The sequence below is a fragment of the Pteronotus mesoamericanus genome, unplaced genomic scaffold (assembly GCF_021234165.1).
Source record: "Pteronotus mesoamericanus isolate MK-2021 breed Mesoamerican mustached bat unplaced genomic scaffold, CSHL_Meso_final contig_214, whole genome shotgun sequence".
Classification (NCBI taxonomy): Eukaryota; Metazoa; Chordata; class Mammalia; order Chiroptera; family Mormoopidae; genus Pteronotus; species Pteronotus mesoamericanus.
In genome coordinates, this window is record NW_026555089.1 from 3,547,712 (window position 1) to 3,611,856 (window position 64,145).

The 64,145-nt window shown below is 60.8% G+C and overlaps 8 protein-coding genes across 12 annotated transcripts; 4 read left to right on the plus strand and 4 right to left on the minus strand.

The window, feature by feature from the left end:
- The first annotated feature begins 1,392 nt into the window (after window positions 1-1,392).
- GPR152 (G protein-coupled receptor 152) lies at window positions 1,393-2,982 on the plus strand. Its single transcript, XM_054570541.1, has 2 exons — window positions 1,393-2,658; window positions 2,803-2,982. Exons 1-2 carry the CDS (start codon window positions 1,399-1,401, stop codon window positions 2,980-2,982), a joined length of 1,440 nt encoding a protein of 479 aa, XP_054426516.1. The 5' UTR covers window positions 1,393-1,398.
- Window positions 2,983-7,483: 4,501 nt separating this feature from the next.
- CORO1B (coronin 1B) lies at window positions 7,484-12,752 on the plus strand. The gene is made up of 11 exons (XM_054570542.1): window positions 7,484-7,546; window positions 8,321-8,523; window positions 8,907-9,029; window positions 9,132-9,261; window positions 9,439-9,620; window positions 9,709-9,828; window positions 10,509-10,613; window positions 10,688-10,833; window positions 11,045-11,102; window positions 11,892-12,170; window positions 12,331-12,752. The coding sequence occupies exons 2-11, from the start codon at window positions 8,323-8,325 to the stop codon at window positions 12,454-12,456; spliced, it is 1,470 nt and encodes a 489-aa protein (XP_054426517.1). The 5' UTR covers window positions 7,484-7,546; window positions 8,321-8,322; the 3' UTR covers window positions 12,457-12,752.
- A 449-nt stretch (window positions 12,753-13,201) lies between these two features.
- On the plus strand, window positions 13,202-15,246 carry PTPRCAP (protein tyrosine phosphatase receptor type C associated protein). Its single transcript, XM_054570544.1, has 2 exons — window positions 13,202-13,248; window positions 14,429-15,246. The coding sequence occupies exons 1-2, from the start codon at window positions 13,246-13,248 to the stop codon at window positions 15,041-15,043; spliced, it is 618 nt and encodes a 205-aa protein (XP_054426519.1). The 5' UTR covers window positions 13,202-13,245; the 3' UTR covers window positions 15,044-15,246.
- Window positions 15,247-15,428: 182 nt separating this feature from the next.
- On the minus strand, window positions 15,429-25,190 carry RPS6KB2 (ribosomal protein S6 kinase B2). Of its 2 annotated transcripts, XM_054570799.1 has the most exons (15): window positions 24,999-25,190; window positions 24,613-24,653; window positions 24,397-24,517; window positions 24,081-24,149; window positions 19,086-19,233; window positions 17,983-18,040; window positions 17,807-17,907; window positions 17,606-17,696; window positions 17,432-17,522; window positions 17,206-17,313; window positions 16,595-16,657; window positions 16,416-16,493; window positions 16,220-16,327; window positions 16,007-16,119; window positions 15,429-15,756 (listed from the first exon to the last, which is right to left on the minus strand). In XM_054570799.1, exons 1-15 carry the CDS (start codon window positions 25,071-25,073, stop codon window positions 15,573-15,575), a joined length of 1,449 nt encoding a protein of 482 aa, XP_054426774.1. In that variant the 5' UTR covers window positions 25,074-25,190; the 3' UTR covers window positions 15,429-15,572. The 2 variants fall into 2 exon arrangements, with proteins under 2 accessions (XP_054426774.1, XP_054426775.1); XM_054570800.1 differs by lacking the exons at window positions 24,397-24,517; window positions 24,613-24,653.
- Window positions 25,191-27,388: 2,198 nt separating this feature from the next.
- CARNS1 (carnosine synthase 1) lies at window positions 27,389-34,890 on the minus strand. The gene is made up of 9 exons (XM_054570545.1): window positions 34,873-34,890; window positions 33,251-33,524; window positions 32,468-32,557; window positions 31,734-32,221; window positions 31,336-31,510; window positions 31,157-31,242; window positions 30,263-30,494; window positions 29,866-30,149; window positions 27,389-28,624 (listed from the first exon to the last, which is right to left on the minus strand). The coding sequence occupies exons 1-9, from the start codon at window positions 34,873-34,875 to the stop codon at window positions 27,389-27,391; spliced, it is 2,868 nt and encodes a 955-aa protein (XP_054426520.1). The 5' UTR covers window positions 34,876-34,890.
- A 5,777-nt stretch (window positions 34,891-40,667) lies between these two features.
- Window positions 40,668-46,820, minus strand: TBC1D10C (TBC1 domain family member 10C). Of its 4 annotated transcripts, none has more exons than XM_054570546.1 (9): window positions 46,654-46,820; window positions 45,840-45,939; window positions 45,509-45,616; window positions 45,314-45,420; window positions 44,999-45,113; window positions 44,238-44,303; window positions 43,922-44,111; window positions 41,996-42,150; window positions 40,668-41,707 (listed from the first exon to the last, which is right to left on the minus strand). In XM_054570546.1, the coding sequence occupies exons 1-9, from the start codon at window positions 46,803-46,805 to the stop codon at window positions 41,360-41,362; spliced, it is 1,341 nt and encodes a 446-aa protein (XP_054426521.1). In that variant the 5' UTR covers window positions 46,806-46,820; the 3' UTR covers window positions 40,668-41,359. The 4 variants fall into 4 exon arrangements, with proteins under 4 accessions (XP_054426521.1, XP_054426522.1, XP_054426523.1 ...); XM_054570547.1 differs by having other exon boundaries at window positions 44,238-44,313; window positions 44,985-45,113; window positions 46,654-46,805; XM_054570548.1 differs by lacking the exon at window positions 43,922-44,111 and having other exon boundaries at window positions 41,446-41,707; window positions 44,999-45,109; window positions 46,654-46,805.
- Window positions 46,821-48,188: 1,368 nt separating this feature from the next.
- Window positions 48,189-51,411, plus strand: PPP1CA (protein phosphatase 1 catalytic subunit alpha). Its single transcript, XM_054570803.1, has 7 exons — window positions 48,189-48,317; window positions 48,852-48,983; window positions 49,131-49,361; window positions 49,912-50,016; window positions 50,459-50,682; window positions 50,765-50,899; window positions 50,985-51,411. Exons 1-7 carry the CDS (start codon window positions 48,263-48,265, stop codon window positions 51,093-51,095), a joined length of 993 nt encoding a protein of 330 aa, XP_054426778.1. The 5' UTR covers window positions 48,189-48,262; the 3' UTR covers window positions 51,096-51,411.
- Window positions 51,412-51,540: 129 nt separating this feature from the next.
- RAD9A (RAD9 checkpoint clamp component A) lies at window positions 51,541-56,795 on the minus strand. Its single transcript, XM_054570802.1, has 11 exons — window positions 56,759-56,795; window positions 56,603-56,673; window positions 56,001-56,129; window positions 55,466-55,580; window positions 55,278-55,377; window positions 53,649-53,758; window positions 53,442-53,551; window positions 53,301-53,365; window positions 53,073-53,210; window positions 52,114-52,315; window positions 51,541-52,031 (listed from the first exon to the last, which is right to left on the minus strand). Exons 1-11 carry the CDS (start codon window positions 56,790-56,792, stop codon window positions 51,936-51,938), a joined length of 1,170 nt encoding a protein of 389 aa, XP_054426777.1. The 5' UTR covers window positions 56,793-56,795; the 3' UTR covers window positions 51,541-51,935.
- Between the last annotated feature and the right edge of the window lie 7,350 nt (window positions 56,796-64,145).

The following is a 64,145-nucleotide window of genomic DNA, read 5'->3' on the forward strand; positions in this document are numbered from 1 at the left end:
TGGAGGTGAGGGCAGAGGGGGTGGGCACTGGGGGACCCAGCGCCCACATTGAGCTGGAGCGGCCCAGGATGGGGGGCTTCAGCCATCTGGCGTTTTCAAGGATGAGGGGGCCGGCTGGTCACTTGGCCCTACTGGGCCGGGGTTAGGGTTTCCCAGTGAGCAGCCCCATGAATGATTGATGTCCTCAGCTTGGGTTTCAGGCGGGCCGCCTTAGCGCCGCCCAGCGCCGTGCAGCGGGCCCCGGTGCGAGGCCCCGCAGACGGCTAGACCGCTGGGCAGGCAGGCCCGCCCTGCTCCTTCCGGCCAGCAGCCTTACCTCACAGGTAAGCCGAGCCAGGGCTCTGATCCAGCAGGGGCTGGAGCCTGCGGAGCGGGGTCTGCCTGAGGAAGAGCCCTGGGTGGGGCGGGGGGTGGGGAGAGGCCCCCCGGGCGGGAGGCCAGGCGGCTGGAGCCATGGGCCACAGGGGGATCCGGCCTTTGCAGGGTGTCCCCTGACTCCACGCTGCCATCAGGGCTTTCTGCCCTGAACGGGAGAGTCGCTCCGCCATCGCGGGAAGCGGGGGTGGCAGCCACCCTCATCTTCATCACACTGCTGAGCCCCTGCTCTGTGTAGCAGCCCCACCGGACAGCTGGGGCCACCTTCCACCTGAGCAGGGAGAACGGGGCAGGGCCACGGTGGGGCCAGAGAAGGAAGCAGAGGCTCGAGCTGCTCCCAGGGCAGCGGCAGGTCTCACCCTGAGGTCAGGTGCAGCAGGCGCTGGGGGAGGGGCCTCCTCGGCCCCAAATTCCCGGCCACCCTTGAATCCCTGTGGACCCAGGGGACCTGGGCCCTCCCTTTTTGGACTTTTAAGCACTGGAACCCCAGAATACCAGAGAAAAGGGGCCTGCAATGATCTGATCGAGTGGTTTTCACACTGTTCCCTGCGGCCCTGGGGTCCTCGCCCTTCCTTTAATCTGAGCGCTCCCTTGAGTTCACAGGAATTAAAGGCGGCCCGCCTGAAACCCAGCATAATACTCTATTTAAAGAGAAGATCCACCAGCCTTAGGAATGTGTCCGAAAGCCCTGGCTCAGCCTCCTCGGGTGCAGTGCGATCCTGAGTGGCGGGCGGTCGGACCCGCGTCCGGTCCCGGAGCCTCCATTCCTGCCTCTGACGGGGGCAAGTCCCTGACTCTCCGAACCTTCCTCTCATCCCCTGCAAAATGGATTGCATGAGGACTAAGCGACGTGATCTATTAAAGTCCCTGGTGTAGGGTGACTACTCAAAAGGTGATAATGATACCCAGAGAGGGACAGTGACTTGCCTGGAGATGCACAGCACTTCCTCATAACCAGTCATTAATGCCTTTGTTGATTTACCAGGTGCCGCTCTGCATCCAGTGCTACCCTGGGGACCTCTGATGGACACTGCTATGGACGCCAACCTGGGTGTCTTTGGCCGCCGGCCCCGCACTGAACTCGAAGATGAGGACTACTACCCACAGGGTAGCTGGGACACGGTCTTCCTGGTGGCCCTGCTGCTCCTGGGGCTGCCAGCCAACGCACTCATGGCGTGGCTGGCTGGCTCGCAGGCCCGGCAGGGAGCGGGCACACGGCTGGCCCTGCTCCTGCTCAGCCTGGCCCTCTCTGACTTTCTGTTCCTGGCGGCAGCGGTTTTCCAGATCCTGGAGATCCAGCACGGAGGGCACTGGCCGCTGGGGACGGCGGCCTGCCGCTTCTACTACTTCCTGTGGGGCGTGTCCTATTCCTCTGGCCTTTTCCTGCTGACAGCCCTCAGCCTGGACCGATGCCTGCTGGCGCTCTGCCCACGCTGGTACCCCGGGCGCCGCCCGGTCCGCCTGCCCCTCTGGGTCTGCGCCGGGGTCTGGGTGCTGGCCACACTCTTCAGTGTGCCCTGGCTGATTTTCCCCGAGGCCGTCATCTGGTGGTATGACCTGGTCATCTGCCTGGACTTCTGGGACAGCGAGGAGCTACCGCTGCGCATGCTGGAGATCCTGGGGGGCTTCCTGCCGTTCCTCCTGCTGCTCGTCTGCCACGTGCTTACCCAGGCTGCCGCCTGCAAGACCTGCTGCCGCCGCCAGCCGAGACCCCCAGCCTGCCGAGGCTTTGCCCGTGTGGCCAAGACCATTTTGTCAGCCTATGTGGTCCTGCGGCTGCCCTACCAGCTGGCACAGCTGCTGTACCTTGCCTTCCTGTGGGACATCTACCCTGGTTACCTCCTCTGGGAGGTGCTGGTATACTCTGACTACTTGATCCTTCTCAACAGCTGCCTCAGCCCCTTTCTCTGCCTCCTGGCCAGCGCCGACCTCCGGGACCTGCTGCGCACTGTGCTCTCCTCCTTTGCGGCTGCGCTCTGCGAGGAACGGCCAGGCAGCTTCATGCCGGCCGAGCCCCAGACCCAGGTGGACTCAGGGGGGCAGGCTATGCCAGAGTCAGCTACTGAGGCCCAGCCGCAGGCGAACCCCGCGGCCCAGCCACGGTCGGATTCGGTGGCACAGCCACAGGTGAACCCCATGGCGCAGCCACAGTTGGATTCTGTGGCTCAGCCAGAAGCAAACCCCACGGCCCAGCCACAGCTGGATTCTGTGGCCCAGCCACAGGAGAACCCCACGGCCCAGGCACAGCTGGATTCTGTGGCCCAGCCACAGGCGAACCCCACGGCCCAGGCACAGTTGGATTCTGTGGCCCAGCCACAGGTGAACCCCACGGCCCAGGCACAGTTGGATTCTGTGGCCCAGCCACAGGCAGACCATGAGGCCCTGCCCGCTTTGGACTCTGTGGCCCAGTCACAGGCGAGTCTGGAGGCCCAGACCCCTGGACCTGCTGCCAACCCAGCCCCCAACCCTTGCGATGAAGCCTCCTTTGCCCCATCCGAGGATCCCACCCCAGAGGCCCCCGGGAATCCGGCCACACCTGCTGCCTCTGTGGGAGAAAGCCCCAGCCGTGCCCCGCCGGAGGAGGCTCCTGGTGCAGACCCCACGTGAGGGTCCAGGGAAGCCCGGGCCCGCCAGGGCAGCCAGAGGAAGACGGAGGAACCGGCTAGTCAGAGAAGGGGCGTCATGGAGGAAGTCGCCACGGAAAACCCCACCAGCCCCTTGGGCCTGCAGGAGGACTTGGGGGAAGTGAGAACGGAGTGGCCAAAAGTCCCTGACAGCTTGCTGTGAGCATCGTGTCCCTGTCCAGGTCCCACCAAGCTCTTTCATCTCTGTCATGCTTCCCCCTCGACACACAAAGGGGCCCGACAGCCCCTGAATGGTCATAGCTGATGGTGTCCTCTGGGCTCTGCCCTCCAACAGCCCCAGACCCCATGGCAGTTTAGCTGCTGTGGTGCAGGAGGCCAAAAGGGGCACTTCCCTGGGCTTGACCCTTTGACCCTGTTCTCCCCGCCCTCCTCCCTGTCCTATCCTCTCATCTGGGCACAAGGGTGCCAAAGGGGGAAGTCCCTGCGGAGGAGGAGGTCACTCCGGAGCCAGAGGGAGCCCTCAAGCTGTGAGGCTGGCGCGAGACGGTGGGAGCAAAGGCCAGAGCCGCCAAGCCTGGCGTCCACTCCAGGTCGGGGTGGCTCCGGACAAGCTGCTTCCCTCTCTGAGCCCCTGTTTCACCTGCCATCGTGAGCATTAAAAGAGAAAGTGTATGAGATGCCTAGCAAGAGCTTGTGACACAGAGCAGGGGCTCAGTGAACAGATATCCTTCCTTCCCTGGTGTCCAGAGATGTCCCTGCAGGGAGGGGGGATGGATGAGAGGAGGCGCCACCTGGCCTAAGCACCTTGGGGTCCTGTGAGCTTAGGGGCTGATCAGCTGTGCCCGTGACCCATTCTGGGCCACAGACACCCAGGAGGCCTCAGAGAGCCTGGGGCTGCCTCTGTGCCTTGGGCAGCTCCAGGGGACTCCAAAGTTCGCTCCATTTGAGCGGTCAGCTAGTTTCCACCTGCCCATCATTGTGGGAGGCGTAGGTGCAGCAAGCGCTGGGCCAGCCTCCCTCTGAGCCCCTCCTCTGAGCTCAGCTGCAGGGGGGCGGGCACAGGTGGGAGTCCGCCCAAGCAGAGAGCTCTGGGGACCAGTGGCACCAGAAAGGTCAGAGGCCCCGGAGGCCACACAACATCTCCGGGGCCGAGCCAACAAACCTCTTCCCTCTCAAGCTGCAGATACAGCAAAATGAAAACCAAACCAAACCACACAAAACCAAAAACTGGGAAGTGCTGGAGGTCTATTTTTTGACCCTGTCCCACTTCCTTTCACACCTTGGCTCCCTCCTGCACCCACCAGACCAGCTTCCTCTCAGCCCCTTATGTTCCAAAGCCATGCCCCCTCCTCCCCCCACCCCTTCCCATCAGCTCAGCTTCTGTGACCTTTAGCAGCTGGGCAACACCCCTCACCAACAGATGTAAATGGCAATGACATTTAATGTGCTACCCTTCCCAGGGTGCTTGCACTTCCAAAGGGCCTCAGGCTGTGCAGGCGGCCGATCTGGGTTCTGGTTCCCAGCTCTCTCTCCGCCTCAGGGTTCTCCTCTGCAACAGGGGGTGATAATGTTGTCCTTGCAAGGCTGGCTGTCGTGGTTGTTCCCTGTGCTGGGGCCCGAGCACACTGGGCGGCAGTGACGAGAGCAGCACAGTGATAGTGTCTCCTAGTGAGGGGACTGAGGGCACTGAGGCCCGTGGGAGAGAGATTTGTGGACAGGCATGAACCCGCTGAATTTGTTCATTCAGCAAGTATTTACTGGGCACAGGCTAGGTGCCTCTCCGGCCAGCCTTCCATTTCGGAGATACACGGGAGGGTTCAGGGGCACGGCCTCTGCTGGCCCTCAGGGATTGTTGGAATCCTGGCTCCCCTACTCAGCAGCTGGGTGGTCCTCCAGCAAGCCTCTTGGCCTCTGTGGGACTCGGTTTCCCCATCTGTAAATTGGGGATCATAATAATGGTTCTGGTTTCTGGGGAGCGTTAATCCCGGTGAAGTGTTTGGATCCTTGTCTGACACAGAATATGTGCTTAATAACTGATAGCCATTAATTCGATTAGGCCAGTGTGCACCCCCAGGCCTCAGCCAGGCCTGGGACCAGCACTGACCCAAGGGCCAGAGCCCACGTGGCAGTGTCCTGCCCACCAGGCATTGTCCTCTCCACCAGACTGCCTTCTCCTCCATGCTTCACACTCCCCCACTTCCCTAAGATGCACAGCCCTGAGGACGCGATGTGGACTTTTATCCCTTTGGGGTGCTCTGCAGTGCCCTCCTATCCTTCTCCTAGCTACGGGTCCCAAAACCCTTTCAACAGGGCAGGCAGATCACAGACTGAAACCTCACAGCCAGCCACCGGCCTTCAGCTCTGGTCCGGACTCCAAAGCCCACCTCCCGGCGACTGGGCTAGCCCCACCTCCGAGGTCCCCTGGGGGAATCCCGCCCATAATGGATGACTGCTCTCCAGGAGAAAGGGCAGGGCCGTGAAGGGTTTTGAGGACTGAAGACACGTTCCCTTGGTGCCCCAGAGGACAGTTTTGCACCGGAGGAATGGAGGAACGTGCACACCGAGGCCATGGGAGATGGAGGGAGGGCTCTGGGGGAAGGGCCTCCAATGCAGGCACCAGAGTGCCACGGCCCTGGGGGAGGGGGCCATGTGCTTCAGGGACAGGAGGGCCAGTGTCACCCCTGACACTCCCCAGCCCCTGCACCACCACCCCAGCACACCCTATGGCGCTTGCTTGCTGTTGCCCTCCAGGGATCTTACCCCTTCTCCACGTAGGAGACACCCCCCTCCCGCATGGGGGCCAGACATTGATTCTGAGCCTTGTGAACATGAATATTTTTCAGTTCTACATTCAGGTCTGCTGGTCGTTCATTCATTCAATGTACATTCATTGAACACACTGTGTGCTAGGCCTTCTCATTCCAGGTGCTGGAATATATGGGAAATGGGACTAAGTGCCGCCATCCATTTGCTGACATCCTGGTGGGCAAGGCAGACGAGAGGCAAACACACAAACAATGACATAATATAATATGGGGTCGTGATTAAGAACGATGTGGGGAGGAACAAGTAAGGGTCGGAGAGTGATGGGTGGGGGGTGGCTAGGGAAGGCCGTTGGAGGAGGTGACGTCTGAGCAGAGACCCGGAGGAAGTGAGGGATGGAACCTCTTCCAGATCTGGAGGAGGAGTCTTTAGATGCAGGGAGCAAGGTGTGCCAAGGCGCTGAGGTAGGAAGGAAGGTGGTGTGCTTCAGGGACAGCAGGGTCAGTGTCCCTAGGCCACATGGAGGGGAAGGACAGTAGCAGAGAGCGAGGGGTGGTGGGCAGGGGTCAGACAGGTGGCAGTAGGGTGGGCAGCGACTGAGGCTGTTAACTAGTCTGGACTTCAGACACGGGGAGAGGGAGGCTTCGCGGCTGCCTGCCCTCTTCCCAGCCACCCATATTCCCATCCATTGGCCTGCCCATGGTTTGCGGGGCAGTGGGAAAAGTAAAGACTTTGCAGCCGAACAAATGGGGCCTGAGTCCTGGAAGGGTGACCTGGGTCCCGCGCCTCTCCTCTCTGAGCTCTTCTCTCATCAGGGTGTGGGGGGCGAGGGAGGTGGGCACACAGGCGGGGGCTTCGAGGAGCCAGAGAAATGCTCCGTCTGACTTCTGCTCTTTTCCCCTTTCCCCCTACACCCCATTCTTTCTGGGAAAGGGACTTGACCATCACCCCTTGGTCATCCAGGGCAGTAGAGGCTCTTGAAGGAATGAGGGGAGGTGGCGGGGGCCCTGGGGACAACTGCTCCAAGGGGAGTGGGCAGACTCTGCCTGTGACACCTACAGGAACAACTCAGCCCCCTTGTCATGGGATCTGCCGAGGAGGGCGAGGCCTGGGGACTGACCGCCAGGTCTCCGTGGAAGATGGCTGAGGAGAGACAGGAAGGCGTAAGGGATCTGGGGAGCACGGCCCGTTTTTATTTGTAATAAGGAGGCAGTGAGACACAGGGTCATTCATCAGGAAGGAGTTGACCGGAGCCTTCCACTCACCCCTTAAAACACCTGTTTTATTTACAGCGTTAAACAAGAGCTTATACTTCTGTAACTTAAAAGGAGGTGCGTTCATATGTCGACTGTCCCAGTAGAAAACGTATTTTGGAATGGGGGGGTGCACTGAGGGACCCTAAAGTATGCTCTGGGGTGAGGGATGGGGAAGGCGGGGTTCCGCCCACTCCTGGGAAGCGCAGGATCTGCTGTAGGGACGCGGACCGCACCTGCAGGGCCTCAGACCCCAGACCCACTGGTGCCACAGCCTCCAACCCAGAGCCCCAGAGCGACCCGAAACTCTGCGGGGCGGGGCTCCCCAGGCCCCGCCCCGGCCCCGCCCCCGCGCCCCGGGCGCCCCTGCGCTCCCGGCCTCCAGGCTCGGCTCGCAGCCTCCCGCCCCGCCCCTCCGCGCGTGACCTCAGCCCCACCTCCGCGGGCCCCAGCCCCGCCCCCGCCCCCTGCCCCCCTCTCCTCTGTCACTTCCTGATTCCCGCTTCCTGCTTCCCAGAGGCCGGGATCCGGAGCCGCCCGAGGCCGGTGCCGCAGTCCCCGGCGCCCCCGGTGAGCGCGACGGGCCGGGGCTGGGGGCGCAAACAGGGGGCGGGGGAGGGGCTGGGGGCGGAGCTGCAGGGGGCCGGGGAGGAGGGTCGCGAATCCCAAGAGCCTTTCCGCAGCGCCCAGCCCTCAGCCCCAACTCCCCTTGGCCACCCATCCTCTCCCCTCCTGGGCCAGGGTCTCTGGAAGTGGGACTTCTGGTCCACCTTGGCCCCCTCTCCAAGGCGGCTCGGGGATGCTCTGCGGCTGGGAGCGGCGTCCTGACGCCTGCCCAGTCCTGCCAGGACCCCCGGGCCACCCTGGGGCTCCGTGCGCATTCCTGCGGGCATTGCACATTCGCTGGGACTCATAACTACGGCCTAGCCCGGCCCCAACAGCAGAAACAGCCCCTGCCTCCTCTGTCGGTTCTCATCATCCAGCTTTCAGATCCTGGGCTGGAAGGAGCCTGGTGGGAACTGACTGGGACCCACGGGAGAGCTGAGCGTGCCCTGGCTTCGGCCCCTCCCCGCCCCTCATGCACACACATACCAGAGCCAGCCAGGGGCCCCAGGAAGGGTCCTGCAAAGCCTCTCAGGACTCGGCAGTGTGGGCATGTCCCTTTTCACCCGGGGGAGGCGTCCGGGGTTTGTGACTGTGACCCCATTCTGGAAGGGGAAGCAGAGAGCCCAGTGGGTTACAACGACTGGGCCCAGCGGCATCCTCCTGGCCTCCTGTCAGGCAGCCCTGGGAGGCTGGGGGTGGCTGGGCCGGGCGGGAGCTAACAAGCCTTGCACACTGCAGACATGTCCTTCCGAAAAGTGGTTCGGCAGAGCAAATTCCGGCATGTGTTCGGGCAGCCGGTCAAGAATGACCAGTGCTATGAGGACATTCGCGTGTCCCGTGTCACCTGGGACAGCACCTTCTGCGCAGTCAACCCCAAGTTCCTGGCGGTGATTGTGGAGGCCAGCGGCGGGGGTGCCTTCCTGGTGCTCCCGCTGAGCAAGGTGGGGCCCGTGAGGGCTGGGGGAGGACTGGAGGTGGCTTGGCCACTCCTGCCAGACCTATCTGCTCACTCATCCCTTATCTTGCTTGTCACCACATCACTGGGCAGGTGTCAAAATCCACATTTACTGCCTAAGATGTGTCAACACAGGGAGACAGTCTTTTATGGCCATGGGGACAGGCTTAGAGACAATAAACATTCCCTGCTCACCTGGTGATGCCCGTGAGGCAGAGGTGGCCCGGGAAGAGGCAGTCGCATCTGAGCCACCCGTGGGCCAGGCCTGCCGCAGCATTCCCGTGCCACAGAGGGGGAAGTCTGAGGCTCTGGGAGAGACAGAGCTTGGGGGCCCTGAGTCCCCACCGACCGCCCTTCTCGTGCCTGCAGACGGGCCGCATTGACAAGGCCTACCCGACAGTGTGTGGACACACAGGACCTGTCCTGGACATCGACTGGTGTCCCCACAACGATGAAGTCATTGCCAGCGGCTCAGAGGACTGCACCGTCATGGTGAGGTGTGGGGCTGGGGTGGGTCCAGGGTCCCAGATGTGGTTCGAGGCTGCTGGAAGCAGGGCCGAGCACAGCCTTGGTTGCAGCTGCCCCCTCCCCCAGGTGTGGCAGATCCCAGAGAATGGGCTGGCCGCGCCGCTGACGGAGCCGGTGGTGGTGCTGGAGGGGCACACCAAGCGAGTGGGCATCGTCACCTGGCACCCGACAGCCCGCAACGTGCTGCTCAGTGCAGGTCCGCCCCGCTGTCCCACCCTCGCCCCGCTCCGCACACAGCCCCGGAGCCTCCCACACCCCCTTCCAGGCCCATCTGAAAGATGGGGAGGCTGAGGCCCTCCGGGTCGAGGGGTTGGGTCAGGTTGCAGGAGAGTGGTCAAAGGGGCCTGGTGGGCTGATGTCCCCGTCCTGGCAGGATGTGACAATGTGGTGCTCATCTGGAACGTGGGCACGGCGGAGGAGCTGTACCGCCTGGACAGTCTGCACCCCGACCTCATCTACAACGTCAGCTGGAACCGCAACGGCAGCCTCTTCTGCTCTGCATGCAAGGACAAGAGTGTGCGCATCATAGACCCCCGCCGGGGCACCCTGGTGGCGGTACGTGGTCCTGGTGGGCGAGGGTGGCGGTGCGCAGGCCAAGGGGTGCTATCGGAGCACTGCAGCGACCGCTCTGCTCCCCCGACAGGAGCGGGAGAAGGCTCACGAGGGGGCCCGGCCCATGCGGGCTATCTTCCTGGCGGACGGCAAGGTGTTCACCACAGGCTTCAGCCGCATGAGCGAGCGGCAGCTGGCGCTCTGGGACCCGGTGAGTGGCTGTGGCCGGCCTGAGGTGGCAGGCTTGAGACTTAGGCCCCACCCTGGGCGAGAAGGGCAGGGGTCATCCTGGAGATACCTGGGGTTCCCAGGTTCTTGCCCTGGTGCCCGAGGCTCTCAGGACCGGGAGCCCCACCACGCCCCCCCCCCCAGCCCCTCCCTCTGCTCTCTGTCCAGCCCCACCGCCTCCAGCTGCCTCTAAGTCTTTGTCCGCATTGTTCTTGCCACCTGGAAGGTCTTGCCCTCCCTTGCTTACCTGTTCCCACCTGGCTGTCCTGTGAGGCCCAGTGCAGAGGCCCCCTCCTCCAGGAAGCTTCCCAGCCCTTTTCCCAGAGCGCCCTGTCCAGAGCTCTACTTGAGTATCCTTATCTCCAGGGACCCCTGAGACAGGCTTATGCTCCCGTGTGGTGGGGCCTCTCAGCGCCTGGTCAGTGATCTGAAAGTAGTCTAAAAAGCCTGGTGTAGGCCAGGGAACTGGGATGCTGGGAAGAGATGGGAGCCAGGAGGGCCTGTTGGGCACACTGTGGGCAAAGGCTTAGAGGTGAGAGAGGACCCAGTGGCGGGGTAGGGGCAGCGCTGGCTGGGCCGGGGCAGTCCTGGTTGGGGGTTGGGACATTGAGGGGAGAGGGGAGGCTCTGGCTTGGCCTGACTGTGCCCGACCCCCCATGCCAGGAAAACCTCGAAGAACCCATGGCCCTGCAGGAGCTGGACTCGAGCAACGGGGCCCTGTTGCCCTTCTATGACCCTGACACCAATGTGGTCTACGTCTGCGGCAAGGTGGGGCTGGGCCGCCCGGCGGGACGGGGAGGAGGGAGGCCAAGCACTGACGCCTGTTCCCGGCCACCCCGCAGGGCGACTCCAGCATCCGGTACTTTGAGATTACGGACGAGCCCCCCTACATCCACTTCCTGAACACGTTCACCAGCAAAGAGCCCCAGAGGGGCATGGGCAGCATGCCCAAGAGGGGCCTGGAGGTCAGCAAGTGCGAGATCGCCCGGTAAGAGGAGCCGCCAAGGAAGCTGGCTTTGGAGGAGGCAGCCTGGGGTGCAGGGCTGAGAGGTCAGGGTATAGGAGGCTGTTCAGGAGGCCCCGGGGGTGGGGGCCAGTCCGGGACGGGCTGGGGTGACGAAGCGGAGAGCAGAGGGAACCAGGAGAGCTGGTGCGGGGAGAGTCCCACCCATGGCTCCTCCTTCCCCTCCCTTTTCCAGGTTCTACAAACTGCATGAACGCAAGTGTGAGCCCATTGTCATGACCGTGCCAAGAAAGGTGAGGCCACCAGGTTCCCCCTTCCACTGATTCCCGTCCCTATCAGACCTACCACTCGGGTGACCAGGGTGAGGCCTGCGAAGGAGATGTGGTTGAGTGTGGGCGCAGTCAGTGGGCTGGACAAGTGCCAGCACATCCCCGGCTGCGCGGGGGGGCGGGGGGGGGGCAGGCCGAGATGAGGGTGGGCTGAGGCCCTGCCCTGGACGAGCCGCGGCAGCCAGAGCCTGGAGGTCTGCCCCGCGGAGGCGTGGCTGGGGCAGGGCCCTCAGTGGTGGGCAGTGGGCCAGAGAGGGGAACGGCGAGAAGAGCAGGAAGTCTGGCTGCCGTGGAGGCCCCTGTGAGCGAGGACAGGCCACATGTGGCTGGGCCTCAGATGCCCAGCCAAGAGCCTTGGAGGTGTTTCGTGCCCCTGCAGCCAGTGTTTGCTGTGTGTGCCCTTCACTGTGCCGGGCACGTCCCGGGGAGTCGAGCTATGAACACAGCTACAGGGCCGCCCCAGGCACCCACAGTCCAGGGGCACAGCTGTGGCTCCCAGCCACCAAGCCCTGCTCGGGAGGGTTGGGGGAGGCTTCAGAGGACACTGTGGGCAGTGTCCAGGCGGGAAGCGAAGGGACAGATTTGAGCTTAGAAAGGTGGTGACTTGGGGCCAGGCCACTGGGGAATATGGGTCGACAGGCTGCAGGCCTGGAGGCCAGGAGAGCGATGAGGAGGTGGCCACCGAGGGTCCTGGCAAGAGGACCCCGATGGTGGGCCCCCAGCTGACCTGGACTTCCCCCACACCCTGCCCAGTCGGACCTCTTCCAGGACGATCTGTACCCCGACACGGCAGGGCCCGAGGCGGCCCTGGAGGCGGAGGCGTGGGTGAGCGGGCAGGATGCCGAGCCCGTCCTCATCTCCCTGCGGGAGGCCTATGTGCCTAGCAAACAGCGGGACCTGAAGGTCAGCCGGCGCAACGTGTTGTCTGACAGCCGGCCTGCCGTGGCCCCTGGCTCCACTCGCGCGGGGGCCTCCACAGCTGCCGCCTCCACCAACACGACCGCCCCCAGCAGCAGCCTTGCCGGAGCTGGGGTATGTGCCCCACAGTCCAGAGTGGCGTCGGGGGGGCCCTGGGGTGCTGTGTGTACCTGAACCACTCGTCGGCCCTCTCTGAGCCTCAGACCCATGCCCGACAGTGGACTTGGGGAGGGCTGCAGCTCCTGACCCCTGTCCGCCCGCCGTGTCCCTGCAGGAGGCAAGGAAGCTGGAGGAGGTGATGCAGGAGCTGAGGGCACTAAGAGCGCTGGTCAAAGAGCAAGGGGAGCGAATCAGCCGCCTGGAGGAGCAGCTGGGCCGCATGGAGAATGGGGACGCGTAGGACCACCGGCCCAGCTGATGCCACACCCTCCGCCTCCTCCTCTAACCCCTCCTCACACCGCCTGCGGGCAGGTCACACTGCTGGCCGGCTGCCCCCGCCCCCTGCCAAGGGCCTCTGGGGCAGGTTCAGGGGCCAGTCCACTCCCTGCCCCCTCCTGTGGGCCCAGGCTGGAGCCACCGCCTGGCTTTTGTCGTCGTTACTGTGGAAGATTTTTGTACCAAGGCAAGCTTACACGCCGAGGGACCGTCACCCCTCCCCCACCCGGACCCCTGCTCCCTCCTTGGAGTGGGAGGGATGGGCTCTATATTTTCATTCCAAATAAAATTCTCTTTCTAAAATCCGGGTTCACCATTCTGCTGCAGGGGTGGGGCTGGGAAGGAAGTCTGGAAACAGGACAGGTGAGGCCCCCAGGGATTAGAAAGGCCTGGGGGCCAGGAGCACCCCCACGATCAGCTCCCCTGAATTCTGCCAGGTAGGGACACTGAGGCAGGAGACATGTGGAAAGCTCCAGAGTCATGTCCTGCTTTGAGCCGGGGACCCAATTCCTCCTGCTGGCGGCCTGGTCACAGGCTCCATAGCCCGAGTCTGGCCCAGTGACAGACCCGGGAGGATCTGGTGGGAGTCAGAGTGGGCCCAAGGGACCTGAGGCAGGGGGGGCTGGGTGGGGTGTCGTGGGCAGGAAGCGGAAGCGCCGAGCAACCCCTAGCTGCAGTCAAGCGCAGGAGCTCACTTCTCACTCCGCGCGGCCGGAGTCGGAGCCGGGCAGCCAGCGCTGAGGCCCGCGGACTGATGGTGAGCGTGGGAGCCCGTGGAGTCCTGGGGGTGGGGCCGCAGGAGGTCAGGGCTGGGCCGCCTGGCCCTGCACACTGAGGAGCAACTCCCCTCATTTGGAGCCAGTAGCGACCAGCCCAGGGACAGGCGAGAGCAGGGAGCCAGGGCAGGCGTGGGGCAGAAGAGGTTGGCCGCTTCCCATCTCACCTCAGAGCTCAGGCTGTGGCCCCAGCACCTGGCCCCAGGCCCAGACCCCCTTCAAGACCTGGGATAGACCCTCCCCTGCTCTGCTGGGGGAGCAACCCTGGGACCAGAGTCGGGCTTGTACCCCTGCACCCCTCCCCCTTCCCCTCCCCACCTGCCTTGTTCCGACCGCAGGCTTCCTCTGGCAGCTGCATAGCCTGCCCCAGCCGCTGAGGCCCCCAGGGGCGGGGGGGCGGAACTGAACGGAAACGCCGCAGTTGGGGTAGCAGTGGGGCTGTCCCAGGGGCCTGGGGGATGGAGAAAAAGAAGGCTCCGACCCCCTTCCTTGGACCTGGCCAAGTGGACAGAACACAGTTGTCTTGGGCCCAGTCCTTCCACCCCAGGCCTCAGAACAGCGACTCCAACACCGGCCTTGCAGGTCCCGCCCACCATTGCCCCTGTGGGCGGTTCTGACAGAGTCAACCAAAACCTAATTACTGAGCACCTACTGTGTGCCAGGAACTGTTTAGGTGCTTGAGCCAGAAAGGTCCCCATCTCCCTGCAGCCGATTCTGGTGGGGGGTGATAAGGCAATAAACGTAACAGACAAGCAGCTGTACCTACCTACTGGCTTAGGACAGGGGGCTGGGTGGCAGGGGGCAGGGACAAGAGCAGTGGGCCAGCGCAGGCCGGGCCTCGTTGAGGTGTCTGAGTGCAGGTGAGCCGGGGAGTCCCGTGGCCGGGAGTCCCGTGGCCGGGAGGAAGGCGGGGGGGCGGGGACCGAACATCCGGGCAGAGCTCTCCTCCGACCGCCCCCCAACAGGAGCAGGCTTGTTAGGGAGCAGCAGGAGGGAGGGAGGCGGACAGGTCTCACAAGGCCAGGACTTTGTTGCCCAAGTAAGGCTTTTTCTGCATGACTGCCCCCATTCTGCCCAAAAGGCAACGAAGGGCCGCGTCACCCAGCCTGCCTCCGGCCTGGCCCCCGCCCGGGTGGTGAGCCCCTGCCTGTCTCCCCACAGGACCCGCCCTGTGCCCTAGGGCTCTGGGCGCTGCTGGCCCTACCCGGGGCCCTGGGCAGCGGCGCCCAGGACAGCGAGGGCTCCAGCAATGTCACTGTGGTCCTGCTGCTGCTGCTCCTGCTGCTGCTGGCCACTGGTCTGGCCCTGGCCTGGCGCCGCCTCAGCCGCGACTCAGGCGGCTACTACCACCCGGCCCGCCTGGGCGCAGCGCTGTGGGGCCGCACCCGCCGCCTGCTCTGGGCCAGCCCACCAGGCCGCTGGCTGCGGGCCCGGGGTGAGGTGGAGTCCACAGAGGAGGACCCCGAGCGGCAAGAGGATGAGGACGTGGAGGATGAGAGCTTTGACGGCGGCCAGGAGGAGGCCAAACCCCGGGAAGAGGAGCGGCGTGGTGGAGAGCAGCCCGGCCCACAGCGGGGCCCAGAACCTGTGCAGGAGGCACTCAGCGGCGACGCGGAAGGGGGCCTGGGCCTCGGCCTCGGCTCCCAGGGCCCGGAGGGCTCCGCAGGCAGCGCCGAGGCCCTCCTGAGCGACCTGCACGCCTTCGCTGGCAGCGCAGCCTGGGATGACAGTGCCAGGGCCCCTGGGGGCCAGGGCCCCCATGTCACCGCCCTGTAGGGGCCAGCCCTGGGGTCAATTCCCTGTCACTGTGCTCTGCTTCGCCCGCCGCCGTGACTGGACACTGCCTGCCCTGGACCCCCATGTCACCCACGCCCCCACGTGGAGAGCCTCAGACTGTCACTCCGCCTCTTAGTTTTGTCCCCAAAGCTGTGCATCCCCGCCCCATCCAGGATGGCTGCCCACCTGAAATAAAACCTTTCCAGCCCTGCGTCCTCTGGTCCTGTGGTGACCCCTCCGTCCCTGAGCAGGGGCTCCTCGGGCACGGCCCTGCCCACGCCTGCCCCCCAGCGGCCAAAGGAAGAGCCGGTCGGTGCCATGATTGGACACTTTAATTCTGCAAGGGCACAGCTCCGCTGTGGAGGGCTCCCGGGCAGCCCGCTCGCGATTCAGGGGCGCAGCCGCTCCCAAGGCAGACACGCGCGCTCACATGCTCTCGCTCCCGCGCCCCGAGGCACCCGCACGCCCCGCAGCCCTCGCGGCCTGCAGGGAGGAGTCCCGACGGCTGTCCTTGTCTTGGCCCGTCCTCCTAGCGCCCGGGGCGCCCACGGCCCCTCTTGGACTTCTTGGTCCCTGAGGGAGGTTGGATGGGGAGGGGGACTGTGCTCGAGGGTGGCGGCGGCGGGGGCACGAGAGGAGGCAGAGGGGGCTCCATGGGCTCTGGTGGTCCGGGGCTGGGCCGGAAGCCCTCAAAGGGTGAGAACTTCAGGGGGCTGCAGGGGAAACCAAGGCAGAATCAGTGCCCCGGGGCATCAGGGCCGGCTTGCCCACCTGCCTGGGTGCACAGGCCGTGAGGCCAAGCACCCGTCCAGGCGGCCCCTGCCACAAGGGGTCCCTGTGGTAGATGGGGATCTGAGGCTAACGCCGGCTGACTCAGCCCAGGCAGCCCCGCGGCTGGCGGCCGAGCCAGTGCGGGAACTGGCCCCCTGCCCCGGCTGCAGACTCCCCACTGCCCTGAGGTACCTGACCGGCGTCCGGGGGCTGCTGTTGAGGCGCCGGGGGGAGCGCAGCTTGGGCTGGAAGGAGAAGCCCTCCTTGACGCTGTCCAGGACGGAGGGCGCCACGTATGTGAAGCCCTGGGGGTCAGAGGCAGGGCCGGGCAATGCTCAGCGCCCGCCGCTCTGCAGCCCCAGTCCCCTCCCGAGCGCCCAGAGCCCGCAGGCACCCAGACCGCACCAGGAAGGCCTGGCTGGCGCTCTCACTGAGGGCCGTGTCGTCCGGGCTGTCCACTGGCGTCTGCCGCGTGAAGCGGGCATCAAACTGGCTCACGTCCTCCTCTGACTGCTGTGGGCCAACCCAGGTGGGGAGGGGTCAAGGGGTGTCCGAGGCAGGGGCCTCCACCCACCCCTGGGCCAGTGGGGCGTCCACTCACCAAGCAGGGCCTGAAAGGGGGGTCCACGCGGCGGGCCAGGAGATCGTCCCAATTAATGTGCCGGAAGAAGGGGTGCCTCTGTGGACAGAGCCCCCAAACATGCCAACCGTCACCCGCCTTGGCTTCCTCAGTAACTCTCTGCCCTGGGGCTCCGCCCCTCGTGGTGGTCCGAGACCCACCTGCACATCGGCAGCGTCCCCTGGGCCACCCCCAATCCGCTGGCTGGGATTCCGCTTCAGAAACTGCAGGGCAAGGGCAGGGGGTGAGGGTCTGGGACAGAGGTTCTGCTCACGTGCCCCCGTGTTCCCAGGGGCGGGCTGGGGTTGGGGGGAGAAGGGCGGGGAGGAGGCCTCTGGGTGTGGTCTCCACCGACTGACACCCCCGGAACCCCGAGGTTTGGTCGGATGACCCCTTCTCCGTGAAGCCTTCGCGAAGGCATACGGTTGCCAGCATCTCCCCAGGGTGCTTTAGGGGGGATCCAACCGTGCGTGAGGGCCCACCCCCGCCCCACGCCCTGATCCCGGGCTTAAAGGAGGAGCGGCGAGCTCATCACAAATAGTTTGCAGATCAGCATTTAGACGAAGGACGGGCTGGGGGGTCAGCAGCTGCTCTGTGTCCGAGCTAAGCCCCAGCTCAGCATCTGGGACCCCAAAGGCAGCGTTCCTCCAGCCCAAAGGCATGCTGCACAGGCCGGGTGGCTCGGGCTCCCCGTGACCCAGAGGTACACCGGGAACCCGTGCAGGGCCTGGGAGGAGGGCAGGGGCTGGCCCAAGGGCAGGAGGGAGCCCACCTTTTTGACGAGGTCCCGGGCGTCCGGGGTGAGGTAGGGGGGCAGTGCCAGCTTCCCTTTGATGATCTTGTCCATGGTTTTCTTCCGGTTCTCTGCGGTGAAGGGTGGCTGGAGGAGGCAGAGGGTGAGAGGAGCCTTGTGGGCCTCCTGCTGGGCCCCGCCCCTGCCTGGGAGAGGGACCCCCCACCCTCCACCCGTCCCCGCCATCCCAGGAGGCCGGACTTGCCGATCCAGTGAGCATGTCGTACATCAGGGCCCCCAGGCTCCACCAGTCCACCGCCCGGTTGTGGCCGCTGCGCACCAGAATCTCAGGGGCCCTGAGAGCCGGGTGGGACCGTCAGTTGGGCAAGGCCCTTCCTGGCCATCCCCTGGCCCCTATGCCCAGCCCGCTGCCCCTTACATGTACTCGATGGTGCCACAGAAGGTGTGGGTGACGGCGCCCTCATGAATTGATTCCTTGCAGAGTCCAAAGTCTGTCAGTTTGATGTGGCCTGAGGGAGAATGTGGAGGGGGTGGTGGTCAGGGACCCCGGGCCACCCCAGCAGGCTCTTCAGCCCTCCCCCCAGGTTCTGACCCGCTGAATTCAGCCGCACATGCGCACCCTGGCTGTTGAGCATGATGTTCTCGGGTTTGAGGTCCCGGTAGATGATGCCTTGGGAGTGGAGGTGGCCCAGGGCCAGCGTGATCTCTCCCAGGTAGAAGCTGCAGAGACAGGACAGGGTGAAGGCAACGGCGGATCCCCCGAGCGCCTCGGGAGAGGCAGGAAGCAATACCCACCAGGCTGTGTCTTCCAGGAAGATGCCCTCTCGCTCCAAGTGCGTGAAGAGCTCCCCGCCTGTGACACAAGCATGTCAGCCGCTGTGGGCTGGGACTAAGCTCCTCCGCTCTCCGAGTCCCGGTGTCTTCTTGGGGAGAGTGGGGCTCGCGATTCCCGCCCTACCTGCCTCACAGAGCTGCCGTGGGGGTTCAACTCAATTCAGCAAACATCTACCGACGCCTACTCGGTGCCTGGCCCTGTGCTGGGTGAAGCTGGGGACACAGAGACGGAGGGACCCAGCCATGGCCCTCAGGATGCTCAGTCTGAGAGGAGACAGACATGCCAGACTGAGCTCGCAGCTCCGAGGGCCGCTTACCCCAAAAATACCTCCCAGAGGAGACAAAGGAGGGCAAAATTAATCCCAAAGTGAGGGGACAAGAAGTCCGCGGTAGCGGCGGGACTTAAAGGCGATGTCGAGACGGAGCCCAGGGAATGGAGCTCACAGGGCTCCGCTGGGACAGGCGGGCTAGGTGGGCCCAGCAAGCCTGGACCGCTCCATGGCGAGCAGGAGCCCAAGGAGGGGCCCAGCCCAGGCGGCCAGGCTTCACCCGTGCAGTGACGGGGAGCCATGGACTCTGGGGGGTGCTGGGAACAATGCCGGGCTCTGAGACGAGGACCCGGGGACTCGTGGAGGACACACTAGGAGAGGGCGAGCTGGGGTTAAGGCACAACTGTGCCTCCCCTCCCCCTGAGAGAGTGGAGAAGATGGAGGACATGGCAGAGAGGGACCCAGCTGGCTTTGGGACCTGACTGGATGCAGGACACACAGGAGAGGAACAGGACATGCGGGGATGGTGGAAATGGACCAAACAAGCCTCAGACTTCGAAACAAACTCCCGCCATTCCTGTCCGCCCCAACAGAGGTGAGGGACACCCTAGGCGCTGGACAGATGTTTGCTGACTGACTGAATGAATGAATGAAAGGATGGACAGACAGATGGGTGGCTGTGGGGCCCCTAGCTGCTCCACCCACCACACCGCTCCAGGCTCCCTCAGAGCCCCCAGGGCGTCGGATGCTGGTTCCCTGGCCCCGCCCTCACCCCCGGCTGGGCGCCCCTCATACCACTGAGGCACTCAAGGATGAGGTAGAGTTTGCCGCCGGTCTGGAAGGCATAGGCCAGTTCCACAATGAAGGGGTGCTTCACTGACTCCAGAATGTTTCTCTCAGCCCGAGTGTGTGCCGTGTCCTTGGCATTGCGCACAATTTTGGCCTGGGAGGCAGGGACTGGTTAGAAGGCAGGCGCCTGGGGCTCCTCAGTCCCTCCCGCCATTCTCTTCCGGCCACCTGCTATCACGCCGTGGTATTTCTCCACGACGCTGCTGCCGTCAGCAACCCTTCTCAGGGGCTGCTTTATCCCGTGGCACCGTGTTTCCCAACCTCGGCACCACTGACATTGTGGGCACATAATTCTTTGGTGTGGGAGGCTGCCTTGTGCACTGCAGGATATTCAGCAGCATCCCTGGCCTCCACCCACTGGGTGCCATGAGCACCCCTCTCGGGCCATAACTCCAAAATGCACACAGGCATTGGCAAATGTCCCCTGGGAGGCAAAACTGCCCACAATTGATAATTACTGCAAAAACAATATACAGTCACGTGCCGCACAATGATGTTTTGGTCAAGAATGGGACACACGTATAACAGTGGTCCCATAGATCATAACGGAGCTAAAAATTCCTGTCTCCTAGAGATGAGGCGAAGTCCTAGCACAACGCCTTCCTCGCCTGTTGGTGGCGACGCGGGTGTGAACAATCCTGCTGCGCTGCCAGCTGTTTAAAAGTAAAGCGCCTACAATCATGCAAGGTAGAGGAAATTGTTCGTGATAGTAAATGACTACGCTCCTGACTCTTGTATGTACTATACTACACTTTTTCTCTACTTTAGAGTATACGCTTTCTACTTATAAAAATAGTTTGCTGTAACCCAGTGAGACTTCCAGTCAAGATGGAGGCGTAGGTAAATACGCCTTGCCTCCTTGCACAACTACAGAAAAAATTACAAGTAGACTGCAAAACAAGTATCACCCAGAACCATCAGAAAACAGAACTGCATGGAAGTCGGACGACCAAGGATTTAAGAAAGCTACACTCATCCAGATGGGTAGGAAGGGTGGAGACACGGCGACACACAAAGCGGCGCGGAGAGGTGGAGAGGTGTGGAGGTGCAGAGTGGCACGGAGACACGGAATGGGTGTCCCGCAACCACGGGTGGCAGATAAAAAGCAGGAAGGAAACCTTAGGAGCAGGGATCCCAGCCCCACACCAGACCACCCAGCCAGGGTTCTAACACCAGGAAGTTAAGTTCCCATAACTTCTGCCTTTAAAAACCACTGGGGGTTAGGGCGGCGGAATAAACTGCGGGACTCACAGGAAACTCCTCTTAAAGGGCCCGCAACGGACTTAAGACTTACACAGACCCACTGCGTCTGGGGTTCAGCACCAGGGCAACAGCTGGAAGGGCACCAGCGGCACACGGGGAGAAAGTGAAGCGGCTGGCATCAGGTGAGGGCCAGCAGACAGCTTCCTCCTGGTCAAAGCTCCAGAAGCCAGGCGGTGCCACTGTCCCCTCTCTGAGCCCTTCCCCACACAGAACCACAGAGTGGTAACATGTGCTACCTTGCTCTGCAGATTACCTAAGGCTCTGCCCTACACAACTTATTGATGCACTTTTCTACAATAGGTCATGCTAAGACAGGGAGTCAAAGCAGCTGTACCTAAAACACAGAAACAAACAGAGGGAGAATGCCAAAATGGGAGACAAAGAAATACGGCCCAGCCCTGGCTGATGGGGCCCAGTGGTTTGAGCACCGGCCTGCACACCAAAGGGTCGCCAGTTCAATTCCCCGTCAGGGCGCATGCCTGGGTTGCAGGTCAGATCCCCAGTAGGGGGCACAAGGAGAGGCAACCACACATTGATGTTTCTCTCCCTCTCCTTCTCCCTCCCTTCCCCTCTCTAAAAATAAATAAATAAAATCTTTTTTTTTTTTAAGAAATATGGCCCAAATCAAAGAACAGAATAAAACTCCTAAAAAAGAACTAAATGAAATAGAGATAAGCAGCCTATCAGATGCACAATTCAAAACACTTTGCTCCAGGAACTCACTGGGTACTTCAATAGCATGAAAAGACCCAGGCAGAAAGGAAGTTTAAATTAAATGAAATAAAGAAAAATCTACAGGGAACCAACAGCGGAGGGGATGAAGCTCAGAATCAATGATTTGGAATATAAGGAAGAAAAAAGCATTCAACCATAGAGCAAGAAGAAAAAAAGAATTTAAAAAAGACGAGGATAGGCTAAGGAGCCCCTGGGACATCTTCAAATATGCCAACATCTGAATCCTAGGGGCGCCAGAAGAAGAGGAAGAGCAAGAAATTGAAAATTTGTTTGCAAATATAATGAAAGAAAACTTCCCTAATTTGGTGAAGGAAGTAGACATTCAAGTCCAGGAAGTACAGAAAGTCTAAAACAAGAGGGTCAACACCAAGACACGCAATAATTAAAATGCCAAAGTTTAAAGATAAAGAAAGAAGCTTAAAAGCAGTGAAAGAAAAGCAGGTAGTTACTTACAAAGGAGTTCCCATAAGACTGTTAGCTGATTTCTCAAAAGAAACTTTTCAGGCTAAAGGGACTGGCAAGAAGTATTCAAAGTTATGAAAACCAAGGACCTACTGCATAGATTATTCTATCCAGCAAAGCTCTCGTTTAGAATGGAAGGGCAGCCCTGGCAGGCGTGGCTCAGGGGATCTCATGCCGGCCTGTGAACCAAAAGGTCACCGGTTGGATTCCCAGTCGGGCACATGCCTGGGTTGCAGTCAGCTCTTCAGCTGGGGGCATGTGAGAGGCAACCAATTACCGTATCTCTCACACATCAGTGTTTCTCTCCTTCTCTTTCTCCCTCCCTTTCCCTCTTTCTAAAAGTAAATAAATAAAACCTTTGAAAAAAATAGAATGGGAGGGCAGATAAAGTGCGTCCCAGACAAGATAAAACTAAAGGAGTTCATCATCACCAAGCTATTATGTGAAACGTTAAAGGGAATCATATAAGAAAAAGATGAAAACTATGAACATAAAAATGGCAACAAATTCACAACTATCAACAATTGAATCTAAAAAACAAACTAAGCAGAACAGAAACAAAATCACAGATATGGAGATCATTTGGGGGGTTGCCAGTTGGGAGAGGGGAGGGGGAGAATGGGGGAAAAGGCACAGGGATCAAGAAGTACAAATTGGGTGAACATGGCGCTCCCAGCGGCGTCCTGTGCGCCAGCCCCCGGGCTTCAGGGCAGGCGCCCTCCAAACACTGGCACACCCGCCCCAATCTGCTCTCAGTGCGTAAATTCACAGAGAAACATGAATGGGTAAAAGCAGAAAACGGTAGTGGAACAGTGGGAATCAGCAATTTTGTGCAGGAAGCTTTGGGAGATGTTTACTGTAGTCTGCCTGAAGCTGGGACAAAACTGAAGAAACAAGATGAGTTTGGTGCTTTGGAAAGTGGGAAAGCTGCTAGTGAACTCTGTTCCCCTCAAACAGGAGAAGTAACTGAAATTAATGAAGCTCTTGCAGAAAATCCAGGATCTGTCAACAAATCTTGTTATGAAGATGGTTGGCTGATCTAGATGACAGTGCGTAACCCTTCAGAAGCAGATGAACTAATGAGAGAAGCATGAGAAATACATACAATCTATTGAGGAGTGAAAATGGAACTCCCTCCTAATTAAACTAGTATGAAACAACCTAATCTAGCATGGTTTTCTTAAATTAGTGATGAACGGAATTTTTAAAGTAACAACTTTTAGCCATACCCATGGAAAAACAAACTGCAGCAACGCTATTGAAAGAAAATGCCCCTTAACTTTCTAATAAACAGGTAAACAGCTTGAATCTTTCTTACAACACCCTACGATTTTTAAGCTAGGCTACAGTTAATAATGTTCAGAATTCCTGAGATCTGTGGTGAAATCTAGTTATCCAAATCATGTATTTCAAGAACGTTGTCATCTTAAGCCTTATACAATATTGCAACTTTTTTACATCAGTCTCTGGTTTGGGATCAAAATACTTAACGAGCTTCCCATTGGAAATAATTGACAGTGGAAAAAAGTTTTTGTTAGTTACAGAGTCAGATGACGAACAAAACCATCTTAATTTACCAATATACTAAGTTTGCTGGTGCTATTTTTATACAGTGAAGTGGCAGCCTTGCAGGAAAAGAATAAAGTTTAATAATAAAACATTCAATTTCTTCATTAATCATGTTTTTTTGTCCCTTTTGCTGTTAATATTTAGTCAATCTGCTAGTATTTGTGAAAATGCTAATTTTAATTTACGGAAAGTTTTTTTTTTAAGGAAATTAAAGCCATAACTTTAGTCCAAGAAAATGTTTCCTTTTAGTCATAAATGTGGTGTTTCTTAAGCAAAAATACAATTGGCTGATAATATGTTAAAAAAAAAAAAAGCAGCACTAATTGGTAGGTAGGTAGTTGGCATTAAGAAATACATAGGAGGATGTTAAGAACAGCGTAGGAAATGGAGTAGCCAAAGAACGTATATGCACGACCCATGGACATGAACTAAGGGGGGCACCGTTGCAGGACATGAGGGGACCAGGTGGAGGGGTTAACTTCGCTGAGAAACAGTGCACCGGCGGCGGCAGCCTTGTGCATCTCGTGTTTACAGCGTCTCTGGATCGCATCACTTTCTCTTGTGCTTGATTTAATCTCGTGCTGTTTTGTATGGAAACGTGCTGCAGAGGCTTATAGCCCAGGAGCCGTGGGCTCTGCCACACAGCCTGGGTGTGCAGTAGGCTAGACCTCCTAGGTTTGTGTAGGTGCCTCTTGATCACACACACGCCAAAACTGCCTAACGACACATTGCTCAGAACGTATGCCCTCTTTAAGCGGTGCGTGACTATAATCACAACACACAGCAAACCAGTAAATGCCCAAGACAGGGACTGTCTCCATCCTGTTCACTGCTGTCTTCCTAAAACCCAGTGCAGTGCATTGGGATTGGCAGTCACTCAGTGACGGGTCACTAGCATAACAAATGACTCACCTTCCTCAGGACTTTCATGGCGTATATTTTGCCCAAGTTGGAGCCTTGCACCTTTCGCACCTGGAACACCTGTAGGGCAGGGGAGACAGGATCAACTTCCCTCTCCACACCCTACCTTTGACAGGCCTCCGCCCTGACACTTGGGACCGAGAGGCAGATCTCCACCCACGGGTGGAGCAGTAATGCAGTAATGATGGCAAGACTCTTGGAGCATCTGCCCTTCCCTCCTTAATGCGGCCGCCTCTGACTTCTCTCGGAGGCTCTCCTGATTTACAAGCCAGTTTGTTCTGAGAATCCTTTGTTGGGAGGCCAGTACCTTGCCATAGCCCCCCTTGCCCAGCACTCGCAGCAGCTCAAAGCAGTGGGGCCCGATGTGCTCCGGGCCAGGGTTCACACTGGTCTCAGTCAGCTCCACCTCCTCATAGTGTCCCACAGGCCTGCGGACACAGGAAGTCAACGGGGGCGAGGCTCCATACTCCCCAGGGTCCCTTCCCCAGCCCATTGCTCCTCCCCCTTCACGACCCTCACTCACTCCAGGCCAGCCGCCCTCAACTCAGCAAGGGGACGCACGTCCTGTGAGAAACCGAGGGGTAAGAGGCAAGGGAGGTACCAGGATCCCTCCCCCCCAAGCTGGGCTGCTTGGCTCAGGAGAAGGGGCCAGGAATGCGGGCTGGCAGGTGATGGACCAGGCCTGGGGAGGAGTGCACGAGGGCAGAAAGGGAGAATCAGGGGAAGGGATAGGGTCCTGGAAGGCAGGCTGGGGTGAGGGCGGGGTAGGAGCTTAACAGCGGCCGGGTTTGAGAAAGACGGGGTTCTGCAGCAGAAGGCCTATTCTGGGTGGGGAGAGCCGAGGCGATCCCATCGCCAGCGTGATGATATCGGCTCCAGGACCGAGCCGTGCCTGGGCGGACCACTCACCGCAGGGAGCTCTGGCTCGCCCTCGCCCTCGCTGTCTTCCTCCGTCTCCAGATCCAGGTCAAACACGGCCGCCATGGCGGCGCCAGCCCCGCGGGCCCCTCGGCCCCTGCCTGGCCGCGCAGTGACTGACAGCCGGGACCCCGGGCTCAACGTTATCACTCTGCGACGGTGGCCGCGCTCGCCGATTACGCAAGAGGCATCGCCCTCCCTGGAGCCGGCTGCTTAGCCTTGCGAGGAGAAAATATGGCGTCCGTCGCAAGGCCTCTCGGGAACTGTAGTTTCAGAGTGTCCCAGTGCCAAAACCTACGGGACAGTCTTTGAAACCCTGTCTTCGGAGTACAGCTGCCGGAGAGCGTCACTGGACAGCGGCAGCCTGGGAGGCTCCCATCTTGGTTCTTGGAGAGAGTTAGAGTTTGAATGGGAAGCTCATATGGGTATATGTGTAAACGCAATTCCCAGCCCTTCTGAACCTTTCGCTGCCAGGCTGGCTGAACAGCGAGAGCCCATTCCGTCTCCTCTGTTCGCCCCTGAAAGGGAGGCGGCTGCATCAGCCTTCTCACTACCGTGCCTCCGAGGCACCTGCAGGTCAGAGCATTTACTGGGTGACTGTTCCGTGCCCAGCTTACCACGAGGCTTTGTTGTCAGGTTCCTGCCAGAAAGGATTTGTGCCTTATTTATCTACCTGCAAATATGGCTCATGCTGGAATTTGCTCCGTGGCCAATTTAAGCACATTTAGTAATCTGGCTACCTGGTACAGAACAGGTGCTCCATAAAACTTTGTTAAAAGAAGCATGGTTGGTGTGGATCAGTGGGTTGAGTGCCAGCCTGTAAACCAAAGTGTTGCCAGTTCAATTCCCCGTCAGGGCACATGCCTGGGTGGCAAGCCATATCCCCAGTTGGGGGCGCACAAGACACAACCACACAGTGATGTTTCTCTCTCTTTCTTTCTCCCTCCCTTCCCTCTCTCTAAAACTTTGTTAAAGGAATTAATGAACACACCAAACTTGGTTTGTGACTTCTTGTTGGCTGAGGCTCTGTGGGGGTGAATTTGGGCCAGAGGAGGCCTTGGATGAGTAGCTATAAACTCAGATGGACAGATCTTAGGGGTCTCCAGGCTGGAGGAGGTTGTATGTGGCCCTCTGGTTGTAATCCCACCCTCAGGAGGCCCTCAGCTTTGGGTCCTGGTGGGGGTGCCCCCGGCAGGCTCCCACAGAAGGTCAACCCAAAGGCCTGGCCAGCGGCTAGTGTGGCAGTTATTCCAAGCTCCAGATGCTATGGGTATCCCCTAGCCACCTCTCCCTCCTCCCTTCCCCACCCCCACCCAGCTGAGCCTGAGAGATGTTGTCCAAGTCGCAAGAGTCTGTCCCAGATTCTGGACATTTCGGTAGTCCTTAAGCCTTTATTCGGAGAGGGATGTTTATGGAGCAGGAGTTCTTAAAGCAGCCTCCCCTGAATTAGGAAGGGAGTGTAGACTCTCCTCTGCCAGTGCTAGTTAGGTGTATGCCAGAGGCCGAGGCATCTAGGCTCGGTGGAGAAGCTGCCTGGTGCATGAGAGGGGGCTGTTCACGTGCGTCAGGGCCACATGTGAATGAGGGCAGGGAGGTGAGCAAGGCCGAGAAGCCAAGGGCACATGTAAGACTTAGTTGAAGCAGGAGCCTGGGCCCTACATCTTTCCCCTCAGCACTCTATCCACTGCGATACGACCTCGAGGCCATGGCTTTTCCTCTTTGAGCCTGTTTCCTCATCTGCAGGAGGAGACAATCATGTCTACCTGGAGAGGAGATGGTGACTGCTGACCCCAGGTCAGCAGCCTCTACTGCTCAAGTCAAATGAGGTCGGTGGGGCACTGCCAGAAGCTGTCAGAGCTGTCAGCAGACTCTAGAACTGGCCTGGAGTTTGTTAAATGAGGCAGTGGGAGTAAGAGGATGGGGGTTTAGTCTCCAGTTTCCTTGGGATTTGTCCAAGGCCGGGCCCTGCCAGGCTCTCCCCTGGGGATGGCAGGAAGTGGGAGAGGCTTGCAGGGGTGGGGAGGACGGGCTAGGTCTGGGCCCACGGCCACCTCCCTCTGTCGGGGGGAGGGGGCGGTGCGTGCACGCGCACGCGCGCACAGGTATTGTCACTTCTCCTTGGCCAGAGTACTGGGGCAGCTGAGGGCTGAACTGGAACTTTTGGGAGGGCTAGAGGGCCCAGTGGCCCCCCAGGTACTTTTTTTGTGGCCCTTAAGCCCAGGAGGCCTGGTGTCAAAATGGCCCTGCCACTCTGAAGGGACCCAAGGCCTGAGGCCCGCGATGGGAAAGGACTATGGGGAAGAGAGGCAGGGAGAGGATCAGGAGGCAGAAGGCACCACGGCACCCCTTCCAGCACCTTGCCCCTGCCCCCGACCCCAGTGCTATTTGAAGTGGGACAGGAAATGGGCGATGGGGTAGTGGGGCCCATCGATGCCCAGGCCCTGGCAGAGGCCCAGCAGACGGAGGCGGGCCTCGGCCAGGCTGGGCCCAGCACAGGCCACACTGCAGTAGGGCTCCTCGTACTCGCCGGGCACCCGGACCTCCTCTAAAGATGCAAACTGATTGAAACGCACCAGGCCCCGGTCATGAAGAGCCTGCAGAACCTCTGGGCTGGCAGTGGAACTCAGCACCTGCAGGTGCTGGGATACCAGGCCAGTGACGCCCACCAGGTGGCCACTGGCCCGTGGGTGGGTGGGCAAGGCAGGCCGCAGGCCGCAGGCCACCATAGCAGCAGCGAGCAACAGGTCCACACCGTAGAGCTCCAGGATCCAGTCTCGCAGGTAGAAGCCACCCATGCGGGGGTTGATCTCGATGAGCCGAGGCCCAGTCCTGGTCAGCTTGAGCTCCACGTTGAAGACCCCATCCAGCAGCCCGCAGCCCAGGCAACAGCGGAAGGCCGCCTGCACCAGCTGCGCCTCCTGCTCCGGAGCCAGTCCAGTGGGCATGCAGGCTGCCGTCTCAGTAAAGCCAGGTAGCCGCGTGGGGCCATTGTCAGAGACAAAGGCAGCCAGCAATCTCCCGCCAAACACCACCAGGTCCACATCGTGCTCCGTGCCCTCGATGAACTCCATCAGCAGCATGGAGTTGCCCCAGCCCAGCCCAATGCCAGGGTGGTCTGCCTCACCCTGCAGGTCGTGGGTGATCCTGGATAAGTGCTGGTGACACTGTGGTGCATCCTCCACCAGCCGCACGCCCACTGCACCTGCGCCAAACTCCAGCTTCATGACGCCTGGCAAGGGCACCTGGCGGACAGCCCTCTCCACATCGGCCTCACTCTCCAGCGGGCAGCAAGGCACAGCGTGGAGGGAGGGTGCAGGCCAGGGCGGGCCTTGGCAGTGCAGCAGATGCAGCTGGGTGCAGCTCTTCTGCTTCGCCAGGCGCATGGCGGCTGGGGGGCTGCAGGGCAGACCCAGCTCCTGGCAGAGCAAGGCTGTGAGCACCAGGCAGTCGTCCCAGTAGGAGAAGCAGCCATCCAGCTGCAGGCCGCGCGCCCGCACCATCTCCGCCAGCAGCCGTGCGTTCTCCTCATCCTTCTGGTGCTCTGTCACGTCAAAGTGGATGAAGGTCTGCACCAGCTGGGATGCAAAGTGGCTGGGGTCTGACTCCACCAGGTGCAGCTGCAGAAACCACAGGAAGGCAACACACTCACGTTAGCCTGTGCTGGGCGCTGGGGAGACAGAACGGAGCCTAAAAGGTGGTCTTGGCCCTCAGAGGAGACGGGTTCACCAACATTAAGTGCTCAAAAAGTTTCTGTCAATGATTGAATAAATGGAAGGTGCAGAGGCGGGCAGCGTAGCCCCTCCTGGAGGGGAGAGACGGCACTGGAGGAGGCAGTGCTCTAGCTGGGAACTGAACAAGAGGCAGCCAAGGAAAGCTGTCTGCAGGAGGGAGGAGGCAGCGGGATGAGGGAGGGATGAGGAGAGCAAGTGGGCCCATTCCCACAGGCAGCCTCAGTCCTGGCCAGGGCTTGTAGGGAAACCACCAGTTTGGGGGCTCGGGACATGTGGTCTCGTGTCTTAGGGCATTATGCTCTTGGTCATCATTTATCCAGTGTGTTCTGACAGTGGGGGGTGCCCACAGGAGAATCCAGGGGGGCCCCACACCTCCAAAGTTCACTGCCTGCGGGGGGGAACCGACACAAAGCAGCTGGTACCCAGGGCAGAGGTGACCCCTGAAGAGAGCGGGGAGGGTGGCTGTCTGCACTGTAACACTTGGCAGTGTGAGGAGACAGTCCAGATGCACGCGGTGTAAAGGCAGGAAATGAAGAAGCATAGGAATGGAGGAAGGGGAGGGTTGCCGAGGGGGTGTTGTACTGTGGGGGAGGGGAGAGGAGGCCCCTGTAGTAGGTTGGGCCCAGAAAAAGCCTAGACATTTGGCCTCCGTTTTCTTATCTGTTTAATGGGGTTAAGAATGTCTGCTGGGCCTGCATGGCTCCAGATTCTGTAACAAGACTACTGCCGTCAACGTGATTCTGGATCTGTAAGCTGTTCCCCAGCACACTCCTCGCGCCCTCAGAAATTCAACCTTAAAGGAAGCGTCCGACATTTCTGCAGGATAGTGCCAGGCTGCTTAGCGTGGCATTCAAAGCCCAGGTTCTGGCACTGACCCTGAACGCCTTCCCCACCTCCCCGCTCCAGCCTGTCTACCCTAGGCTCCTTTTAAAACTGGCAGACAAAATTGGGCTAGCGGTCCAAGTTCAGACTTCCAACCTGGGCCAGGTGGCTGGTCCCAGCGAGACCGCCCCGCGCAGACCCCGCCTCTAGTGGCGCTGGCCCCGCCCCCAAGCCCCGCCCACCCCCTGCCCCGGTCCCCGCCTCCACCCGCTCCAGGGCCTGGCCCCGCCCCGCGCCCCGCCCACCTTAAGCCCGTAGTCGCGCGCCGCCTCCCACACGAACTTCTTGCTGACCCCGCCCGCGCCGACCACCAGCAGATGCTTTCCCTCCATGAGACAGCGGGCCGAACGCCGCAGCATGGTCTCCACGAGTGGCGCGGCGGCCGCCGCCTCCTCGGTCGCCGGCCTCGAGCGCGGGGCTGCCCAGAGCCCCTCGAGAGTGCCGCACGCTTCCAGGCACAGGCCGCTGTTCAGCTCCAGGGCCACCGGAGTCAGCGTGCCACCCACCACCGTCAGCGCGAAGTCTACGCCTAGGCCAGGCGGGGGCGTGGGTTCAGCGCGGACTATCCCCGGGCCTTGCCATACCCACCCTTGCACCCCTCCCGCCCCACCCCAGCCTCCGCCCCGGGCCGCCCGCACTCACCGAGGAAGTCCGTGCCAGCCAGACGCCCGCCGCGCTGCGGGGCGCTCAGGCCAGCCTCCAGGGCCAGCACGGCGGCCAGAGCGGCCTCAGCCGCCGCCTTGACGCGCTGCCGCACAACCGCCACCTGGGCCGCGTCGCCCAGGCCACACTGGGCCAGCACCACCTCCAGCGTCCGCGGCAAAGAGTTCTGGTGCCGCAGAGGCCGGTCCCCACGGCCCGCGGCGCACACCACCTGGGCAGGGTGAGGCTCAGGGGACGGGCGGCCCAGGAGGAGTCCTCCCAGGACTACCCCCGACCCGTGCACGCACACCTTCCCCTGTGTCAAGATCCAGGCCAGGCCTCTCTGGACACTCAGGAAGCCCTGTTCTGCAACGTGACTCACACCACACACCACCTCCGCTGCCACTTGCCCATCTGGTCCCTAGAGCCCTGGGGGATTCCACCCAGGTTTGCAGGCCCAGCTGGGGTCTCTGCTCCCTGAGGGCTCTGAGCACCTGGCTTCTGGCTCCTGGCTCCTGCAGCCCTGGGGACTGGGCCGACCCAGTGTGCCCCAGCTCAGGAACACCCTGAAGACCGGACTGAGTCTCTCCCTCTCAGCCTGGCACCAAGCTGTACACCCAGGAGGGTCCCCAAGCCTCCCTGAGCTCCCCAGCTTGCAAGCCCTCCTAAAGGGCTCCAGGCACTGGAGGTTTATCAGGGACCCTGGGTCAGCCTCTTGCGCGGGCAAGAGCTCCCTGGGAAGAGCATTCAGCCCTGAGGGGTGGGCCCCAACGTGGGATATCAGTCAAGGCAGGGAGCGGTGCAGGACGGGGTGGAGGGAGGGAGAAAGTGTCAGACCCAGGAGTCCCCCAGAGGCAACCAAGATTCCCCTTCAAAGATTTCGTCCTCGCTCACCTTGCTCAGCAGAGGCCTGTCACCCTGTGTCCGACACACCACAGCACAGATCCGCACAGCCAGCTCGGGGCCAGCTGGGGGGCTGCCTGGAGAGAGAGAGCAGTGAGGCCTGAGCCCAGCACAGAGCAGCCAGGAGGCCAAGCCAAGCTCTCACCCCTGGCTGGCTCGGGGCCTCTCACCTGGGAAGGGCAGCCGGGCGGGTGGGCACACAGCCTCCACTAAGACACTCTCCTCCTCCTCCAGTTTCTCCAGCAACGCCAGCACTGTGCCCACCACTGTGCCCATCTCTGCGCGTGGGTGCAGACGCAACGCCTGCCGCCCCCGCCAGCGCCAGCTGCTGAGCTTGATGGCAACCTGCAACAACAGGAAGGGGAAGGGGCTTCCTCCCCACCCCATGTAACTGCAGGATGAGATGTCATACCACAGAAGCCAATGAGTAAACTGGGTAAGAAGGCAAGGGGACTGCCACAGAGAGATGGGCACAAAGTTGGGGATAACTTCCCAGCAGGACTTGGTAACCGTGTGCGGTCCCACCCCGCGGGCACGTGCGCAGACCTCGGGGGCAGGAGCCTGTTACCTGCAGGGCGTCGCCCAGGACCGCAGAGTGCAGAAAGGCCCCGACCTCCTCCTTCACGAGTGCCTCCTGGCCCTCTTTGCTGCTCAGCTCCACCAGCCGCAGTCCCGGGCTGGCACCCCCTCCCCGAAGCAGTGCGGGCGGCTTGTAGGTGAAAGCCAGGGTAGCTGGCACAGCCACGCCGCCCTGCTGGGCCAGTAATTGTCTTGTCAGCAGTCGGTCCTCCAGCAGCCTGGCCAGCTCTGCTGACGCTCCTGTAGGGCAGGTGAGGTCGCGGGCGAGCTCGGCTGCTTCCTGGCCCAGGCCAGGCCTGGGGCCCAGGCCTGCCAGGAAGTAGGTGGCTTGGCGCTGGGGTACAAAGTCGTCCAGGAATGTCAGGCCCCCCGGGTGGAAGCTCACTGCCTTGGAGACCAGCAGGGCCGCCTCTCCTGGCCGCCCCGGTGCTGGCACCTTCGTCAGCCAAGCAGGGGACAGGCAAAGAAGCATGTTTCCTGGGGGCAGAGGGGGAGGGTTGCTGGCCAAGAAAAGCTTCATGCCCCCATCACTTCCACCTCCAGCCCGGGCCCCCGGCTAGTGGGGGCAGCTGCTCCCAGAACCCACCCTCCCTAAAAGCATGGCAGCTGGTCCCCTGGAATGCAGGCAGTTGCCAGGGTCGGTGGGTATTTTGGGATGCGGCTGCGCCAGGACAGGGCTGTCCTTTCTGAAGGAGGGGGTGGGGAACTTGGGCATACACTCACCCGGACTCTGGACACCGCCCTCCAGCAGCACGGACAGGAAGGTGCTGGGGCATCCCAGAACGCACAAGGTCACCTCTGCCCCAGGGCAGCCTCGGGGAAGAGGACACAGCCAAGCTCACCAGGGGCGCCCCTTGTTGTCTTTCTGCACGCCTCCCCCCGACCCCCATGGCCCTTCTGGGTAGGGATGGGAGGAGTGAAGAGAACAGAGGGGAAGCTGGGGAGGGAAGCGGAGGGCGCTGCCCGCCCGGCCCGTCAGACCCGCTGCCTTCTCTCCGCAGCTGGTCTCGGAGGCACTGGAGGCCGGGTAGTCGGAGGCCGGGGCTCCATCCTGACTCTCACTGACTTTCTGTGGGACCCAGGGACCCCGTGCAGTGGGAGGAGGGGTCCGTGCCCCTCAGTGTCCCAGTCTGCGTAATGCAGCTGAGGCTGTGATTCCTCGTGTGTTCTAGTTCTTTGGTGGCCGCCTGGTATGTAAACTAGGTAAAGCAGCGGAGAAATCTTGGGTCCCCACTGCTGGCCACCTCTACAGCAGCTCCAAGACACTTCTCCAGAAGCTTTGGCTCCACAGAACAAGGGTTGCCAGTTCCAGGGCTGGATCTCCTGGGTGTGGAGGGGAGCCTTGATCTCTGAGTTGGCTGGTGCCAGAAGCCCTCGCAAACAGTGCCTGCCTGCCTGCCCACAGGTGACCGGCTCCCCTGGCTTCAAACTAGCCAGACTTGGGGGGAAGGGCTGTGGGCGCCTCCCTCAGCCCAGAGGTCCCCCCTCCGTGGAGCCCTCGGGCACCTGTTTGGGGCACCTGGCTGCGGTCCTGGGTCTCTGGAAGGCCAGCGTGCTGCAGGCAGCGCTGCAGGAGGCTATAGTAGTAGGTTGTCCAGGCCCGCGCCTCTGCCCCTTCGGGGCAGCCCTTGCAGTCCAGGCCCACGTCGAGGCGCCAGGGGCTGGGGCCGCAGTCTGGAGGTGGCCGGCCAGAGCCTCCTCGCCATGGGCCCTCCTCATCCTCCCGCTCCTTGGAGCCCAGGGGGCAGTCGCACGTGGAACCCAGCGGATCTGAGGAGAGCTGGGGGGATGGGGTAGGGCAGGTGTGGTAGGTGTTAGGCAGGGTGGTCAAGGGGCACATTGGATCACCCAAGAGAATAAGCACAGCACCCACTCTCCTGACCTTGGGTTACGTTTGGGGCAGACCCTGTCCCATGAACCAGGAGAGGGTGAGGCTGGATCGGGGAATGAGGACCAGGAACGTGCAGGTGGTGGTGCTTCACACTGTAAGTGCAGTGCCCGGGGGGAGGGGCGCCGCAGGCTAGCCCACCGCTGTCCCCCTGCCGGCTCTTTTACAGGGTCTGCCCTAGCGTGGTTCACAGGGGCGGAGGTTTTTGTCTGTTTTGTTCTTCAAGGCAGTGCTGGCACCTAGAACAGTGCCTGGCACGCGGTGGCTGCGCAGCCACCATTGACAGAGGGATGAGTGAACGGAAAACCGAGCCATCGCTCTCGGACCACTGCTCGTCTCTCTCTCTGGCCTCGGTGACCCGCCTACCGTCATGGAGTTTTGCTGAGGCCTGAATATGTAGGCAAATCTGTTCCTTGTCATCCCCAGGTTGGCCTCGAAGACCTACTGTGCGCCCAGCCCTGTGCTAGGCATTGGTAAGGGAGAAGCTGATGCCTTTGATTCCAGATGTTCCAAGTCATGGAAGTGCCTTCTTTGGGTGAAATCTCAGGATTCCTGGCCCTCTCTCGGCACCTGGCCGACTCCCCCATGGGGCTGCTCAGAGGCCTGGCGCGAACACACACACAGGGGGCCCCTCCTCCAGGGGACGAGCTGGGCCATGCTGGACAAATCATGAGGTTTCTTTGGACCTTGTGGGTGCTGGGTGCCCGCATGTCCCACCCTCGGGTGCCAATGAACCTTGGACCGAAAGCATCGCCTCAGCACAGGGGGCACAGCATACTGCACGCGGCCGGGAGGGCAGAGGGCCCGGGCCGGGGCGTGAATCCCCGCTCCCCAGGGCCAAACTCGAGGCCTGGCGGCCCTCCTTAGGAGGCAAGCGCCCCGAGAGCCCAGACCGGGTCCATTGCCATGTCCCCAACCCTAGAATGGTGCCAGGTACCTAACACATGCTTGATAAATATTGAGGAGTAAATGAATGCCAGAGACGGACGGTGCCCGCCTCCCAGGGCTTATGGGGAAAGACACGTCCCAGCGCCCCATACACAGGAGCCGCCTCTCCTGTCCTGTGACACAGAATGGCGAGGAGCCAAGGGGGGAGGACATGTGCAGCAGGCTGTGAGTCTGAGCGGCGTGCAGGGCAGCCCAGGGTTAGGCGAGGCTTCTGTGCACCGCAGGCGGCCCTCTGGGCCCTCTCTCTGGTGGGGTCTTGGGCATTTCGGGAGAGGGGCCAGAGGGGACTCACCATCTTACAGGTGGAGAAAGGCTGAGAGCCAATGGCAGAGACAGACAAGAGAGAGACAAGAAGGGGGTCAGAGCATTGCGGTCTCTACCCCAATGCCCAGCCCCTGCGACTTTGGGGGTGGAGAGGTGGACCCCGCAGCGCTTCTCTGTGGTCCGTGCCAAGAAGTGCAGGAGGCTGCCCCGCCCCACCCCCACCCCACCCCCACCCCCACCCCCACCCCCACCCAAGGAGGCGGAGGGATTTCTGGCGCCCTCACCCAGGGTCCCCGCCGCCGCCGCCGGTATGGCCCCAGAGCCCGAGCTCGCCCCAGCCCTGCAGCGCTGAGGGTCCAGGCACTCAGCCCATGCAGCGGGGGTGGGGAGGGATCCGCGCGTGGGTATATGGGGGCGAGTAGTGTCACGGGTCCCGCTGGGGGGCTCGGGTGCTCAAGGTCCTCCTGCTCACGGCCCCTGCCCCCGTAGCTCCCCTCCCTGGCTTTCCCCGGGGGCGTGGGCAGGAGCCGAGGTACCTGGCGGGTGACTGAGGCACGGCGGGGCTCGGTGGGTGGCAAGGAGCGGGCAGGGGCTCGGCGACAGCACAGCGGCGACACAGCGCCGGGCTGAGACAGCACCGCTTTATATAGAAGCTCCCGGGGCATGCCCAGTGCTGGGCAGGGGCGGCTGCGCCGGGGGCCCTGGGGCCAGACCGGCTGCCAGACGACCCGCCCCGTCCCCGCCCCTCCTGCCCAAACCCGCCACCTGTCAGGAAGCCTGGGGTCCCGAAGGAGGCAGGGCAGGCAGGGAGGGCCAAGGAGAGACAGGCAGATGGGATCCTCAGAGACTCAGACTGTCGAACAGAGTCAAGGCCCGTGGAGAGCGATCGCCAGGGAGGGTCACAGATATAGGGCTGTGGCAAAGAAAGGACAGATGTGAGGACAGAGGCAGAATGGAAGAGACCGAAAGAGGACGGGGTGAGGGGAAGGGAGAGCAGAGCCCACAGAAGCGGACTGGGGCCCGCCTTTGGTGGGGGCGGCCAGGACAGCCCTGGGGCGCACAGTGCAGAGCTCTGGCCCTGGCTGGTGGCCTGGGCTCCCCAGCACACGCGGCTGGCAGCTGTCTGTCCCAGCCACGAGCACTCTGCCCGTGGCGGACTCTCCGGAAAGAGCTCCTTGGCCAGGGGTCCCTGTGCACTGGGTCCTCTCCTCCCTTGCCTTTCCCAACCCTTACCAGAGCATCTTGACCACGGTGTGAGATGCCCCATAAAGGGCGGTCCCAGTTCTCTGGGGACAGACACCCTCTGTCCTAGGGGGGCTGAGGAGGGACAGGGTGGGCAGGCTGGGGGAGTACCAGGGGCCAGAGCGTGGGAGGGGGCCACCGGTAGCCCCTGCCCTGCCTGCCAACACCAAGGTCGCCGAACACCCGCAACTTCCCCAGGACACATGTCCTTACGCCCGAGGGCACCCACAGAAGCACACACCCAAGAGGCCTGGCTCAGGGCCGCACATTGGCCCCAGGAAGCACACCCAGAGGCCAGTGCCCTTGGCTCCGGTGTGAGTGTCACACCAGGTGGGTTCCACTCCTCGTCCTGGCGCGGAACCTGGGCACCGCCGCTTTCTGGTTTGCAACTCACTCTCCTCCTCCCTGAAGTGGGTTGGTTCCCATCTCACAAGGCTGTGAGCGCCGCCACAAGCCTGCGCCCTGCACACATCGCTGCTGTCACGGTCCCTCCCCCTCACGCCCCCAAACTCAAGCCATCTCCCTAGAGGACCCCTGGCTGTCCCCGAGGGCCCCCTGGGCTGGGGAGAGTACTGAGGGGCTCATGGCACTTATAGGGACAGAGGTGGCAGTTTTGGGTCCTTTCTGCAACTGCATACAGAGCAGCTTGTGAGGACCCACCCCTGGAGAGACTCCGCGGGGAGGAGTGACTTATGCAGGGTCCCCGAGCCCCGCCCACATTCCCCCAAAGCTTTCCGGGCTGGCTGTTCAGGGACCTCCTGGCTCTGGGTCCCGAGTCCCCAGGTCCGCATGCTCAGGCTCCTGGAATGAGGGGTAGCTGTCCTAGAAGCTGCTTTCTCCCGCAGCGTGGGAACGGGAGCGGGGCACGAAGTCATCGAAGAGCATGAGCTTTGACACTTAGCAAGTGTGAAAACCGAAATTCCACAGGGGTAGATGTTAGAGACCTCACTGGCTTCATTCAGTGATTCCTACGTTGGGCCACATCCAATCCCGCAGTAGAAAGGAGCTCTGAGAAGCCGAGCTGAATGAAAGACTTCACGGGCAGAGGCGCGGGGACAAGGAAGTTACTTTGCAAAAAAGCGGCTTCTTTAGTGCAGGTTTGTCACCGCAGGTCTTTACTGGATGGTAGGGGGTCTAACTAGTGCTGACCGCGTGATTCCTGATTGACAGGTGTAAGATTCCATTTCCAGAGGAGCCACAACTGCCATTAAGTCTTCGTTTCTGTTGTTTTGTTTTTAACACAAACTCCACAAGTTCTGTGGACTCAGTTTTCTTGCCTCGGGTGAGGCTTACGGTGCATCCTTCAGCGTAGGCTCGGCTGGGCAAGGAGTGTCTGGGAGAAGGTAAGTGCTCAGTAGCAGGGACAGCAAGTGTTTCTTTTTTTCAATCTTTCATTTTTTTATGCTCACTCGAAGACATTTTTTTCACTGCTTTTTGAGTGAGGAAGGGAGAGAAAGATCGATCGGTTGCCTTCCGCACGCACCTGGAGCAGGGATCCTATGCAAGCAGACTGGGGACTGAACCTGCAACCTAGGCACATGCCCTGACTGGGAATCAAACCCGCAGACCTTTGGCTACAGGACAACACTCCAACCAACTGAGCCACACCAGCCTAGGTAGCAAGCAGCTCTTGCTTGACCTTGTCCCAGGCGCTGTGGGGAGGACCTTATGTGCCACATCTCACTTAACCCTGTGAGGTAGCAGTCATGGTTCTCTGCCTTTTACAGATGAAGAAAGTGAAGCTCAGAGAGGTGGTGTTACTTGCCCGAGGTCACACAGCTGGTGAAAGGCGGAGCTGGGCTCTTCCCCCTGCCACTGTGTGCGCACACATGCCCAGAGAGCAGCGTGGTTCTGTGCCCACTCCCCGCCCGCCATGGCTAGGCGCCGGCTGCGATGGTATTTGCCTTGTGGGTGCACTGAGGAGAATCAGGGCCGAGCACCTGCGGCTCAGGCTCAGGGTTCTGGGGTTTGGGGCAAGCAGGCTGGGGGGCAGTCCTCCTCTGTCCTTGCCAGGAGCTCCTGCAGGTCACCGGAGGCGGGGCTGAGCCAGGTCGGGGTGGGGTGAGGAGAGACAATGTCTGGGCTGCCACCCAGCCCCACGGAGCACTAACCATAGTAACGACCTTGTGGAGCACTCTTGGGGCCGGAGTGAGAGCAGCTATTACCCCACCGTCTGTAGGAGGAAACTGAGGCTCAGAGAGAGTGAGAGGGCATTTCCCGTGCAGAGACGTTGCAAAGAGCCCATGTCTGATTTCCAAGAGTCTGGGATAGAGTGGGGATGGGGGCAGGGAACCTCTGGGGTGGGTAACAGGTGGAGACCATGGGCCCTTCCCTGGCTCCTGTCTCCTAGGCTGACCCCGGCCAACGTACATCTCTGGCCGCCGTCCCAGCTTTGACCCCACAGGCTGAGTGTTCTCGGGCGCATGGCGTGCCTTGTCTGAGCCCCTTTCCTGGAAGCTTTGTAGGGAGCTGGTCTGCCAGGGTTGCCAAGTGCGGTTGTACAGGTTGCTCGCTTCACAAACCGCGCCTCACCTCCCCTCGGCCAGGCAGGGCTGCGCGCGCCCAAAGGAGAGGCGTCTTTGTCCACCCAGGGCACAGGCACTGCAAGGGCTCGTGCGGCCTGGTGGGGACGGCGTGTGCAGACAAGCACTCTCATGAGGAGGGAACTGGCCCCCTTCTGGTCTCACGCCTTGGCTCCAACTCGCCCTGTGGGTGGGTGATAAGAGCGCCTGTCCAGAAAACCTTTCCTTGAGCAGAAAAGGCAGTGACTCAGCCCCACCTGGAGGGGCCCTGCTGGAGACCACCTGCCCCTGGGGTCTACATCCAGGGAAGCCTGCTGCCCCTGTGGCCCCCTTCCAGCCTTGTGACGGATGCTGGGGCCGGCCAAGACTGTTCCTGTCCTGTTCCGTGGCTCTCCCAGAAGAATAGTTGAGCCCACGGAGGGCTGGGAGTTTTGGGGGGGGGGGCGCTCCCGAGAAATTGCCCCTACCCAACCTGCTACAGTGCCCGAGGTCCCGTAGCCGCCCAGCCCTCAGGCTAACGCGTGGCCTAGAAGGCACGGGGCCTGCACTCTGCCAGCTCTGGCTCTCACTGTGACTTTGGGCTGGGTACTCAGCCCCCCCCCCAGTCTCTGATCTCTCTTTGCCTAACGCTCCACCTGCAGAGAGAGGGCTTGGGGAGGGGTCTGAGAAAAGGGGCTGTTACTTGCAGGTGAGTGGGCGATTATTAATGCGGCTTCCTAGTGTGGGGGGTGGGGCGGGGCTCTCGAAGTTCTTTAAACTGAGGTGGTCCAGCTGCTGCTCCACGCTCAGAGGCTGGGACCCAGGCTGGGGCAGGCCGCGGGAGCGGGTGGGAGCAGGAGAGAGGGCAGCCCCGGGAGGGCCGACCGAGGTGGGTGCCCAGTGATGGGGGCTGGGTTCGCAGCTGCCAGTGTGGCGGTGGGCGTAAACCTGGGGTCTGCCGTGGGCAGTGAGGCCTTGGCCAAGTTCCCTCCCCTCGCGAGCCTCAGTTTCCCCCAGGAAACTGCAGATCTGGGTTTGGACCTCTGTGATGTGTCCTCCCGCCTCCATGGGAGGGGGATGCTCTGCCCTGGGCCCAAGGCCTGGCCAGGCGCAGAGTCAGCTACACACAAACACGGGCAGGGGGAGCCCACGCCCGCAGCGTGTGGCCCTGTCGTTAGAAAGTTCTGACCCACAGCCGGTGATGTTCCAGCACGTCCGGCCACTGGGACGGGCCGGCTGACCCCTCAGCCAGCTGGGCCGGACTCCAGGCACTTTCTCCCCTCCTCCCGAGTCCTGCCGTGCTCGCACCCTCAGCCTTCCAGGGCGGGCGGCAGGGCAGGAATGGGCGCCCAGCGAAGCGAGCGTGCGCCGGAACCAGCCCTGTTGTCCTGGCGATGGCTGGTGTCCCAGGCACCCACGGGGGCAATTAGAGAGTGTGGGCGGGGGTTTCCATGGTGGCAGTCCCAAGGGGTTGCAGGAAGGCTTCAGCGGGGGACAAGGGCCGGCGGGACCTTTCTTCTTTGTCCTGGGCACACTAGGCCTTTGTCCCCGCCTGGCTTGCCCTGCCCTCTCTGAAAACAGGGCAAGGATTGTGGGTGGGGTGTAGACCTGGGTTAAGGCCCCCTATTCGGTGGGGGGGGGGTCCTGAACCAGACTTAGGGGAGGGGCAGAATAGGACATAAACCCCACTTCTGGGCCCAGCACCCACTTGGGGATCCCTGCTCCCACAGGTGCTACCTGCCCCTAAGCGGCTGAGCAAGGCAGCTTACCGTTGGGTCCTGTGGCTGGTAAACACCTTCCAGCGGCCAATGGGCAGCCTGGGTGTGTCTGGTGGAACCGGGGCTGGACCAGGAGAGTCCGGGCTGCGTGCATGTGTGTGTGTGTGGCGAGGTGGGGACGTGGGGAGGTGGGCCGTAGGGAGGGGTAGGGAGGGGCAGCTGGTTTAGGGTTAGGGATGGAAGACATTTGATCCAACTCCAGCCAGGCTTCTGCTCAGTCAGACTTTATTCCAGGCTCCCCCCCAGGAGACCTTTGGGGTCCCCTAGCCCAGCTGGCCGCCTGACCCCCAGGCGAGCTGCTTCTGGGTCTGCAAGGGGGCAGCTCTGTGGGCTGACGGTAGGCCTGGGCCCCCGCGCCCCTGTCTGTGGCCTTCCTTCGTCCTGCGCCTGGCATAGTTGGTGGTGAGGAACGAGTGCAGAAAACAAGATGAAGCCGGTATAGCTAAGCTGACTCAAAACGGAGTCTGTACCATCTAGCTGGCACAGCGGGTTCATGAGGAAATTATTTTACTTTAGCCTGAGGACTTAAACTCGTGAACTTTTCATTTGCACATCAACGCCTGGAGATTTATAAATTCCTATATACAGGCCTTAGGAACAGATGAAGAACTTAGGAAAGAACGCCCGCGTGCCCAGACTGCCCGGCATCTGGCAGGCGGCCATCTCCTGCCGCCCGGAGCCTGCCGGCGCGGGCCCGCTCTTCTCGGGAAGGCGCCTCTCACGCCGGAACGCTCCGCTTTTCTTTCCTCGGGACGCTCCGGGTACTGCCTACTCATGTTTCTGGTGTGCAAACTCTAAGAATTTTGAATAAATTGTCATCGTTTATTTGTAGCCGACACCTCTCGGTTCATGTACACTTGCTGACAGGGAGAAGGCAACGGAGCCACTAAATCCCAGCGATAAAGTGCGGTGCCCGTCTGTGAGGTGGCGTCAGCCGGTCAGGCGACTGGGGTCCAGGGACACCGAGTCCATGGTACCCTCAGAGGTGGGACCTTCAGAACCGGGTGTCCAAGAAGGAGGTGGAGCCTCGATGGGACCTGGGGGGGCCCTCAATGGGGGGGCCCCTGGACCGAGTCAGGAGCCCATGGAAAGTCTTGCCTCGGGTCTGGGGCTTGCGCCGGGGCGGCCTGGGCTCTTCCGGGGGCTGCACCACGATGCGGGGCACCTCGGGCCTGGTGCCTCCCCGCACCCCTGCCAGCTGCTGGGCCTCAAAGATGGCTTGGGCCCCGGCCAGGCGGGCCTTCGGCCGCGGGGGTGGCCCGGATGTCGACTCTGGCAGCTGGGCTAGCTGGGCCTTGATCTCCCGCTGGAGGTCCTGCTCGGACAGGGTCACGCTGTGCACCTGCAGGGAGCGGTTGGTACTGAGTGTGCCTGGACCGTGGGAGGGCAGGAAGTCGCGGGGCCCCCGCGGGGCAGGTAGCGCACAGCCCCAGGAAGTGGCTGAGGGCTGATGGCTGGGCCCACCGACAGCCGCGCTACGGGAGCCGCAGCAGGCCCTTCGGCGCCCGGAGTTTTCACATGCGCTGCTGCTCAGAGGGCAGGAACCGAGCGCTCTTTCTCACTCTGACTTCCAGCTCTGGGACTCAGTTTCCCCAACTGCAGCAGGGGAGGGCGGGCAGGGGGCACCCACCTGGGACATGAAGGTCTCCTCCTGCAGCTGGGGGGAGGGGATGGCTCGAAGGGCACCAAGCGTCTCCAGGAGCCCCGGGCAGGCCTGGCGCTGTTCTGCGGTGCCCAGCGCCAGGCGCACCAGCGTCAGCCCCACGCGGAACAGCACCTTCACACCTGCGGAGCGGGAGCGCGCTCAGTGGGGCCCAGCCCTCCCTTCCTCCGTTCTGCACCTGCGGGTGCCCTCTCCTCCAGATCCTTCCGCCTCCCGAGGTCTGCGGCCACAGCCCAGCCAGGAGCAAGGACTGACAGGAGGAGGGGTGCAATTTGGGGTCACGGGTGAGCATGTCTCAGCAGCCACAGAGGCTCCGCGGCAGAGCAGCCTGCCAGGAGCCAGGGGTGACCCACAACTTCACGCCAAGCCTTCTCTCTCTGGGCCTCAGCTCCTTGTCCCTACAAGGAAGGGCTGGGGGCAGGGCAGTTGCCCATTACGGCCCTTCCAGTTCAGATCTGTGACCTTCTGGTTCCAGAGGGATTCTGGCCAGAGGGATTCTGCATCCCTAAAGCAAGAGCAGAGTGCACACAGGTGTGACCTTGGGCCATCCCCAGAATCCTCAGAATCCCTTCCAGGCAGCCTCAGGCCTGCTGAGCAGAGCAGTCAAGGGACCAGCGAGGCCTAGCCACAACTGTTACTTGTAAAGAGATGGTAGAGATGACTGGCACCTTTCTGAAAGGGAGCCCAGGGCAGTGCTTGTGCAGCAGAGAGGGCAGGGGCAGCTCAGCTGCCCTGATCAGGCCCTGCCCTGCCTCACCCTGGAGGTTGGAGGCTGGAGGGGAGGCGGCCCATGGATGGCGACTTGGACACCCATGGCCAGAGCTCTAAGCCAGCCTGGAGCCAACACGGACACAGCAGGCGTTCAATAAATGGGCTGATTGATGTCTACCATTTTTTTAGATGCAACTGCTAGACAGCCCATATGGAACAGAATGCAGGTGGGTTACTGATGGGAGAACCAAGGCAGAGTCCAATGCAGTCCTGCGCTGACTGCCCCACTCTTGGCCTGGCCCAGGCACCCACCTCTCCATGCCCGCGCCCTCAAGTCATCTGCTTGCACCCTGCGGCAGGGTCCTGCCTGGGCTCCCAGCCTCCACCTGCCCCTGCACATGTGCCCCCTCCACGGAGCACCACAAGCATCTTTAAGAGCAGCAGTCTTCCACCCTGGCTGGTGTGGCTCAGTGGATTGAGTGCTGGCTTGTGAAGGAAAGGGCTGCCAGTTCAATTCCCAGCCAAGGCACAGGCCAGGTCCCCAGTAGGGGGCGCTTGAGAAGCAACCATGCGTTGATGTTTCTCTCCCTTTCTTCCTCCCTTCCCCTCTCTCTAAAAAGGAGCAGCAGCCTCTTCCTGTCGCTCCCCTCTAACACTCACCACCTCTAACACTTACGTCCCTGGCTTTATTTTCTCTGTGGCACTGGCGACAATCTATAAATATCTTGTTAACTTCATTACAGTCGCCTTCCTTCGCCCCTGCCCAGAATGCCTGTCTGGTCACTCAGGTGGCCCCAGTGTCCAGTGACAAGCACCAAGTAGGCGCTTGGGACAGGGGGCATGTCCCCACGGTGCCAGTGCCCAAGCCCCTACACCTCAGTGATCTCCCCAGCTCCTGCCCACTCTACCTGGAGGGAGCCTCCATGGCTCCAGCCCACCCCCAGGCAGAGGCTGCCCTCTCTAAGGTGGTCTCACCGCATGGGGCAGGGACTGCCATTCGTTGCACCAGGGAAGTGTATGGCCTGGTGGCTGGGCTGTTTCGCCAGAGCTGGCAGGGTGCCATTGCCCACAGCACACCCCAGCCCCTAGACCCAGGGCAGAGCTGGCGGCCAGCTCCCTGTGTACACTGAGCACCTGAGGCTGTAGCCCTCCCCTACCACGGCCTGGGGGCTGCCCACTCACCCTCACTGAGGAAGGCGTCCCAGACACGCAGCACTGTGGGGAAAGGCAGGGAGCGGGCGAAGAGGCACAGGAACCACTCGGGCAGGTAGAGCAGGGGCCCCACGCCCACCTGCTGCAGGTGCTTGTACACGCGTGGGAACAGCCGCCGCAGCAGGGCCATGAACACCTCGGCATCCAGCTGCACGGCTTCCTGTGACCACGTCCGTCCATCAGCACTCCCCTCCCAAGGCCCAGGCCCTGCCCTCTCAGACCCAGGCCCCCATCCACCTGCCCAGACCCTCCCGCGGTGCCCCCCGGGCCCCGTCCCAGCCCTCACCATGTGGGGCCCGTAGTAGCCAGGCAGGTAGAGCTCGCAGATCTGCACCAGGCACCAGAAGGCCTCCTGGGGGGAGAGCACAGGCCATGAGTGCCCACAACGAAGGGGACCGCAGGGCGGGCAAGGGAGCACAGGGGAGGCCCTGAACACCACCTGCGGCAACTCTGGAGCTGGGAGCCTAGACTTGGTGCTGCGGGGCTCTTACTAAAGCCACCCTGTGCCCAGGGAGAGACCAACCCCTGGGCTTAGGTGGTTGGAAGTCACAGGGATCAGGGGACTGAATATGAAGGTCACAGGGCTGGGCTCACTGGGCAAGCAGTGGGAGGATCCCAAAATTCAAGCTCTGGGTTCTTGGGGTCATTGGATCAGGAATTATGGTCACAGGGTTCAGAATCAGGAGTCATGAGGTCATGTGACGACATCCAGCCTCTAAGATCACCAGGCAAGGGGCAAAGGTAAAGGGTCCTGGGTTCCTGGAGTCAAGGCTGTTGGGCTTGAAGGTGACTGAGGGTGGCAGTAATGAGGCCCTGGTTCACTAGGGCAGGACCTGGGAATCAAGTATCCCAGGTCCTGGGGTCAGGCTTCCTGGGGTTACGAGATCATGGGTCCAGGGCACAGGATTACTAGGTCCCCAGGTCACTAGGGATGGGGATCAAGGGTCCCGGATACCTGAATTTAGAGTCCCTAGGATTGGGAGTTACAGTCGCAGGGGTTGGGGAGTCAGGGCCTTGCGCCCCTAGAGCAGGGGGGAGGGCACTCACCTCCGGGGGCAGGTGCATGAGTAGCACGGCAGCCACAGGGCCCTGGGCCTGGCAGTAACCCTGTTCCGGCCGATACAGGGTGTAGGCCTTGAGTACCTGCAGGAGACCCTGCTGCCTGTGCCAGAAGACCCCATTAGGGGACAGTCCCCTGGCCATCCCTCCCCCACCCTCTGGCAGCTTCTGCCCAGGTCTCACCACCCTGGCCTTGCTGGGTCCCCAGAGATGCAAAGGCATAAAGCTGGGGGTGGGGAGGGGTGGGTGGACCAAACAACTGGGGTTGAGGCTGGGGGTCCCTGAGAGTCACTGGCCTCGTACCCGTGACCCTGGGGTGACACAAACATCTCATGCAGAGGGAACTGGCGGTGCAGGTCCCTGCCGATGGTTTCCATCCACTGTGGGTCTCCTGGGGCCTCAGCCAGTTCCTGCGGGTGGGCAGGAAGGTAGGTGTGAGGGCTCAGAGTGGGGAAGGGCTCTGGGAAGGGGAGGTGGGACCCCTGCCAACTCCTTTACCTGATAAGTACCCGGGCTGTTCTTCTGACACACGTGGGCCCCGCACAGCAGGGGCCAGCACCGGGCCCGCAGGGCTGAAGGGATGCCCTTCCGGCACTGCATCTTTACCTGCGGGTGAGGCCAAGGTCCCATCAGGCCGGCCGGGCCGGCCTCCCCTGGTCCTCTTCGCAGGCACCAAACACAACTTATCATCGGGCAAGGGCCCCTTTGGGTGGTAGGGGGAAAAGGCAGGAGGTGCTGGGACACAGGAGGGGTAAATGTTGCCGGGGCCTGGACCAAGGCAAAGGGGGATGAGCCAAGGAGGCCTGGGTGGGGTCGCTGTCCCCCTCACCTTCTTGTACCGCCGAGACATGGTCTTCTCCCAATGCGAAGTCATCTCCACCCATTTCATCTCCCTTTGGCGGATGAGGTCTACAGAAGGGCAACCTGGCCTGGGAGCACATTGCACCGGTATCCAGGTGCAGGGCAGCTGTTACCGAGAGCCCACATCTGCCACTCCCATGCAACCTGGGCAGCCACTGAGGGGGTGACCTGTCACCCAGGAGTTGCCAGTGGTTGTCATGGAGACGGGAAAGGATGTGGCTCTGATGTGGGCAGAAGCAGGAAAGACTGAAGAGGGTGTGTTGGTATGTGTTGGGGGAGGGGCTGGTTGGCTGTCCCCCAGGACAGGCACACGGACAACTCATAGGGGAAGCTGGGTGGATCGAGCCCTGTGCTAGAAGCCAGGAGTCCTGAATTTGAGCCTGGTTCTGTCACTGAGCTGCTGCGTGACCTCAGGCAAGTTCCTTTGTGTCTCTGGACTTGTTTGTTATACTGTCTGTACATTGGGAAGGGGGAGGGTAGGTGAAAGGGTGTGTGTTCTGTGATGCAGATTTGGGGTTCCTGGGCCAGAGATTAAAAGGGGAAGGATTTCTGGCTCCAAGGATGGGTGCAAACCCTGGAGGTAAGGGGTAAAAGAGACACACCTGGACACTTCATCCCAGCCCTACCATCCTTAGCATTCTACCTGGAGCCTGAGGAACCTGGCTGAGTCCCCAGACCCTCCCAGGATCCTTGAGATTGGGCCTCTCTCTAGAATTTAGCCCTCAGCCCCCACCCTCAATCCCAGTACCCTTCATCCCCTCGGGGCACCCTTCCCCACTTACCCTGGCTCCGCTGAGCTGCCCCCAATGAAGCCGTAGCGGTCAGCCTGGCGATATGGGCCTGGTCCGCTCAGCTCTGAGTCAGACCCCAGCGAGCTGGAGTCATCCTGCAGCTCACAGGGCTGCGCCAGGTCCTCACCCAGGGCCTGGGCCATGATGCCCCAGACCCCCCAGGGCAACGCGCTGAAAGATGCGGGGAGAGCCAGTGTGAGAGGCAGCTCCCGGCCAGCCTGGGGCCTGGGCTTCCATGCACCAGTCCCCAGCCGCAGGGCCTGGCTGTGGGGTCAGAGGGAGGAGGTTTCAAGTTATTTCTCCAAGACCCCTCTGTGCCCTCTTCTGGAGGGGGTTAGGCTCTGAAGGGGTGGAAAGGCCAGGCTCTGTACAGACTCAGCCCCAGGCCCAGCCCCTGTCCCCGTTAGCCCAGCTTACCTCCCTGCCGCACCTCACCTCCTCTCACTTCCTCCTCAGCCACAGCTTCAACCACCCACTGGGGGCCCCTCCCCAGTGTGTATGGGGGGGTCACCCCTTCCTCTCAGAGCCTCTTCCGGCCTACCCCAGTGCCCCTAGGCCACGGGCTCCTCCCACCCACCCCAAGGGTTGGGTGGCTGCAGGCTTGGGTTCCTGCACTGCATGCGATGGGGCCAGGGCCTGTCAGGTAGAGAGGCCAGGCTGCCTCCAGTGTTGGATCCTGACATGTAAAACACTCAATGCAGGGCCTCAGGGAGATTTATGGTGTATTTATTTATTTATTTAAAAATTTCTTTACCTCCAGAGAGAGGGAAGGGAGAGAGAAAGAGAGAGACATCGGTGTGCAAGAGATACACCCACCAGTTGCCTTGCACACATCCCCAGCTGGGAACCCGGCCCGCAACCCAGGCCTGTGCCCTGACTGGGAATCGAACTGGCAACCTTTTGGTTCATAGGCTGGTGCTTAGCCCACTGAGCCACACCAGCCAGGGCAAAAAGTAATACTTTTAACATGCACAAAATGCAGCATTTTTATGCTACTCAATAGGCAATGGTGAGACTATAAATATTAGTTTAGATTGCACCACAGGCAGCTTGAGCCAAAAATGGTCTCTGAGTTCTGCCGTCTCGGTCTGGTCAGCCGCCTGGGGGGGCCTCAGAGATTCGATAGGTAGAGGTTCTCAGTGAATGTGAGACCAGCCCCTTGCTAGCTCTGGGCCTCCTTTTCTGCAACTTAAAGGACTGAATCCAGTGTGCGGGGAAGTGATCGTCAACGTGCTCGCACCAGGTGGGAGGTGCTGCTTAGCCCCTGAAAGAGAAAAACAACTTCCACAGTACTTCCGGTCCCGTATCTTGCGAATCGGGCTGGGTAATCCCACAGGGGCAGAACCTGACTCAACCCCATCCCACAAAGTCCCGCCCATCGATCAGGCCCCGCCCCGTCACCGAGACCCCGCCTCCCGGGGCGCCATGGCGCTGCGCCCGGGTGCCAGCGGAGGCGCTATGGAGCTGGGGCAGCGGGCTCGGAGCGAGCGGGGCGGGGCGGACCAGGGAGGGCGGAAGGAGCGCCAGGCCGGAAGGAGGCGGCGGAGGGCGGGAGGCAAGAGCGGGTCCGGAGCTGCTGGGCCGGAGCGGCGGAGCCGCCATGTCCGACAGCGAGAAGCTCAACCTGGACTCTATCATCGGGCGCCTGCTGGAAGGTTGGCCGGGGGCGGGGGAGGTCGGCACCCGCCGCGCCCTGACCCCCGGCCCGGCCCGGAAGTGGCGCCAAGGCGCGCCTGCACCTCCCAGGGCCAGCTTAGACTGGGCGGGGACGGGCCGCGAGGTTCCGCGGCCGCGGCCGCCCCCCACTCGCGACGCGCCCGAGAGTCTGGGGCTGCTGGGGCACGGGGCGCAGCCCTCCTTTCCTGGGCCGGGGGCGCACGGGTTGGCCTGGTTTGGAGTGAGGGAGAAACCTGAAAAACATAGCACCCCCCCTCCTCCGCCACACCGCGGGAAAGGGTCCAGCGCTGTGGGGTCTAGGGTGGCACCCCCTGCCTCAGAGTCCCTTAGAGCGCCTTGAGGGTAGATAGGGAGGCTACCTCTTGTTCTTGGAGGCTCAGCAGCACCATCTGCCCCAGGCAAGGAGGGGCCTAGGAGGCCCTCGCGCCCCCAGAAGTGCCCATGGAGTACCCGTGTCACCCACCCTCCTCCTGCCTGAGGGACCAGGGTCCTGACGCCCATTCTGCCTCCAGTGCAGGGCTCGCGGCCTGGAAAGAATGTACAGCTGACAGAGAACGAGATCCGTGGTCTGTGCCTCAAATCCCGTGAGATTTTCTTGAGCCAGCCCATTCTTCTGGAGCTGGAGGCACCCCTCAAGATCTGCGGTGAGACCCCTGCCCAGCCCCTTTTGCTTCCTGAAGGTGGCATTGGCTCATCAAATCCCTGGATCCTTCTTATCTTGAGCCCAACCCTGGCCCTGGGTTCAAGCCTAGACCCTGAACCCAGTGCTGACCTGGTTCCCTGGGTCACAGGTGATATCCATGGCCAGTACTACGACCTTCTGCGGCTGTTCGAATATGGGGGCTTCCCTCCAGAGAGCAACTACCTCTTCCTGGGGGACTATGTAGACCGGGGCAAGCAGTCGCTGGAAACCATCTGCCTGCTGCTGGCCTATAAGATCAAGTATCCCGAGAATTTCTTCCTGCTCCGTGGGAACCACGAGTGTGCCAGCATCAACCGCATCTATGGCTTCTATGATGAGTGTGAGTGGCTTCGTGCCCGGGGCTGCCCCATGCCTGAAGAGCTCTCCCTGTCTTCGGTGGCAGTCTCATGTTGGCCTGGTGGTAGGGTGGGATCTGTGTCTGACAGCTGCTAGACTGTGAGCCATGTGAAGGCAGGATCCTGCCCTCCTGTCTTAGGGTCCGGCACCCAGCAGGGATATGGTAAATGGTTGCTGACGGAAGGGGTGTTCACATTCTAATGTAGGGCCCTGTCTGGTGACACTCCCTCTAGTACATCTGTTACCTAAGCATTTAGGATGCCTAGCTGGACGGGACTCTGCTGGCCAGGAGCTGAGATAAACCAGACCTGGTATTGGCCTGGTCCTGCTCATTGGGTAGGGGTGGGTACCAACCCTGACATTGTTCTGGACTAGAACTCGGGTTCTGTAGACTCAGCTGCTGTAGAATTCCTCCTGAAGGCTGGGAAGCAGCGGGGTGGGCATAAGGGTTCCCTTCTTGCCTTCCACACTCTTCTAGCTGTGTCTGGGGGCCCTGGGGGCCTTAGCATGAGCTGTCTCCTTCCTCTGTGCAGGCAAGAGACGCTACAACATTAAACTGTGGAAAACCTTCACCGACTGCTTCAACTGCCTGCCGATCGCTGCCATTGTGGACGAGAAGATCTTCTGCTGCCATGGAGGTGAGGGTGGCTCTGGGGCACCTGCTGAGGGACTTTATGGGAAGAAAAGCCCAGCCACATCCCTGAGGCCTAGGGAAGAAGCTGTCAGCTGGAGGCCTTGTTCCCAGTCGCCTGGAACAGCCCTCCCTGCCTGGGGTCTGGGCTGGGATCACTTATTTATTGCAGGGTGTTTCCCTGCTCCCCAGTGTTAGGTTGTACTCTCCGCCATTTTAGCCTCAGGATTGTGCATGGAATTTGCTTGTTCTATCTAGGGAGCTCTATGCTCCCGAGGGGCAGGGACTGGAAGAGGCATAAGGCGAGGAGTCCTGCCTGCCTGGGCTCCCGGAAGTCCAGGAGAGGGCCTGAAGGTCGGGGCAGAGGCTGACTAGCCTGGGCTTTCTGGAGGAGGGAGGGGTCCTTATTTTGAGGCTTGAGGAAGTGATGTGTCCTCTGCACCCCCCAGGCCTGTCCCCAGACCTGCAGTCCATGGAGCAGATTCGGCGTATCATGCGGCCCACAGATGTGCCCGACCAGGGGCTATTATGTGACCTGCTGTGGTCTGACCCTGACAAGGATGTGCAGGGCTGGGGCGAGAACGACCGTGGTGTCTCCTTTACCTTTGGAGCTGAGGTGGTGGCCAAGTTTCTGCACAAGCATGACTTGGACCTCATCTGTCGGGCACACCAGGTGGGCTGGCAGCTCTGGTCCAGGTGGGAGTAGGGCCTGGGCAGTCAGCACCTGCATAACTAACTGCCCCATCCTTGTCCAGGTGGTAGAAGATGGCTATGAGTTCTTTGCCAAGCGGCAGCTGGTGACACTCTTTTCAGCTCCCAACTACTGTGGCGAGTTTGACAATGCAGGCGCCATGATGAGTGTGGACGAGACACTCATGTGCTCTTTCCAGGTGGGGATGGGGGAGGAAGGGGCAGGAAGGGGCAGGTGGCCCCATGGCTCAGCCCTGTGACCCTGACCAGCGTTGTCTCTTTTAGATCCTCAAGCCCGCCGACAAGAACAAGGGGAAATACGGGCAGTTCAGTGGCCTGAACCCTGGTGGCCGGCCCATCACCCCACCCCGGAACTCCGCCAAAGCCAAGAAATAGTGATCACGAGCCCGCCCTCTGCCCCAGATGGTGGATTGTACAGAAACCACGTAGCCATGGGGGGTCATGCTGGCCTCCCAGCCCTGCTAATCACAGGGACACGGAGCCTTGGTGTACTTTTTTTTTTCTTTTTTTAAATGAATCAATAGCAGCGTCCAGTCCTCCAGGGCTCCCTCTGCCTGTGCCTTGGTGGCTACAGGCAGGATCCTGGGGCTGAGGCTGCAGCTCAGGGCAAAGCAGGGCCAGATTGTGGGTCTCCAGCCTTGCTTGGCCTCAGGGCTGGCAGCTGCATCCCGAACAACCCATCTGGTCTCTTGAATAAAGGTCAAAGCTGGATTCTTGCCTTGGCCTGTCTCCCTTGTCCCAGACCCACTTGGGAGGGCAGGCTTGCTGGACATGGGGCCCCGGCCGCATGTTGAGGCCCACGGGGTCTCCTAGAATTCCTAGCCAGGGCCAAAGAATATTGAAAAAGCAAGAGCAGTCTGCCAGCCATAGGAGATCCCAGAGGTATGCCAAGGGTCTCGGGGGAAGAGACAGCATGATAGGCAGGAAAGGTGGGTTGGCAGGGGCAGCAGCCCCACTGTGCTTTTTCTTAGGGAAGGCAAGTGTCCAGCTTTGGCTGCAAGGTTGGAAGGTGGACCTTCCTTCAGTGCCAAGCCTGGAAACAGACATGATTGGTTGGAGGTTAGGGGGACATGACAGGGCCCAGACCAGTTTCCAATAGCCAGTCAGGACAAGGGGACACAGCAGGACCAGCCAGCTATGCCCCCGGCTGGTGCTGGCAGTGGGGGGGCCACGGCTCCATGTAGTCATGGCCTCTGGACACAGAGGTTTCTCAGTTCAGCCTTCGCCCTCGCTGTCTTCAGCCAGCACAGGGCTGGGGTGCAGTGGGGAGTGTCCCTGGCCCAGGATGGAGCCAAAGAACAATGAGCGGAACTGGAAGAAAAGGACGCTGAGTGAGCCATGGAGACTGCTCCCTCCTGGCCTCCCATCCCTGGTCTCCACCTCCAGCCCCTACCTTCTTGGGTGGGGGGGTCCCAGGCACTGTACTGAGCTCAGCCTCAGTTTCATCTTCCTCCTCAGAGTGGCAGGGGGACTGGAGGCCAGGTGAGAGGGAAATGGAGGGGAGTGTCCGTGAGCTCTCACTGCCCACAGTGGTTTCCATGGCGATCATGTAAGAGTCAATGTCGTCATTGGCAAAGTCATCCAGGTGGGGGGTGCTGCAAGGTAGAGATGATGTCAGTGAAAAATGAAAAGACAGAAGGCAGAGCCCACCATGGAGGGCTGGGGGTGGGGGGTTGCTGTGGGGGCCTCGCGAGCTCTGGTGATCTCTCAGTTTTATTACTTCCTGATTTGGTTGGAGGAGAGAGGATATAGGGGTTAAGTGGCAACTTCCTGGAGGGGGTGGGCCTGGAATCATTTGGTCAGAGTTTGGGTGGGGGCCTGAGGGAGGCATCCTGGGGTCCAGTCTCGCTCAGCTGGGGGAGGGGTGCAGCGAGTCTGGTGAGCTGGGCCACTTGGAGCCCAAGCCCCTACCTTCCCAGGAGACAGGAGCTGGAGAGCACTAGGGCCCAGGGATCTGCTGGGCGGGTGGCCAGACCGAACTTCCTCTGCTGAACTATACCGGGCCCATCCTCCCCAACCCACCTGCCCTTCCAGCCACCTGCTTCCCACCCCACGTAGCCCCTCGCCTCCAGCAGCCCCCTTTCCCTCCTTGCCTGGGAGGCGGCTCAGAGGGGAGGCCTCAGCCAGAGAAGGAAGCTAGCCTGACCTTGGGGACACTTCCCTGGGTGGGAGGGATCTCTGAGCACAGCTGACCAGGAAGGCTGAGCCTGTGGGGCTGGAAGCTGTGAGCACTGCAGGGGCTGGGGCCTGACAGGAAGTATCTGCGTGTGCGGAGGGGGGAGAGGGCAAGCAGCAGGCTCGGGCCAGGGTGCACAGAGGTGAGGACAGGAGTGGACCTGGGGGAACCCTCACCTGTGAGCCTGGAGCTGAGGCGCTGGCCGGCGGACCTCTAGGGAGTGCAGGTCCTGGGAGTTCGGGGATGGATCCGAGAGCGTGGCCAGGACAAAGTGGCCATCCAGCAGAGAGTCGCTGATGGCAAAGATGGCTGGCCTGGGCAGGTGATAGGTCCCAAACAAGGTAAGGGTCCTTTGGCTCCTGACCCCAGAGCCCTCCCCTCCCTGTCCTGAGGCTGGGCATTACCTGCCAGGGGTATCGAAGTGAATGCTAAGAGACAGGTTTGCCGACTCTGCGAAGCTCAGGAGCCCCTGAGGGGAGGGGCAGAACAGTTGAGGCCCTGGGCCCGGCACGGCGGTCAGGGCGGTCAGGGTATGGGGAGCTCACCCGGAACTCTTTGAGGCAGAAAGTGATGGCCACCCCTTCCTGGGCCTGCAGCTGCTGGAAGTCCTCTTCTCCAATGCTCATCTCAGTCATCATGGCTTTGACGGTGCTGTCTGTGCGGGCAGGAACAGGAAGAACCTGAGCCCATCGGTCCCAGCCCCTCCCACCCCAGCCCTGCTGCCCATCCCCGGCCCTGTCCAGCTCTCTCACCTGCCTCTTCATCCTGGTAGCTGCGCAGGATGACCCTGCGGCCACGGCTAACGCCCAGCGTCACTTCAGCCAGTGCAAGGGGGAAGGGCAGGATGGCCTCCCCCAGAACCCTGTGAAGAGGACACAGCATTACACTTAAGGCTTGGCCCTGCTCGGTGGCTTTGCTCTCAGAGGACCTGAGGCAGGGCAGTGACGTGTTCACTGGCACTGTAGGGGAAAGGCCATGGGCCAGGCCCAGCATGCCCCAGGAAGGAGAACATGCCCCATGAGACGCTCCCAGGCTGTCATGGGAGTGAAATCCACTGCAAAGGACAGGCAGATGAAACTAGAGTCCAGAGAAGGCAGCAGGAAGGATGGGCTGCGCCCAGCAGGCAGCACCTGCCCATCCAGGCATAGGAAACCACATCCATGCTGTACTTATGAATTTGGCCTTCAGAAAGAGCCCTTACATCCTTGTTTTTTAGGTGTACACGGGTGATAGTTACAAATGATATAATCTAGAATTAGCCTCAAGACAATTGAGACAGAAGCTGGCACCTGCTTTTTTATTTTTAAAAGGTTTTATTTATTTTTAGAGAGGGGGGAGGGAGAAAGAGGGAGAGAAACATCGATGTGTGGTTGCCTCTCAAGCGCCCCCTACCGAGGACCTGGCCAGCAACCCAGGCGTGTGCCCTAACTGGGAATCAAAGCTGTGACCTTTTGGTTCACAGGCTGGAGCTCAATCCACTGAGCCACACCTGCCAGGGCTGGTATCTGCTTTTATAGATCCTTAAAATTGTCCATGAGAAAAAGAGGGGATAGTACTCATTAAGAGAGAAATAGCCTCAAAATCCAGACCAGAGGTGACAGCCTTTCCTCTTTCTTTACCCAAAAGAGCCCTATCAACTGAACTTGGAAAATCAGACTGTAGAGACCCAAAGGGACCTTCAGGTTACTACTTACGGCTATCTAAAGAAATGGACAAGACCTTGGGCTACTTGAATGCCAAAAGCACCAGCACGGGCAGGAAGGGAGCCACTCTTCCGCACTGGTCTTTGCCTGGGGCCTGTGCCTGGACTGGAGTCCCCATCTCCCAGGCCGGGCACAGCCCTGGGTGCTCAGATTGCCCAGAATGGTTCCAGCCCCAGAGCTGCCTGTTTAGGCCGTCACCCTCGACCACGACCCTCACCCCCAACCTGCAGCCTCCTGCCTTTCCCTGAAGACTTCTTAAAACTAGAGAGAGAGCAGGTAGGAAGACAGGCACCTGGGGATGGGGAACATCCCCAGAAGGATAACCAAGCCAGGGAGAGGTTTTGAGCCCCTGAGCCTGAGCCACAAAGCTTAAAGACGGACCTTCACAGCTTCTCAGGCCAGAGACCTAAGAGAGAAGTTAGAATGGGTCTTACTGGCCAGAAAGCCAAGCCAGACACTTGGCATGGAGAATAGAGGCTCCTGAAGACAGTGAGCAGCCCACAGCAAGGGAGCCCCTGTGTCTCCACTCAGCCTCTTCCCCTGAAGCGCCAGAAAAGGGCTGATGAATGCTGAGGCTCACAGAAACCCTGTAGGGGGAATGGTAGAGGTGCCTTCTTAAGGCCCCAAAGAAGGAAGACATAGACCCAGGGCTCAGCTTTTGGGGAGGGGTGTACTTACTTTGCTGGGGCTCGGAGCACGTGGGGGCAGGAGGCTGGGTCGAAGACAGCCTGCAGGGACTCACAGTCCTGGAAGGACAGGTTGTGAGTCTTCCTTACCCCTGGACAGGCAGACAGGGTCTCAGAGGGCCTCGCCAACCTCCACCCTCACACCCTGGGGACCCCCTGGCTGGCCAGCTGCCCACTCACCATATTTGCAGTGCAGCTGGACCACCAGGCGGCTGCTCCTGCTGTTCATGGAGATGCAGCATTTCTCCACGGTCTTCTCCAGCATCGTCAGCGAGCGGAAGACGGACACGAACGACTAAGTAGGGGAAACACATCGGGCCGGCACTGCACCTCCACCGACCAGCTCTCACATCCCCTGCACGCCCTGTCCCCATCACGGGCTCAGCACTGTCATAGGAGGGAGTTCCCTCGACATATTGGACATTTACACACTTCTAGGATTTTGTTCATGCTGCTCCTCAGTTGGAACACCTTGAAAGGCCTACTTGAATGTCACCACTCTCTACAGGTCCCTGGTAGGGACCCATCACCCTCTCCCTGTCTGCCGTTCCCCGCTAGGGATGTCTTCACTATATCCCTTAATGCACTGTGCACCAGGCTGCCCCTGCGCACACATCTCTCCCCAGTTAGCATCGATTGGTGCCCCAGCGCAGGTAAACTGCTGGTGGGGCTCGGGGCGGGGGATGCAGTGCGGCAGGGGAGGGAAGGGCCTCACCTTCATCAGGATCTTACAGCGTGGTGGGTCCTGACCAGGGGCGGCCACCTGGTACAGCTGGAAGAAGAGCGGGGCAAAGAGGAAGCAGGCATAGGCCGAGCGGGAGGAGTTCACAGTCCGGAGGGAGAGCTGGGCCAGGAAAAGCAGGAAGAGGGATGCAGCCGGGGGCAACGACAGGCGCAGCCCTCTGGCCTGCTCTTGCTCACACACTTGTCCTAAAGTCCTGTACCTCCACCATCACCTGCTGAAATCCTTTGTCCCCTCCCAAGCATCGTACATCATCTCCATGAAGCCCTCCCTGGGTTGCTCTCAGCAACTGCTCCCACCGCCAAGCGCTTTACACGGCTCTCAGCACACTCTGCCTTTTCCCCTCATCGTCGCCACCCTCCACCTGGCCCTTCTGGGACGGCCACTGCTCTCAATTCACACACAGGCCCGGGAAGATGACAGGGCCCAAACCCATGCCCCAGCACCAGGGGTTGGAAACTGAAATTCAGCTGACAAATTCGTCCACGGGCTTCCTAACGGGCGCAGGGGTCACTCAGGCCCAGCTTACGGCTCCCTGTTGGAATCCCACCCATCCCCACACCCCAGGCCCTCACCCCGTCTTCCAGCGGCTCCAGGTAGAGCTCATCACCGATGCGGGACAGAGAGTGGACGGCCTTGCCGAGCACTGCGAGGGCGGAGAAGAACCGGGCGTTAGGTTGGCGCCTCGGACGGTCCCACGTGCCCCCGCCCCCAAGCCAGCCCCAGCTCACCCTTCACGTTGCCGCCCGCGACCAAACACTTCATGCCGCCTCCAACCCCGAGGCCGGGCCTGGCCGGCGACTGGGCTGAGTCTGGCGGCTAGCCGGCGGCGGGCCGGCGGCGGGCTCCGACCGGACCCCAGGGCGGATCCCCTCCGGGCCTCCCCAACCGTGGATGGCCCGGGTTCTCTTCGCGCGCGCCGCCCCTGACAGCCCCGCCCCAGCCTCCTCATTGGTCCACACACCAGGGCCTCCGTCACGTGAGGAAAACGTCCGCGGTTTCCGCGGTCACGTGACGGAATCCGTAGCAGCGGTCCTTGTCACGTGAGTGGGAAGCTCCCGGTGCAGACGTCCTTCGCTCGGTCTCGGTAGCCAGGCCTGCCCGAGCCCCTGGGCACCCCTCGCGAGGGGGTCCCGCGGCGGCGGCGCACCCGAGCGCGAGGAGCACAGAGGACGCAGCTCCCGGGTGTGTGTGTGGGGGAGCTCGCTTGAGTCACCGGTTTAGTACGGATTTCCTGGGTGTCCGTCGGGGATACAAGGTCGAAACACGACCGTCCGCACCCAACCCGGGCCGGGGACTCGGATGCAAGCATCAAGCGCCAGCACTCAAAAGAGACGAAAGCCATTGCAGCCGCATCCCGCTGGGAGAGGTGGCTGTGCATCCTGGCTTGGAGTACCCTTCGTGGATCGTGTGCTTTACTCTGTGGCGAGAGACGTGGGTCTGTGAGCCCCGCAGAAGGGTGGAGCTGCCAACTGCAAGGGACACGAATGAGAAGCACTGGAAACGTTGCATTTTAGGAGGGTAGCTTCGTGCTTATGTGGCCATTGAAAAAAACTTCTGGCCCTGGTGGGTGTGTCTTAGTGGATTGAGCGCCGGCCTGCGAAGCAAGAGGTTGTCTGTTCCATTCCCAGTCAGGGCACGTGCCTGGGTTGAGGGCCAGGTCCCCAGTAGGGGGCGCAGGAGAGGCAGCCACACATTGATGTTTCTCTTCCTCTTCCTTCTCCTCTAAGAATGAATACAATCTTTTTTAAAAAAAGAAAAAATCTGGACTGTGCAAAAGAAACGGTTTCATCAGCTAGGGATGTCTCCTGGGCCCTGGGCCTCAGTTCCTCTGTGTAATGTGGAAGGAAAGTCCTTTGGGGACTCGCTGACCTCTGGTTTCCCGCAACATGAACGTTCTGGTGCTTTGAAGGGCCCGAGACATCCCTGCCATACTTGAGGGTGGGCTTTGGCCTTGCCCCTCTCGTACAGTCTGCAGCGAGGGGAATATATTTGCGGACCCCTTGCCCTCCATCCCTTAAGCTGTGATTGTGGACCTCACCTTGTTTTCCCCTGTCCTTGCCCTCAGCTCCCCACCCTCACCAGGCTTCCTTAGAGCACGGGGTGAGGTTACTGGGGATCCGTGTAAATGGTGCCGCCTCTCTGCAGGCATTTAGGTCAGTAAACTGGGAGTCATCCTTGACCTCACCCTCCCTCACCCCACATACTGCAATTCTTTGGCAAGCCCTATCTCTGTCTCCCAAACAGATGGCACCTTTAACCTTCCTCTCCATCTCCAGAGCCACCTGGCTCAGGACACAGTTGTCTCTCGCCTGGCGGACCCACTGTAGGAGCTCTTGGAGTGGTCTCCTGCCTTCAGCCAGTCTCCTCCAGTCCGCTGTCCATACAGCACCAATGTGACCTTTCTAAAATGTTGTGTCACACTTCTCCCTTGTTTAGACCCTCCAGTGGTTTCCAACTGCTACACTTGCCATAAAATTGAAACTTTTTACCCTGATCTGCAGGAGCCACCTCAGCCACCTCCTCACCTGTCTCTGGCCACCTTGGCAGCAGCCTGTCAGTTCTCTGAATCCACCACACCCTCTTCCACCTTGGGATCTCTCCGGAGGCTAGTCTCACCCCTGGAATTCAGCTCTTCCCCCTTCTCACGTGCTGGCTCCTCCTTTTCCTAGGGCTCAGCTTCAGTTGCCTGTCATTAGGCCTCTACCCCTGCCCCCTCCTCTCTTGCGAAGCCCTTGCTCTGGGTTAGTCACAGCACTTAGCACAACTCAACAGTATTTCCCGTGTGAAATATGTTTATTTAATGGCTGTCACCTCCACTGCTATGTGAGCTCGTGAGCACAGGGACCATGTCCATTTTGTTTTTTGCTGTATCCTTGTGCCTCACCCAGGGCTGATGGACATACATGTGTTCAGTGGATAAATATGTGATCCAATGAAGCTGAGCTGTTTCCGAGTCACTCTTAGCATAACCCTCTGCCCACAGCGCCCCCTCTTCTAGGGACAAGAGCTGCCCCCCACATTCTGTCAGAAGAACAAAAGAACCTGGCACAACTATTCTCTTCCTTACCTGTCCTCCTCGCTGGATCTGTCCCTGTCTTTGACCCCAGTGCAAGTCAGAGCGGCCCCCAACCTCTCCACCTCATGCCTGCTCACTGGAACAGGAGACAGAAGCTAAAGCTCCCTGGAAGGCCAGGGGCAAAAGCTCTGAATAATCACGCAGTCGGGTCTGCCCCTGGCCCATAGGGATGGAGGGCCCTGTGGCCTTGAAGTCTTTGGAGCAAGTCCCTGGGGGAAGAGAGAGAGACAAACTCATCAGGACTTTGCTTCGGTCATGCACGCACCTGCCAGAAGTTGAAATCAAGGGCTCAGACAAAGAAAGAAGCCTAGAGCTGAGAGTGAGGAAGTGTGGGTTTTTCACCAGTGCTTCAATACGGACTCACTGTGTGACTTTGTGCTGGTCCCTCCCTGTCTCTGTGGCTGTTGGTGGCAAAAGAGGCTCACTGAGGTGCCCCTCATCTGTCCACAGCTCTGGAGAGGTGCTGTAACTGGCTGTCGGGCTTCCCCCAGGCTATGGGGCTGGAAGGGAGCCCAAGAGCCTGGGGTCGAGCAGCCTCTCCAGACTTGGAGTCGGCACAGCCCATAACGCCTCTCGGGTCCCGAAGGGAGGATGCACAGTGGGGCACGAGGGCCTCAGAACTGCTAGTATCTCTTGGTGCGGGGCAGGGGATGAGCATAGGGACCCAAAGACAACTTGGGATCTGCGCCAGAAGGCAGGGGGCCTGGGTGAGTCCCAGTCCTACTGACAGAGAGCCTCAAGCAAGTCAAGGCCCTTCTCTGGGCCTCAGTTTCCTCTTGATAAAATGAAGGCATTGGATGACCTGCTCCCTCAGGACCCTTTCAAGCCCTAGATTCTTAGTCTTCACCCTACCCCACAGTAGAGGTAGCTTCCTGCAAGCACAGAAGTGTGTGGGAATGCGGGAGGGGTGGAGATGGAACTGAGAAAGGTGCTTACCGTTTCAGACTCTAAAAAGAACTCGCTGTTGGGAAATTTCTCCAGTTCAACCTCCACTTTTCACCAATTGGTCGGGAATCCCCAGAGCCCAGTATTTCATTCACTCAACACATATTAAACACACTTTTCTAAGTTCGGGAAAGGCGGTACAGCACACAAATCCCCGCTCTCCTGGGCTTCCCCTGTGCTGGAGAGAGGCGGACTAAAGGGAGCCGCCTGTGCAGGGCTCTGATGGGAGTCTGCTGGGCGGTGCAACACAGAAAATGGTATTTGGGTGGTTTTCTGGAGGAACCAAGAGGACAAGGCAGCTCTGAGCTGCTGGGGGCACTGAGCCGGCGGGGCACTGCTTGCCCACCTGTCACTGCTGCTGGTTCACCGGTGCTGGTGTGCCCATAGCCAAGCCCTGCCCAGGCTTTTCTCATTTCCCAGCCTTCCTCCCAGCAAGCAGCGCAAGCGCAGTGCGTAGCGGTGGTTTAATAAGCGCATGTTGAATGACTGAAGAGCATAGGATTCGGAGAGGTTGCAGGACCTGGACCCAGGCTGTCTGTTGAGGTGGACAGTGGGGTTCGACGCACCAGCCTGCCCCAGTCTGGGTCCTGGCTTCGCCGCTGTCAGGTTGTGTGCAAATGGACACATTGGCGATTGTCTCTGAGCCCCAGGTTACTCATCTGTAAATCGGGGGAGGAAAGGCTGTTGCCAGGATGAACTTAGTCAATGTTTATAGAGCTCTTAGCACACGCCGTCAGTGTGGCTACGGTGACTGTTGGTGTGTCCTGCCTCCTCCATTGTGGGTGTGCCCACACAGCATTCTAGGGCCAGAACCAAAAACAAAAGAAATCACCATGCGGTCAAAACCAGGGCGAATCCACACTAGGAAGCGGGGAGGAAAGCCCCCCAGAGAAGCATTATAGAGAAGAGGCCCGAAGGCCAGGGACCAGAAAGTACTCGGAGGACTCTGGTGGGGGCAGAAGTCAGTTCCAGGGAAGAGGTGAAGGGGAGGCCGTGGCTGTTGCCACTTGCCAGCTCCTCGATTCTGGGCCCTTGGCCTCTGTCTCATGACAAGAATGTGAGTCCTTCTGTCCCCAAAAGTTGCCGGAGGCAGGCATGAAGCATGGGCTGGGCCCACGCTGTCAGGCACGGTACACAGAGACCAGGTCTCCCCAGTCTGCAGGGTGGGCGGTGGAGGGGAGATGGGAGGGAATTTTTTAAACCCACAGCAGGAATGGAAAGGGGGAAGCTCAGACTTGTTCACTGAAACCTGGCACGCTGGAGTTGCAGGGCCCCCTTGGAGCGCAAGTACAGTAAGTGTAGGACAAATCAAAGACAGTGCGCTTCACCCAGCGGGGAGGATAGCGATGGAACGCATTACTCCAGCTGTGGTCTCGGCTGGGAATATAAATAGCTTCACAAAAGGTTTAGATAAATCCGTGGATGACAGCTCCATTCATGGGTTAGAGGGGAAGGAAGCTGTTTGGGGCCTGCTGGTGGGTGGGGAAAGCCTCAGCATGGCAACCTGGCCTCCCTAACGGCACTTCAAGGGCTTCAGACCACAGGGACCCCAGGTGGCAGCACCAGTGCTCCTGCAAGCTGGAGCCTGGCCCGAGTCCCCTGGCTGCTTCCTCAACCCAACACTCACCATCCACTGTCTGGGCAGACACGGGCACCACGGGCTCCCAGGGAGCGCCCTAGCCAGGCTGTCCCCTACGGGACCAGCAGAGGGAGACAGACACCGTGTCCAGTCGAGCTCCCAGAACTGAGCCAGGCTACTCTGCCAGGAAGAGAAAGCAAGCACCCCCAGGGCCCAGCACTGGCTTGGCACCTGAGGAGGGACAGCCAAGATGGGCTTACCACAGTCAGGGGCAAAGGGGGAGAGACTTCAGGGAACTGGGGGCAGGGCGGCAGAAAAGAGTCCACTAATGAAGAGCAGAGTGGCTCTGGAGCCATCTTGCCCTCTTGTCCCAGAAGAGCGCGAGCCCTCGGCTGGCAGGCGTGGGTCTCTAAAGGTCCATGCTGTTCTGTGGGACACATACGGGGGTGCTTCAGAAAGCTCTGGGGGGCGACTGGACCCCGCAGGTCTGTGTGGCAGCTCCTCCCCAGCCCTGGTACGGGTTCCAGGCCAGGTGTGGCTACCCCCTTTTGCCACTCAGATTCTCCCCAGCCCCTCTGCAAGTCCACCCTGGCATCGCCGTCCACTGACCTTTCCTTTGCCTGTACCACAGCCCTTCATAAAGCTCCCTAAGTTTTTCAGGCCCTGTTTCACCGAGCAAATGTCGTAGCAGTCGGGTGGCTGAAACTGACACACGCTCAGGGCACTAGCCCAACTCTAGAACTCTCTCGAGTTCTGCGTGCGTGCCCTGTGTGGGGAGTCAGAGTGGGGGTGTTGGGGACAGGCTTCAGGAAGGCAGGATCAAAAGAACAGAGAAGGTGCAGACGTGCAGACTTAGGGGCTTTGCAAGGGGGTAGTGGCCTCATTAGCAGAAGCAGAAGGATAGGGCATGAGGGGCAGATAACAGTAACATTTACCACTGTTGAGTGAGAAGTGCCAGAAATTTGACTTGTATTAACTCTGTCGCCCCTTATTCTGAGGCGGGTAACATGGTGGTCACCCCTGTGTTATGCAGGAGAAAACTGAGGTGTACACGGGCCAAGTGACTTGCCCAAAGTCACGCAACTAGGAAAGGCAGAGTGGTCACCCTCAACCATGTCACTCTCCCAGCAGCGCAGGCACTTGGGATGACAGGCACTGGGGTTAGGACTCCCATCGCCGCCTCACAGGGGTGGCCCCAGGGAGGTGCTGTCTGTCCTCTGACCCCCCAGGGCCCCTGAGAAGCCCAGACATTCCAGAGAAAGCCCTGGGAAGCCCAAGGGAGGGCGGCTGGTGGGGAGGGACGGGACAGAACGGGAGGAGCCGGCAGTGACTCAGCAGGGCAGGATAAGGATCTTCCAGCCCAGGGAGAGGTAACCCCACTCCTCTGCCAGGGGAGACGGAGTCACGGAGCCTGAGGCATGGGTTGGCCAGGGCAATGGAACATCCTGGGAGAGTGGCGGCAGGGAAAACTTCTGGCAGGCAAGGGAGGAGCTGGGCACCGGGGGGTATCCCTTCTGCCCCTGCCCGTCTCACAGGCCCATCACCCAGACATCCTTACAGGTGGGACGCTAAAGCCCGGGTAGAGCAGGGAGTGGCCAGCAGCAGAGCCCAGTTCCTCTCAGCTTCAAGGGGAGGCAGGTGGGTGCGGTGTCCTCCGGGAGGTCTGAGCTGGTCCAGGTGTGGGTGGGGGACACAGGGCAGGGTAGGGCCCTTGCTGAGGCAGGAGGCCCAGGGGCTTCCGCTGACATCATGACCAACTCAGGGTGAGGCAGGGCCTTCTGGGCTCCTGCCCACTGGAGGGAGAGGAGAAGCGCACACCCCGCCGCCTTTCCTTGCCCTCCTGCCCTCCGCGGCCCCCGGGCCTGCACGTTCACACCAGACGGTTTGCACGTGGTAGTGGAGAGGAGGCGCTCTTCCCAGCGACAGATGCAGGGTGGCGGTGGGGCGCTCCTCTGACCCGGGCAGCTGAGGCAGGGCCCCTGAGCTTACCTAGCCATGCCCACCCCTTTGCGGCCCCCAGGAAGCACAGGGATGCCCACCGTGGTCCTGGTTCTGCAGGCAGGTGCTCCTCTTAACTCCCAGCTTCATCTCGCTGCTCCTAGAATCTACAGTTCCTGCAGAGGGGGTCAAAGCACTCTTGCGGGGTGCCTCTCACTGATGCAGGAGGGCAATGTGGGGTGACAGCCCAGTGTCACTGGTAGGTGTTGGTCAGGAGAGCCCAGGTCTCTGCTTCAGGCAAATGAGGACTCTGTCCCAAGGAACACCTCAGTGTCCTGAAGAGACGAGGCAGGGCCCGGGTTAGATGCCACGAAGCCACAGGCACTGGGCAAGTCCTGCTGTTTCTGAGCTGCTCTGAGCACCCAGCCTCTTCTCCCCACCTCAGGGCCCCTCCCGGGTTCACGCCTTTGAGGTGCACTCAGAAGGGCATGGCGCTGAAGGCAAACAGTCCTGGGCTCCCGTCCTGGTCCTACTACCTGTGGGACCTTAGACAGGCGACTCCATCTTACCAAGCCTC

Coding starts and splice junctions, on each gene's coding strand:
- GPR152 (XM_054570541.1), top strand. CDS start 1,399: ATGGACACTGCTATGGACGCCAACCTGGGTGTCTTTGGCCGCCGGCCC. Junction 2,659..2,802: donor AGCCACAGGCGAACCCCACG/GCCCAGGCACAG, acceptor GCGAGTCTGGAG/GCCCAGACCCCTGGACCTGC.
- CORO1B (XM_054570542.1), top strand. CDS start 8,323: ATGTCCTTCCGAAAAGTGGTTCGGCAGAGCAAATTCCGGCATGTGTTC. Junction 11,103..11,891: donor TCATGACCGTGCCAAGAAAG/GTGAGGCCACCA, acceptor CACCCTGCCCAG/TCGGACCTCTTCCAGGACGA. Junction 12,171..12,330: donor GCAGCCTTGCCGGAGCTGGG/GTATGTGCCCCA, acceptor GTGTCCCTGCAG/GAGGCAAGGAAGCTGGAGGA.
- RPS6KB2 (XM_054570799.1), bottom strand. CDS start 25,073: ATGGCGGCCGTGTTTGACCTGGATCTGGAGACGGAGGAAGACAGCGAG. Junction 24,150..24,396: donor GCAAGGGGGGCTATGGCAAG/GTACTGGCCTCC, acceptor CCTGCCCTACAG/GTGTTCCAGGTGCGAAAGGT. Junction 19,234..24,080: donor CCATGAAAGTCCTGAGGAAG/GTGAGTCATTTG, acceptor CCTGCCTCCCAG/GCCAAAATTGTGCGCAATGC.
- CARNS1 (XM_054570545.1), bottom strand. Junction 32,222..32,467: donor GGGCGGTGTCCAGAGTCCGG/GTGAGTGTATGC, acceptor CTCTGCCCCCAG/GAAACATGCTTCTTTGCCTG. Junction 28,625..29,865: donor CGCGCGACTACGGGCTTAAG/GTGGGCGGGGCG, acceptor TGGTTTCTGCAG/CTGCACCTGGTGGAGTCAGA.
- TBC1D10C (XM_054570547.1), bottom strand. CDS start 46,805: ATGGCCCAGGCCCTGGGTGAGGACCTGGCGCAGCCCTGTGAGCTGCAG. Junction 44,112..44,237: donor GCTACTACGGGCCCCACATG/GTGAGGGCTGGG, acceptor ACGTGGTCACAG/GAAGCCGTGCAGCTGGATGC. Junction 41,708..41,995: donor AGGAGACCTTCATGTCCCAG/GTGGGTGCCCCC, acceptor CGCTCCCTGCAG/GTGCACAGCGTGACCCTGTC.
- PPP1CA (XM_054570803.1), top strand. CDS start 48,263: ATGTCCGACAGCGAGAAGCTCAACCTGGACTCTATCATCGGGCGCCTG. Junction 48,984..49,130: donor GGCACCCCTCAAGATCTGCG/GTGAGACCCCTG, acceptor CCTGGGTCACAG/GTGATATCCATGGCCAGTAC. Junction 50,900..50,984: donor CACTCATGTGCTCTTTCCAG/GTGGGGATGGGG, acceptor TGTCTCTTTTAG/ATCCTCAAGCCCGCCGACAA.
- RAD9A (XM_054570802.1), bottom strand. CDS start 56,792: ATGAAGTGTTTGGTCGCGGGCGGCAACGTGAAGG. Junction 53,366..53,441: donor TCTGCCTCAAAGAGTTCCGG/GTGAGCTCCCCA, acceptor CCCTCCCCTCAG/GGGCTCCTGAGCTTCGCAGA. Junction 53,211..53,300: donor CACTTCGATACCCCTGGCAG/GTAATGCCCAGC, acceptor TCACCTGCCCAG/GCCAGCCATCTTTGCCATCA.